General features: G+C 42.9%; 1 protein-coding gene and 1 pseudogene across 7 annotated transcripts; one reads left to right on the forward strand and one right to left on the reverse strand.

The window, feature by feature from the left end:
• Positions 1-18,204: 18,204 nt before the first annotated feature.
• On the reverse strand, positions 18,205-51,312 carry LOC135232834 (patr class I histocompatibility antigen, A-5 alpha chain-like; annotated as a pseudogene).
• A 1,577-nt stretch (positions 51,313-52,889) lies between these two features.
• Positions 52,890-63,752, forward strand: LOC135227215 (MHC class I polypeptide-related sequence B-like). 7 transcript variants are annotated; one of them, XM_064283330.1, is made up of 7 exons: positions 52,890-53,727; positions 58,332-58,455; positions 58,537-58,599; positions 58,869-59,156; positions 59,870-60,062; positions 60,284-60,315; positions 63,294-63,752. In XM_064283330.1, the coding sequence occupies exons 1-7, from the start codon at positions 53,719-53,721 to the stop codon at positions 63,572-63,574; spliced, it is 990 nt and encodes a 329-aa protein (XP_064139400.1). In that variant the 5' UTR covers positions 52,890-53,718; the 3' UTR covers positions 63,575-63,752. The 7 variants fall into 7 exon arrangements, with proteins under 7 accessions (XP_064139400.1, XP_064139379.1, XP_064139415.1 ...); XM_064283309.1 differs by having other exon boundaries at positions 52,891-53,477; positions 53,661-53,727; positions 58,332-58,599; XM_064283334.1 differs by adding an exon at positions 60,838-60,968 and having other exon boundaries at positions 52,901-53,727; positions 58,332-58,599; positions 63,294-63,406.
• The last annotated feature ends 8,337 nt before the right edge of the window (positions 63,753-72,089 follow it).

A 72,089-nucleotide genomic window follows, 5' to 3' on the forward strand; every position in this document is an offset into this window, starting at 1 on the left:
GGCATTCACACTACGACATAGCTCATCCATATGGCTGTTGGCAGAGGCCTCAGTCCCTCCACGGTTGATCCCAGGAGGCCTCAGTTCCTAGCCACTGTGACCTTTCCATGGGACTGCTTATGACATAGCAGCAGGCTTCCCTCAAAGCAAATGATCCAAGACAGAGTATAAGATGGAAATCACAACCTGTTGTATCTCCTAGACACCGTCACATTGGCCTTACCCTATTTGTTAGAAGAGATTCATCGAGTCCAGTCTACGCTTAAGAGGAGGAAATTAAACTCCACTTTTGGAAGGAAAGAGTTAAAACCAAAATTAAAATTAATATTGTTTCAGGATTCTGTAAATCAAATGCTTCTTTTATCCAATTATTGTTTTTTAATGCTTCACACTTCTCTTTTGGAAAGTAATGATTAAAAGTTTAGAACAGACAAGAGAGATAACCCAAGTATCTCTCATTTTTCTTGCAAATGCCTTTTTAATAATATCTTCTTAATTAAATTGCAACAATGTTGAGAACACAGGCTTAGCTAGAGCGAACAATGCCAAGACCTGGGTGCCATAATAATAATGTTTTTTGTTTGTTTTTGCTTTAGGTGAAAGTTTACAGCGCAAATTGGTTTCTCGTTCAAGAATTTTTTTATGACACAAATTGTTTTATGACACTGGTTGCAATTGCTGAAATGTGTCAGCACTCTCCTCCTTTCCACCCCAGTTCCCCATGTCCATTCATCCAGTTTTCTTGTTCTTACTTTCAGGCAAGGGTTGCCCATTTGGTGTTGTATACTGGATTGAACCAAGAAGCACTTTCCTCATGTGTGTGATTGTTTCTTTTGTAGACCTGTGTAATCTTTGGCTGAAAAGTGAGCTTCGGGAGTGGTTTCAGTTCTGCATTAGCAGAGTGCCTGGGGGCTATAGTCTTGGGGTTCCCTACAGTCTCTGTCAGGCCAGTGTCTTGTCTTTTGTGTGGATTTGAACTTTGGTCTACGTTTTTCTCCCACTCGGTCTGAGGCCCTCTATTGTGATGCCTGTCAGAGTGACAGGCACCATCTAGTTCTTCTGGCCTCAGGTTGATGAAATCTGTGATTCATGTGAGCCTTTGGGCTAATATTTTTCTTGTGTCTTCGGTTTTCTTCATGCTCCTTTGCTTCAGATGGGAGGGGACCAATAGATGTATCTTAGAAGGCCACTCACAGGTTTTTAAGAACCCAGACCCTACTCACCAAAGTATGATGTAGAACATTTTCTTTATGAACTATGTGTCTTAGTTATCTAGGGCTGCTAGAATAGAAATACCACAAGTGGGTATCTATCTGTAACAAGAGAAATTTATTCTCTCACAGTCTAGGAAGCTGAAAGTCCGAATTCAGGTTGTCAGCTCCAGGGGAAAGCTTTCTCTCTCTGTTTGCTCTGGGGGAAGGTCCTTGTCATCAATTTTCCCCTGGACTAGGAGCTTCTTACCGCAGGGACCCTGGGTCCAAAGGATGCACTCTTCTTCTGCCACTACTTTCTTGGTGGTATGAAGTCCCCATGTCTTTGTGTTTGCTTCTCTCTTTTATATCTCAAAAGAGATTGGCTTAAGACACAACCTAAACTTGTAGATTGAGTCCTGTCTCATTAACATAACTGCCACTAATCTCACCACATTAACATCACAGAGATAGGATTCACAACACATAGGAAAATCACATCAGATGACAAAATGGTAGAGAATCACAAAACGCAAGGAATCATGACCTAGCCAAGTTGACAAATATTTTGGGGGACACAATTCAATCCATGATACTATGTCACACCAGCTGACCAAGATGTCTCCTGAGACCATGGGCCACAGCCCCCAGCCCCAGCAGCTCAGTCTCTCACGGTGCTTGGATGTGTCTAGGAAGCTTCTGTGACTTTGCCTTGGCCAAGTTGTGCTGACTTCCACTATATTTTGTGTTGTCTTTCCCTTCACCAAAGTTGACACTTGTCTACTATCTAGTTAGTGATTTCCTCTCCTTATCTCTCCTCCCTGTTAACCACCAAGGATTGTATTTTTCTGTGTGTAAACCTTTTCTTAGGTTTTTATAACAGTGATCTCGTACAATACTTGCCCTTTTGTGATTGCCTTATTTCACTCAGGGTAATACCCTCCACATTCATCCACGTTGTGAGATGTTTAGTGGATTCATCACTGTACTTTATCATTGTGGAGCATTCCATTGTGTGTATGCACCATAGTTTGCTTATCCGTTCATCTGTTGATAAGCACTTACGATGTTTCCAACTTTTTGCTATTGTCAATAATGCTGCAGTGAACATGGGTGTGCGTATGTCTATTCCTGTGATGCCTCTTATTGCTATAGGATATATTCTAGGAGTGGGATTGCTGGAGCCTATGATATTTCTATTTCTAGCTTTTCAAGGAGGTACCATATCATTTTCCATAGTGGTTGTACTGTTTCACATGCCTACCAGCAGTGCCGAAGAATTCCAATCTCCCCACAACCTCTCCAATGTTTGTAAGTTTCTGTTTTTTTGATACCCCAGTATTGTCGCGGTGAGATGCTATCTCACTATAGTTTTTTTTTTTTTTAATTGTGCTATACTTGAAAGTTTACAGTTCAAGTTAGTTTCTCATACAAAACTTTATACACACATTTTTATGTGACCCTAGTTGCTCTCCCTATAATGTGAAAGCATGCACTCCTCCTTTCCACCCTGGATTTCCCGAGTCCATTCATCCAGCCTTCTCATTTCACCTCTGGACAGGAGCTGCTCATTTAGTCTCATGTATCTACTTGAGCTGAGAAGCACTCTCTTCACAAGTATCATTTTATGTCTTATCGTCCAGTCTAATCTTTGCCTGAAGAGTTAGCTTTGGAAATGGTTTCAGTTCTGGGCTAACAAAGGGTCTGTGGGCCATCTTTTCTGGGGCCCCTTCAGTCTCAGTCAGTCCATTAAGCCTGATATTTTTACTAGAATTGTGTTCTGCACCCCATTTTTCTCCTGCCATGTCACAGACTCTCTGTTGTGTTTCCAATCAGGGTGGTCATTGGTGGTAGCCAGACACAGTATAGTTCTTCTTGTCTCAGGCTGATGGAGTCTCTGGTTTATGTGGCCTTTCTGTCTCTTGGGTCATTATTACCTTGTGTCTTTGGTGTTCTTCATTCTTCTTTGCTCCAGTTGGTTTGGGAGCAATTGATACATCTTAGATGGCCGCTTGCCAGCTTTTAAGGCCCTAGACGCCACTCACCTAAATGGGATACAGAACATTTTCTTAATAAACTTTGTTATGCCAATTGACCCAGATGTCCCCAAAAACAATGGTCCCCAGGCCTACACCCCTGCTACTCTGTGCCTCAAAGTGTTTGGTTCTATTCAGGAAACTTCTTAGCTTTTGGTTTTGTCCAGTTGTGCTGAGTTCCCCTGTATTGTGTATTGTCCTGCCCTTCACCTAAGAAAATTCTTATCTATTGTCCAGTTAGTGAATGCCCCTTCCCTCCTTCCCAACTCTCAAAACCATCAAAGAATGTTTTCTTCTATGTTTAAACCTTTTTTTCAGTTCTTATAATAGTGTCTCATATAATATTTGTCCTTTGTGACTAATTTCACTCAGCATAATGCCTTCCAGATTCATCTTTGTTATGAGATGATTCCCAGATTCATCATTGTTCTTTATCATTGCATGCTATTGCATTGTGTGAATATACCATAATTTGTGTATCCATTTATCCATTGATGGGCACCTAGGTTGTTTTCATCTTTTTGCTATTATGAACAGCACTGTAATGAACATGGCTGTGTATATATCTATTCGTGTGACAGCTCTTATTTCTCTAGGATATATTCCAAGGAATGGGATTGCTGGATTTTATAGTACTTCTATTTCTAGCTTTTTAAGGAAGCATGAAATTGATTTCCAAAGTGGTTATACCATTTTACTTTTCCACCAGCAGTGTGTAAGTGTTCCAGTCTCTCCACAACCTCTCCAACATTTATTGTTTTTCATTTTTTGGACTAGTGCCAGCCTTGTTGGGGTGAGATAGTGTCTCACTTTAGTTTTGATTTGCATTTCTCTAATGGCTAATGATCATGAGGATTTCCTCATGTATCTGTTAGCCACCTGAATGTCTTGCACATTTTTTAATTGGGTTATTGGTCTTTTTGTTGTTGAGGTTTTGCAGAATCTTGTAGATTTTAGAGATTAGATGCTAATCGGATTTGCCATAACCAAAATTTTTTTCCTAGCCTGTAGGTCATCTTTTTACTTTTTTGATGAAATCTTTGGATGAGCATAGATGTTTGATTGTTATTTTTTTTTTTTTTTCCTGGTTATCTAGTTTCTCTTCTGGTGTTTGTGCATTGTTAGTAATGTTTTGTTTTCTGTTTATGCCATGTTTTAGGGCTCTTAGAGTTGTCCCTATTTTTTCTTCCATGATCTTTATCGTTTTAGATTTTATATTGAGGTATTTGGCCCATTCTGAGTTAGTTTTTGCGCATGGTGTGAAGTATGGGTCTTGTTTCATTTTTCTGCAGATGGATATCCAGTTATGTCAGCACCATTTGTTAAAGAGACTGTCTTTTCCACAATTAACGGACTTTGGGTCTTTGTCAAATATCAGCTGCTCATAGTGGATGAATTTATGTCTGGATTCTCAATTCTGTTCCATTGGTCTATATATCTGTTGTATTAGTACCAGGTTGTTCTGACTACAGAGGTGGTATAACAGGTTCTAAAATCAGGTAGTGGGAGGCCTCCCACTTTGTTCTTCTTGTTCAATAATGCTTTACTTATCTGGGGCCTCTTCCCTTTCCATATCAAGTTGGTGATTTTTTTCTCCATCTCATTATAAAATGCCATTGGAATTTAGATCGGGATTGCATTGTATCTATAGATCACTTTGGGTAGAATAGACATTTTCACAATGTTGAGTCTTCCTACCTATGAGCAAAGTATGGTTTTCCACTTATGTAGGTATCTTTTGGTTTCTTGCAGTAGTGTCTTGTAGTTTTCTTTGTATACGTCTATTACGTCTCTGGCAAGACTTATTCCAAAGTATTTTATCTTCTTGAGGGCTATTGTAAATGGTATTGATTTGGTGATTTCTTCTTTGATGTTCTCTTTGTTGTTGTAGAGGAATTCAACTTATTTTTGTATGTGTATCTTGTATCCTGATATACTGCTGAACTCTTCTATTAGTTCCAGTAGTTTCCTTGTGGATTCGGAAGGGTTTTTTTTGTGTATAAGATCGTATCATCTGCAAATAGAGATACTTTTACTTCTTCCTTACCAATTTGGATGCCTTTATTTCCTTTCTAGCCTGATTGCTCTGGTTAGGGTCTCCAGCACAATGCTGAATTCAGAGTGGTGATAAAGGGCATCCTTGTCTGGTTCCCGTTCTCAAGGGGAATGCTTTCAGACACTCTCCATTTAGGATGATTTTAGGTGTTGGCTTTGTATAAATGCCTTTTATTATGTTGAGGAATTTTCCTTCCATTCCTTTTTTTGCTGAGAGTTTTTATCATCAATGGGTGTTGAACTTTGTCAAATGCCTTTTCTGCATCAATTGATAAGATCCTGTGGTTCTTGTCTTTTCTTTTACTTATGTGATGGATTACATTAATTGTTTTTCTACTGTTAAACCATTACTGCATACCTGGTATGAATCCCACTTGGTCATAGTGAATTCTTTTTTTGATATGTTGTTGAATTCTATTGGCTAGAATTTTGTTGTGGATTTTTATATCCAAGTTCACAAGGGCTATTGTTGTGTAATTTTCTTGTTTTATGGTGTCTTTTTGTGGTTTTGGTATCAGGGTTATGCTGGCTCCATACAATGAGTTTGGGAGCATTCAGTATTTGGGAGTATTCAGAGCATAGAGAAGCATCCTTTCCTATCCTCAAAATACCTTTAGTAGTAGTGGTGTTAACTCTTCTCTGAAAGTTTGGTAGAATTTTCCAGTGTAGCTGTCACGGCCAGGGTGTTTTGTTTTTTTTTTTTTAGGAGTTGTTTTAATTATCTCTTCAATCTCGTCTTTTGTTGTACATGTATTTAGTTGTTCTACCTCTGTTTGTGTTAGTTCAGGTAGGTAGTGTGTTTCTAGAAATTTTGTCCATGTCTTTTAGTTCTCAAATTTCTTAGAGTACAGTATTTCCTATTATTCTGTTATGATTCTTTTAATATCATTTGGTTCTGCTGTGATATCACCCATCTCATTTCTTATTTGGGTTTTTTGCTTCCTCTTCTGTTTTTCTTTTGTCAGTTTGGCCAATGGTTATTGATTTTGTTGATGCTTTCAAAGACCCAGATTTTGTTCTTTTTAATGCTTTCAATTGTTTTTCTGTTCTCTATTTCATTATTTCATTTACTTCTGCTCTAAGTTTTATTATTTGCTTTCTTCTAGTGCCCGAGGGCTTCTTTTCCTGTTCTCTTTCTATTTGTTGGAGTTGTAGGGATAATTCTTTGATTTTGGCCCTTTCTTCTTTTTGGATGTGTGCATTTATTGCTACAAATTAACCTCTGCACACTGCTTTTGCTGTGTCCCAAAGGTTCTGGCAGGATGTGTTTTCATTCTCATTTGATTCCGTGAATTTCTTTATTCTACCTTAATTTCTTCTATAACCCAGTAGTTTTTGAGCAAGGTATTTTCAGTTTCCATGTGTTTGATTTTTTTTTTTTTTTTTTTTTTTTTTTGCTTGCTTTTTCTGTTATTGATTTCTACTTTTATGGCTTTTTGGTCAGAAAAGATGCTTTGTAATATTTCAATATTTTGGGTTCTGTTAAGGTTTGCTTTATGGCCTGATGTGTAGTCTATTCTTGAGAATGTTCCACGTGCATTGGAAAAGAAAGTATACTTGGCTTCTGTTGGGGGAGTGTTCTATACATGTCTATGAAATCAAGGTGATTGATTGTGGCATTTAGATCTTCCATGATTTTATTGTGCTTCTTTCTGGATGTTCTGTCCTTCACCAAAAGTAGTCTGTTGAACTCCCCTACTATTATTGTGGCGTTGCCTTTATCTCTCTTTTCAATGCTCTTAGAGTTTGTTTTATGTATTTTGGAGCCCTGTCTTTGGGTGTGTAAATATTTATTATGGTTATGTCTTCCTGGTGTGTTGACGCTTTAATCATCATATAGTGTGCTTCCTTATCCTTTGTGGTGGATTTTACCTTAACGTCTATTTTGTCAGAGATTAATATTGCCACTCCTGCCTTTTTTTGATTGTTGTTTGTTTGATATATTTTTTTCCACCCTTTCAATTTTAGTTTGTTTATGTCTTTAAAACTAAGACACAAACTCTTAGGGATCTTGATCCCTCACACCAGCACATTCCCAATGGCCTTGGTGAAAATTGTGCTCTCTGGGCCTCCCATGGAACAAGACCTTCTTGTGGGTCTGCTGGACTCACATAACATATGCATTCCACATGCCCACTTTCCTCAGCCACTTTAGTCCATTCTCTACCATCTGCCAGGGCAGCTAAGTGGTGTCTACTTCGCTGAGAGTTGGACACCGTTTATGTCTCATCTGTGCACAGAGCTGCCCCAGCAGTGAGTTTGCCCCCTTGTCCTCAGGTCCTTGATAAACGAGGGCCCTGAGAAAGTGCCCCCAAGCCAGTGAATGTTTGTTTATGCAGCCTGACATTCTGAGCTCATTGATCAAGCACCCTCAAAATCCAACCCCAAATCTGCTCCTCTGGCTCCTACGGGGACATGTCTAGTTCTTGCAAATATTTAGGTGTATTCTTGTTTTGCTGTTATTACCCCCAGTATGTCACCAGCAAGACTGTGCAGGGATTTAACCCTAGTTATTGGAGCCTTTTTTTTTTTTTTTTTTATTGGAGCCCTGGTGGTACAATAGTTCAGTGCTCAGCTACTAACCCCTAAAGGTTAGTGGCTCGAACCCACCCAGTGGCAATGCAGGAGAAAGGCCTAGAGATCTGCTCTGTAAAGATTACAGCCTAGAAAACACTATGGGGCAGTTCTACTCTGTCACATGGGGTCTCTAGGAGTCAGAATCCACTTAACAGCAACTAACAACAACTACAACATTGGACTGGGCACCTAGGGAGCGGTCAGCTTCTCTGTGAGACACCTGTTCCATTATAAGGGTGAAACTTCTGCAGCATCTTTTTCATGGTGGACTTGCTATTGATTATTACGGAAGAGTGAGCTCACTCTGCAAGCCCAGAGGATCCAGAGAGCATCCACTGGGAAAACCCTGTTCCAATTTGCAGAATCTCAGGTTTTCCCACAAGGCCCTGATGCTCATAACAGGCCTGCTTTGACTGAGCTTTCAAACATCCCTGGAGTTCTACACTCTAAATGTTAGGTTGTCATCCTGCTGTTCACTCTACCTGCCCTTCCTCTACAGGAGGTAAAGGCCTCTATGAGCTACTGCAGAGGCTCTCACACGTGGGGAATAACAAGCCTCAAATTCTCATCATTTCTCCAAGGGCATTTATACAACTTAATATTAACCAGCCAACTCCTTGTCTTTCTGGGCATATCCCCCTCCCCCGCCCCCCCCCTTGTTATTTTTCAAAGGTTTCTATCATCACACTTGCCACAGCTTTCCTCCACACCAGGACTTTTTCTCCAGTCTCCACTAGTCAAACTCTTATCAGTTGAGCTGCCACCTTGTGCCAGGGACCCTCCATGCCTCACCTACTGCCAGGATGTCATCCTCTTGGCCTGCCAGGTGGTGGGTGAGCCAAATCCCCATCTTTTCTCAGGCCACTCCTGATAGCATTTGTAATAGCTAGGGTCCTCTGAGGAGCAGACACCAACACAGAATTAAATGCACAAGAATTTTAGTAGTGGAAACATCTGTGAAAAAATGGGGAGGGAACTAGATAAGGCTGGAACAGTTGCCAGATCATGTTGCAAGTCTGAACCCAAGTGAAGGAGAAAGGGAATGAATGGTAGCTAGAATTGTCCTAGATGTGGTGAGGTCTAAGGAAAGTTCAGTAAGGGTATCAGGAAGCACTTGAGGCAAACAAAGTTACCCTTCCATGGAGGACTGGTCCTGCCTTAGTTTCACTGCTGTTCTCAATCACTGCCTAGAAGAAGCCTGTGGGAATTGTGTTCTCAGCACAAACATGGCAACGGATTTCAGGAGGCAGTACCTGGGCCATCAGTCAGTCATGTTGCCTCTAACTGAGGTTCTGTGATGCGCATTCTCATGGCTGCCACAGTGATGCAGTTCAGACCAAAAGTTGACGATAAAGGAGAGAGATGGGGAAAAGTTGCTGGATCGATGCCTCTAAGCAGATGAGGAGGGATGAGATCTAGGGCACCAGCAGAGGGACGGGCTCTGCTGGGAGCAGGGACAGCTGACCAGTGATGACAGACTGGACGTCCATCCTGTGGTTCAAATGCAAGGACATGAGTAGATGGTGCTGGCCATCTGTAAAAGTTGTCTTCTGATGTGTTCAATCTTCTTGGTAAAGTACGAAGCGAGGTCATTCGCCAAAATAAGAATGGGGAAGGAGGGGTGTGCAGTAGTCACCTAGGATGGGAGGAGACTGAGCAAATTCTGCAAGCACAGGAGACCGCTGAGCAACAGTGTGGGCACCCCTGAGGTCTGGGTCATGGAGAGCAGTCACGTGTCTGTGTGTTTATCTTTAGCCTCCTCTAGTTGCCTTTTTTTTTTAGTTGCCTGAGGACAGGGGCAGAGATAGAGATGTTCCAGTGACCCTGAGCCAGGAGCTGGAAGAGTCAAGAAACATGGGCGTCACAAGAGCCGAAAGGTGGAAACAAAGGAAATGTCCATCAACGGATGAATGAATAAACAAAATGTGGCATATACATACCATGGACTATTACTCAGCCATAAACGAAAATGGTGAGTGCATTAAGTCAGTCACAAAAAGGACAAATACTGTATGATCTCACATGTATGAAATAGTATACAGAATTCAAAAATTATTAGTGCCACAGGAGGACTTCTTGAAGATGAACATAAGCCTCCCCTCTTGTCCTGCGTTCTCATGCCCTCTTCCCCTGTGGTGGAGCCCTGGTGGCACAGTGGTTAAGAGCTCAGCTGCTAACCAATAGATCAGCAGTTCTAATCTATCATCCACTCCTTGGAAGCCCTATGGGGTAGATCTACTCTGTCCTTTGAGTCAGAATTAATGGCTTTTGTGGGCTTCCCCAGAGGGAGGGGAAGAGAGGGAGTTTTTGCTTAGGGGCTCTGAGTTCATGTTGATCGTGGTGGAATAATTTGCAAAAGGATAGCGAGAATGGTTTCACAATTTGAAGAATGAAATCAACATCACTGAATTATACCTGTAGAAATTGTTGGATCCGCGTATGTCTTGTTGTATATATTTGCACCTCAATAAAAAATATTACAACAGTCAAGAAATGTGGGGAATGGTTCAAGGTCCATAGGTGAGAGCTACAACGACAGGAGGAGGGGCTATAACCTATGACACAAGATTCACAGTTGGGGACATTAGGGAGGAGGGAGGGAGAAAGGTCTGAGAGCAGCTAGGAGGAGAAACGACGTCTCCACAACCAGGAGTACAAGGCCTGCAAGGGCAGAAACACACCCTGTGCAAGCATTTTTCATCATTGTGACTATTAACTGTTTTGTCATTTTCAGTTTTTTAAACTCTGAATTTGGGGGAATGTCCTTCTACAAATTTCTTTATGAATTATTCGGTGAGGGCATTACTGTCAACGTTTATGTAATGCACTGAACTTATAGAATGCTGTCTGTGTGAAATATCTTTGAAATGTAGTGAGATTTAATTTATAGGCTATTACTTGTAATTATTTAAAACCTACTAGTTGTACTTCAGAAAATTGTGTATTTGATTTTTGGTGTGGGGTTACATATAGGCAAGCGGCCAGGTGGCTGGGCAGGCAGGCAGGCACACAGAGATACAATGGGTTATGGGTATTAGTCAGGTCTTCTATAGCCGATATATGTTTTTTTGTGATTTTTAACTGACATGACATTCACGCAACATAAAATTCACCACTTTAATGTGTACAGTGTAGTGGATTTTTAGTATATTCACCAACATTGTGCAACAACCACCCCTATCAAACTCCAGAAAATTTCTATCACCCCAAAAAGAAACTCGGATCTGTTAGCAGTCATTCCCAATTCCCCACTTCCTCCCATCCCCTGGCAAACACTAATCTACTTTCTTTACTTCACATGCTGTTTTCTGTCTGCGTGGATCTGCCTATTCTGAGCGTTTCATATAAATGGAGTCATTTTCAAATTGAACACCTATTATATAGGGACTTTCATTCACTTAGTATAACGTTTTCAAGGTTCATCCATGTTATCCATGTTATAGCATGTACCAATACTTTCTTCTTCTTATGTAACATTCCACTGTATGGATGTACCATATTTTGTTATCCACTCTTCAGTTGACGGGCATTTCGGTTGTTTTCACTTTTTGGTTACTATGAAAAATCACGTTCTGAACATTCATGAACTTTTTTGTTCAAGTTTTTGTGCAAACGTATGTTTCCCATCCTTCAGTGTATGTACTTAGGAGCGACACTGCTGGGTCATATGGTAATTCTGTTTATCTTGTAGAACTGCCAAACTGTTTTCTATAGCAGTTGCACCATTTTATATTCCCACCACAAATGTACGAGGGTCCAATTTCTCCACCTCTTTGCCCAGGCTTGTTATTTTCTTTTTTTCTTTTAGTCATCTCAGGGGTAGTGAAGTCCTTTCTCCTTGTGGTTTTCATTTGCATTTCCCTAATGCCTAAGGATGTTAAGCAACTTTTCACGTGCTTATCGTGTGTCTTCTTTGAAGAAATGTGCATCTTCTTCAGGAAAATATTTATTCAAATTCTTTGCACATTTTTTCTAATTGGGTTATTTATCTTATTACCTTTCTATTGATGAATTGTAAAAGTTCTTTACATATTCTGGGTGCTGGTGGTGGTGGTGTTAGTTGCCGTCCATTCCCACTCATGAGACAATTCCCACTCATGGCGACCCCATGCGTACAGAGTAGAACTGGTCCATAGAATTTCCAAGGCTGTGATCTGTTGGAAGCGTATCTCCAGCCCTGTCTTCTGAGGCTCCTCTGGGTGGGTTCAAACCTCCAACCTTTCAGCTAGTAGTCAAATGCTTAACCATCTGCACCTCCCAGGGACTCGTCTTTCTCTCTTACTAAGGTTAAAAAACACATGTCTATAAGACTTCAGAGAGGCATTGGTTGTTCAGTGGTAGAGTTCTTACCTTCCATGCAGGAGACCCAGGCTTGATTCCCAGCTAGTGTACCAGGAGTGCTTATTGGGCTTTTTACTACCTACGCAGACATTTTCCTGGACCTTGCAGAAAACTGGGAACTTTTGAAAAAAAAAAGCCACTGTCATCAAGTAGATTCCAACTCATAGTGACCCTACAGGACAGACTAGAACTGCCCTATAGGGTTTCCAAGGAGAGGCTGGTGGCCTAGAACTGCCAACCTTTTGGTTAGCAGCCCAGCTCTTAATTACTGGGCCACCAGGGCCCCATAGTGGAAACTCAAAACGAAAATAAAACAAACCCATTGCCATCAAGTCAATTTCTACCCTATAGAGCAGAGTGGAACTGCCCCAAAGAGTTTCCAAGGAGCAGCTGGTGGATCGAATTGCAGACCTTTTGGTTAGCAGCCAAGATTTTAACCACTGCACAACCAGGACTCCATATTGGGCACAGGACCCAGGAATTGCTTACTTAACAAACCTACTCTTGAGGCTGATACACATCCATGTTGGGAATTCCTGGTCTACATTCTTGCTACTAGAAGAGCAATCTGAAGACCAGCAGCATCAGCATGAACCTTGTTACAAGTATAGAACCTCATGCTCTACTCCAGATGTCTTAGTTATCTAAGTGCTACTACAAAAGAAATACCACAAGTGGATGGATTTAAAAAACAGACATTTATTCTTTCACAGTCTAGAAGGCTAGAAGTCCAAATTCAGGGTGTTTGCTCCAAGGCAAGGATTTTCCTTCTGCGGATTCTGGGGGAAGTTCCTTGTCATCAATCTTCCCCTGGTCTAGGAGCATCTCAGCACAGGGACCCTGCATCCAAAGGACATGTTTGCTCCTGACACTACTTTCTTTATGGTAGGATGTCACGCTGTCTCTCTGCTGGCTTCTTTCTTTTATATCTCAAAAGAGATTAACTCAAGAGACAACCTAATCCTGTAGATTGAGTCCTGCCTTGTTAACATAACCGCCTCTCATCCTGCCTCATTGACATCATAGGATTTACAACACAGAGGATAATCATATCAGATCACAAAACCATGGACAACCACGCAACACTGGGAATCACAGCCTAACCAAATTGACACACATTTTAGGGGAACACAATTCAATCAATAGCATCTGGTAGCCACCAATGAATATTACACGCTGCAAGTATACTTATTTTTGGCTTTTTAAAAGTGAGATCATGCAATATTTGTCCTTTTGTGAGTGACTTATTTCACTCAGCACAATATCCTCCAGACTTCTCCACATTATGTTTTGAGTACTCATCATTATTCTTCATGGCTGGATAGTATTCCACTGTATGTATGTATTACAATTTCTTTATCCATTCATCCATTGATGGGCACTCAGGTTGTTTCCATTTTTTTGCTATTGTGAATAGTGCTGCAATGAACATAGGTGTACCTGTCTTCTACAAATTTTATGGTTTTCATTTTCACACTTAAGTCTTTAATCCATTTTGAATTGGATTTTATGTATGGTGTTAGGCATAGAGCCTGATTCGTTCTTCTGTATGTGGTTATCCAATTTTCCCAGCTCTGTTTATTGAAGAGACTCTTCTTTCTCCATGAATGGATTTAGCACCCTTGACAAAAATCATACGACCATAGATGTATGGATTTATCTCTGCTCACTCAATTCTATTCCATTGTTCTATATATCTGCTATTACACCAGTACCAGGTTATTTTGATTACTGTAGCTTTATAGTACGTTTTGAAATCAGAAAGTGTGAGTTTTCCTACTTGATTCTTCTTCTTCAAGATTGCTTTAGATATTTGAGGTCCCTTGCCCTTCCATAGATATTGGAGGATTGACTCTTCCATTTCTGCAAAGAAGGCTGTTGTAATCTTGACAGGGACTACATTCATCTAAAAAACAACTTTTAAATGTTGTTTGAAGACCCCTCACCACCATGATCACTACTCTAATCACTGACATCAGTGGCTTCAATTCTGGCCGAGCAGCAGAAGTGCTTGCAGGGCTTATTACAAAATAGTCCTCTCCCTGGAAACACAGCCTCAGAATGTTGGTCCCACGGTCCAGGAATCACTTATTTAACAAGCCCTACAGCTGAGACTAATGCATAGCCATGTGGGAATCCTGGCCCATGCTCTTGCTACAAAAAATGTGATCCGAAGACCAGCAGCAACAGCGCCAACAGAGATCGTGTTATAAATGTAGAATTTCATGCTCATCTCCAGACCATCAGAACCTTAAAACATTTCCAGGTGATTCCTGTGCACAGTAAAGTTTGGGACTCACAGTCTTAGTCACTTCTTTATTTTAATTGTACTTTAGATGAAGGTTTACAGAACAATCTAGCTTCTCATTAGACAATTAGAACACATATTGTTTTGAGACATTGGTTACCAACCCCACAACACGTCAACATTCTCCCCTTCTCGAACTTGGGTTCCCTATTACCAGCTTTCATTTCCCCTCCTGCCTTGTAGCCCTTGCCCCTGGGCTGGTGTGCCCCTTTAGTCTCATTTTGTTTTCTGGGCCTGTCTGATCTTTGGCTGAAGGGTGAATCAGACTTCATTACTGAGCTAAAAGAGTATCCAGGGACCATACTCTCAGGGTTTCTTCAGTCTCTGTCAGACCAGTAAGTCTGCTTTGTTTTTGTTTTTTCTGGGTGTGTGTGTGTGTGTGTGTGTGTGCGTGTGTGTGTGTGCACGCGTGTGTGTGTGTGTGTGAGAGAGAGAGTTAGAATTTTGTTCTACGTGTTTCTCCAGCTCTATCTAGGACCCTCTATTGTGATCCCTGTCAGAGCAGTTGGTGGTGATAGCTGAGCACCATCTAGTTGTGCTGGACTCAGTCTGGTGGAAACTGTAGTACTTTTGGTCCATCAGTCATTTCCGCTAATCTTTCCCTTCTGTCTTTGATTTTCTTCATTATCCCTTGCTCCAGATGGGGTGAGAGCAGTGGAGTATCTTAGTTGGCCACTTACAAGCTTTTTTTTTTATTTTTTTTTAAATTTATATACACTTTACTAAATATTTCTTCTAAATATCACTCATATATCCAACTGCCAATTGGAAAACGTCATTTACATTTCTAATAGATATCTGTCCTAGTCATCTAGTGCTGCTATAACAAAAATACCGCATGTGGATGGCTCTAACAAACAGAAATTTATTCTCTCACAGTCTATAAAAGTCCGAATTCAGGGTGCCAGATCCCAGGAGTCTTTCTGTCTGTGTCAGTTCTGGGGGAAAGTCCTTGTTGTGAGTCTCGCCTGATCGAGGATCTTCTCAGCGCTGGGACCCTGGTTACAAAGGACATGCTATTCTCCTGACTCTTGTTCCTTGGTGGAATGAGGTACCCATGTCTCTCTGCTCACTTCTCTCTTTCACACTTCAAAAGAGGTTGGCTGAAAACACGACCTAATCTTGTAGACTGAGTCCTGCTCATTGAATAACTGCCTCTAATCCTGCCTCAATCACATCGTAGAAGCCAGGATTTGCAACACATAGGAAAACCATACCTGATGACAAAATGGTAGAAAATCACATAATACTGGGACTCATGGACTAGCCAAGTTGACACACGTTTCGGGGGGGGGGGTATGCGGTTCAAACCATAACACCTCCCAAATCCATTTCTTCAGCCCAGACATTTTTCCTAAATATCACTCATATATCCAACTGCCAGTCAGACAACCGCACTTGCATTTTAATAAACATCTCAAATGAAACACTTCCTAAACCGAATGCTTGTGATACCCCCTCCTCTTTTCCACCTCTGCTGATGGCAGCTCCATCCTTCTATTTGCACAGTCTAAAATATTTGGTGTCCTCCTTGACTCCACTTTTTCTCTCATACCCCAATTTTAATCCATTAGCAAATCTTGCAACGTTCAAGTTCAAAATATATCAAGAATCCAATCACTTTCCACTATTTTCACTGCTCACAGGCAAAACCACCAACATCTCTAGCTAGAAAATTGCATGGATATCCTAGTGTTTTCCTGCTGCCTTGTCCATCCTCCACCTCTTGATTCTATTCTCAGCACAGAAGCTGGGGTGATCCTTTTAAACGGAGACCTACCATACCTCTCTTCTGCTCAAAATTGTCTTGTAACTCTTCACCTCACTCTAAGGGGGAAAATACCTTGAGATCCTGAAGGCCCCACATGATCTGACCATACCTCTGATGTCATCTCAGTTACTCCCCATTCCAGCCCTACTGTCCTCAGTGCTTCCAGAACACAGGCACGTTCCTGCCCTAGTGTCTTTGCACTGGATATTCCTGTGCCTAGAAGAACTTCCCCAGACATCCTCATGAATAATTCCCTCATGTCCTTCAAGTCTTTCCTCAAAGGCCACTTCTCAATGACATACATTCCGACCACCTAAGTTACAAAAGTCGTCTGCCTTCTCCTCTCACACCCACATTCAGCTTCCCCATTGCACTTCCCACCTTCTAAAATGAACACCTGTCTTATTGACTATGCTTATAGTGTCTCTCCCCACTAGAACACATGCTCCACAAGGCTACCAATTTCTTGTGTTTTTAGTTCACTGATGTTGCCCAGATGCAAATACAGTGTATCTGGCACTCAACAGCTATCAGCAGAATGATCACTGTGGGGTAGCGCACCTTCCTATCCTAGAGACGGTGTCTTCCTAATGTAGCCTCAGGACAAATGCTGTTTTGTGGCACCTGCAGCAAGTCCACTCACACTGACTAACGTTGACTCTCCTTTCCTGTATATGCTGCTCTCTGCTCCCTGTCTCCCTCTCCTCCCTCCTGTCCACTCCAGCACACAGTCTCATTACCCTCTGTAGACAAGAATGATCCTGGGGGTTATGGACGCTATTTTACAAACAATGGTGAACTTAAATTAGATTCTGCTTTATAAACCCACAAGGTTGGACTGGTCTGCACTAGGATTATAGACCTAAGAGCAGGGAGAGAGGGTAGGCAACTGGAAGATGGAAACATAACAGAAATTTAACTAAAACAAGAAAACTGTTGGATGCCTCCTTTCTAATTCCAGAACTTATTCCTTAAAAATATTGGGGGAAAAGTAGAAAGAATAATCCAGGAAACAACCCCATGAGGAAAAGACCAAAACAAGTCTGAGAGCTCATTTCTCCATACCACAGAGACTCCTGTGTGCAGGGGCTGCCCTGGGCCTTGGGGGGACACTGAAAGGAAAAACGAATTCTGCTGCTGTCAGATGGGGGTACCCAGAGAAGAATGACACCAGAAGTCGTACACAAAACAAGAAGAGGCATACCCTCCACAAAAACAAAGACACAAAAAATAAAAACACAAACCTTGGGGTCTGAGGGTCAGGCTAGGCCTAATGCAGCACACGAAGCCCTCTCTGCCTGTCTTAGTTATCTAGCATTGCTATAACAGAAAAACCACAAGTGGATGGCTTTAACAAAGAGAAATTTATTTTCCCAGGTTAGAAGGCTAGAAGTCTGAAATCAAGGTGCCGGCTCTAAGGGAAGGCTTTCTCTGTGGGCTCTGGAGGAAGGTCCTTCTCTCTTTAAGCTTCTACTCCTGGGTGAAGCTCAGGTGGCTTGGCATCTCTCTTCTGCCATCTCTACTTCTCTCCCTTGCTTCTTTAATCTCTTTTATGTTTGAAAAACAATGAACTCAAAATATAAGCTACACTAATCTTTAACATAACAAAGACAATCCATTCCCAAATGGGATTATAACCAACAGACATAGAGGTTGGAATTTCCAACATGTGTCTTGGGCGATATAGCTCAATCCATAACACTGCCCAAGCTCTGAAGGCAGGACAGGGCCTGGGCAATCCCTGAGTCCCTGTGATCACAGGTCCTACTGAGGAGACAAGAACAACGCAGCAGTGAAGATGACTCGACCAAGGAGTGACCATGTCAAAATCCAGGCTGTCCTGAACACAGGCCCCATTCGCGTTCAGCTCCTCCACAGCCTTCTTCCATCCCTGCCTATCACAGACTCAGCAGTGCAAACAAAGGATTCTGGATGGTTCTCAGGTCTCCATTTATTTCCTCTAGGAGATTTTAAGTCTCATCATCTCCTTAATTAACCCATCAACCCTACTTCATGGCAAAAATTTGACAAAAAAAGATCATTCCCAGATTCTTGTTTTCAATAGGTAAGTGACAACTTGCAGCTCAGAGCAAGAGAAGTTATGACAGGGATGGAGACATTCTGGCCCTGTCTCTGCTGGAACAGGAAATGCAGATCCAGGGGAAAGAACACAGGTCAGTGTGGGGAGGGTGTCCAGGTGGGCAGGGGTGAGTTAGTCTCACCACATCCTGACAGGAACACAGGTACATTCAAACAACAGTTGCAGTAAGAGAAGTCCTAAATCACAAAGCGGGTGTGAACAAATCTTGCATCGGTCAGTCAGTCCCACACAAGGCAGGGGTCTTAAGCTAAGGAAGAAAGGAATCATGAACAAATTCAGGTCAGTCACTCTAAGTGTTGACACTCTGAACAGCCCACCAAAGATCAAAATATCCAGTTCCAAACTATCCCCCATAACCAAGTCATGTCCCCTCTGCCCCAACCCCTTCCCCATGTCTGGCCCTCAGGGTCTCACCTTTAGAAGCCATGAGAGATATATCAGAGCCCTGGGCACTGTTGCCATCTCGAGAAGAACAAAAACATTATCTGGTCAGAGCCCACAGGAGGACATGAGACTAAAGGAGGAAATTTGAGGTGGGGGGCTCTCCCACGGGATCCCATCTACACTCTTCCAAGGGTCTCAGGATCAGCCCACATCCCTCACTTACTTGCAGCCTGCGTGGAGCTCCTTCCCTTTCCGCCTGTGGGAAGAAAACATCCTGTGAGAGACCAGGGAAGAGCCAGGACCATGAGGTCCTAGAGGAACCCACTAGTCATGGACCCCAGGCAAGTTTCCAGAACTGTGATTTCAGACTCAGGACAGAACAAGGAATTAAAACGAAAGGAGATATGTGGGGACTGGACCACCCACCCTCCTAGAGGTCTGTCCTCAGCAGGGGTTTTCCCCTCTAATCTGTGACTATGGGCATCAGGTCCCCATCACCAGAAACACCTAAGGTGAAAAATTTACCTTCATCTACACATGTGATTTATGTGTTTACAGAGGGCCCCAGATGGGTAAGCACGTGTGTGTCATGATATTTCCCAATAACGAGGCAGAACATGGGCAGACTCCTAGGTTGGGATTGAAATCCTCAAGTGTAATAAGAAAACTCAGACCCCACCCCATCTCTACCTGAGCTCCTCTTCCTCAAGATCACAACTGCAGCCACCACAGCTCCAACAACCAGTGCTCCAAAGAGCACCAGGCCAGCAACTATTCCCATGACGGGGATGGTGGACTGAGGGGGTGGCTCTGGAAGAGAAGAGAAGGTGAAGGGCCCTCACCCACCAGTCTCAGCCCTGACCCTGCTGGAGGTCTCCAGAAAGGCTCATGTTTTCCCTGAGAAAAGGCTCCATCCTTGCCCCCTTTTACCCCATCTCAAGGTGAGGGGCTTAGGCAGCCCCTCATGCTGCACATGACACGTGTATCTCTGCTCCTCTCCAGGGGGCACCACCATGGCCACCCACTTTTGGAAGGTCCCGTCCCCCGCAGGCCTAGTCTCCACAAGCTCCATGTCCTGGGTCTGGTCCTCTCCATCTCGCTGCCAGGTCAGTGTGATCTCAGCCGGGTAGAAGCCCAGGGCCCAGCATCTCAGCATGATCTCATGGTCAGAGATGGGGTGGTTGGTCACATGTGCCTTTGGGGGATCTGAGGAGAAAGGTCAGAAAATTCAGAAACTCTGCATTATGTTCCATGGGCCACGGGAGCAGGGCTCATGTGACCGTGCTGAGATTGGACAGAACATTTGGGTGGAATGAGGAAGTGTAAAACTCGGACACTAGTTTGGACTCAGGGGTCTGGAATACTTGATTCCTTGGAAAGTTCTAGAATCTAGGTGCAACTGCCCAGTATAACAGGTTCCACGTCTGAGGAGAACAGGGGCTTCTGGCCCTGCCCTGGGTGGTGACCAAGAAACTCAAAAAAGCTGGAGTCAGACCTCCAAAGAAGTCGGGTTTGGAGCAGAGAACAAGGGCTGAAAACAAGTCCCTGGGGGTTACCAAGGCCACTGCCAGAGTCAAAGAAACTGCTGATCAGTTATATTTCAGGAATCATTTCCCCCACTATCCCTAGAGAGGCTGGATCGCTTAATTCTCCCTGAAAGAAATGTATGGTCTCTGGGTGAGTTACTCTCTAGTACAGATTTTACTAATATGGGCTGACTCCTCCCTCTCTCAGACCCTTGGGAGCATCGGGGGGGAGGTATTCAGGTGTCCGTTCCTATGTGAGGCCTATTGGAGGAACAGCCTAAGCCAAGGGGAGACGTGGGAGTCGCCCCACAGCCCCTCGTACCTGCGCGCTGCAGAGACTCCTTCCCGTTCTCCAGGCATCTGTGGAGCCCCTCCACACACGCACCCTCCAAGTAGGCCTTGACCTGATCTGCAAACTTGCCAGCCTCCCAGTTGTGCTGCGTGATCTGAGCGGTCGTGTCCGCCGCGGTCCAGGAGCTCAGGTCCTGGCTCAGGGTGATGTAGTCGGCGCCGTCGTAGCCAAACTGAGCGTACCCGCGGAGGAAGAGCCCGTCGAGAGCCACTTCGCAGCCGTATATCTTCCGGAAGGTGTGAGACCCTGACCCCGCCCCCGCCGTCAGCCACGTCCCAGCTGCCAGCACCGCCCCCACCGTCAGCACCGCCCCCACCGTCAGCCCCGCCCCCGCTGCCCGCACCAACGCCGCTGCCAACACCGCCCCCAACACCCCAGGCCGGTGGCGATTGGTCAAATTCTTTTTGGGTCTAAACTGAATCGAATCCCCGAGGCTGTTGCAAGGTCAAAAGACCTGGAGGGTCCCGCGGCATCGGAGTGAGGTTCGGGCCCAGAGGCTCCGGGCGACGCTGCCCTGGGGACGAGAGGACACCTGACCTGCGACCCGGGCCCGGCGTCACTCACCGGCGTCGCTCTGGTTGTAGTAGCCGCGCACGTTCCGCAGGCTCACTCGCAAAGCCTGTGCGTGGCCCTGGACTCTCTGTGTCTCCCGGTCCCAATACTCCGGCCCCTCCTGCTCCATCCACGGCGCCCGCGGCTCCGCCCTCGGGTTCGCGGCGACGCTGTCGAACCGCATGAACTCCGTGTCGTCCACGTAGCCGACGGCGATGATACGTGGACGGCGATGAAGCGGGGCTCCCCGCGGCCGGGCCGGGACACCCCGGTGTAGAAATACCTCAGGGAGTGGGAGCCTGGGGGCGGGGAGCGGCTGAGACCACTGACCCCTCCCTCCCCGCGCGGGCCCGGGTCCGGGGTCGATGGGCGCGGGAAGGGGAGGAGGGGTGAGGCATGAACGGTGGTGGACCGAGAAGGGGCAGCGGGAGAAGCAGGGCCGGGACAAAGTGAGGGGAGAGGGAGGGGAGGGGACGGGAGAGGGGGTCTGGGAGGGGGCAGCTTCCCCGAGGGTCCTGCGTCCCGACCACGTGGTCCCCTCCTCCTCCCTCCACAGAGGCTGTTTCCCTCCCGACCCCGTACTCACCCGCTCGGGTCTGGGTCAGGGCCAGGGGCCCCGAGAGCAAGAAGAGAAGGATCTGGGAAACTATCACCATGATCGACTGAAGACTGAGTTCCAGTGGGTCCATGGGGAGCTTATAACCGGGAACGGAGGAGACACTGATTGGCTACTGCAGAAACCGGATACACAATGGGAGTGAGAACTGGCATCCCCTCATGTTGTCCAGACAGAGGAACTGGCACAGGTTGTGAAAAGGAGAAGTGAAACTCGGGGAGACCGGGAATCTCCAGCGCTTGGCTTCCTCACTCCAGACACCGCCCTCGTGGCCTGAAAGCCAAGCCCGGGCACTAGGAGTTTGTCCTGACCCCTGTCCTTCTGTACCGACCACTCTTTGTTCACACTGGCTCCCTGAGTCATACCCTGGGCTGCCAGAGGAAACCGGGGAGAGACCCCCAGGCTAGGGCCAATCCATTTCCTACTCTCCCCTTCTTAGAATGCTTTTCCCTGAACTGGACTCCCTCCCTCCCACCTCTTATTTCTCCCCCCTGGACTTCTCTAGAACAAAATTCACCCCCAAAGAATCTGATGCCAGAGACTGAGCTCGCCTTAGGAATGAAGGTAGAAAGACCAGGGGTCTCCTCTTTAAACCTAGAAGAGATTGTGTCTGAAGACGCCAGATAGGTATTTCCATAGAGACAAGTTTCCTTTTTATTAACAGCAGTGGGTAGGTAGCTCAATATTGATAACCCCAACAGGAATTTAACCTGTAAGAGAAGGGATTTTGTCCATTCATGTACAAATGTGTCTGAAAGGCTCTGAAGTCAGGCTCACAAAGTTCTGAAGTTTGACTTTCCCAAACAATGTATCTATGACTCCTGGGTTAGTGTATATTAAAATTATCTTCATTTCCTATCTCTGAGTTTGTCTGAGTCCCACGTCTATCTTCAATACAAAGCAGCTCATGAAAGCACAATTCATTACTGCATATTTTAACCAGAAGAGTGCAGGAACTTCAACGTCTTCAAAGTTGCAAGTGTTCAACAGTCAAAAATGCCTTCGCCAGTGCACACCCATTGACTGTGTTTATGAATTATTAACATCTAAGGGATATTTTTTTTTTAAAGGATATAACAGAAAGCTTGGCACTTGGAGCCCACTCAGGGTCACTGGGGAAGAAAAGACCTCTGGATCTGTTTGCCTTAAGATTTCAGCCAAGAAAACCCTATGGAGCAGTTCTACTCTAACACATGGGCTTTGGCATGAGTCAGTACAAGACAACAACAAGGAATGTCCATATTTTATTCAGACACTTGGTACTGTTATTTGCTTTAACCTGGTTAACACGAGGGGGCAATTCATTTTTAGGTAGCCCCACAGAATATATTAAATATCAAATGCAAAAAATACCCAGCTAGATCCTTAGGTATACATATTAATTAAAAATCTATAAAACACAATACTTAAATTTGAGAATTCCACTGCTTAGAATTCTTTGCTTCTGCTTCTTTCCTCCCCTCCTGCTACTCCAGGGCTTTTCTCTGTCTCTCTCATCCCTCAGGCCCTCTTCTCCCCTTGGTCTCAACCACCTCTCACTTTTTTTTTTCTCCATCACTTTTTTTTTAATCAAACGTTTGATGTAGGTTTACAGAACAAACTAGCTTCTCACTAAATAATTAGAACATATTGTTTTATGAAACTGATTAACAACCCCAGAACATCTCAACACTCTACCTTCTCAATCTTGGGTTCCCTGTGACCAGCTTTCCTGTCCCCTTCTGCCTTCTAGTCCTTGCCCCTGGGCTGATGTGTTCCTTAGTCTTGCTCTATTTTATGGACCTGTCTAATCTTGGGCTTAAGCTTGAACCTCAAGAGTGACTTCATTACTGAGCTAAAAGGGTGTCCAGGAGCCAAACTCTCGGGGTTTCTCTAATATATATAAGACAAAGTCTCATCATACCACTTCTAAGGAGCATTCTGGCTGTACTTGTTTCAAGGCACATTTGTTCATTCTTTGCCAGTCCATGGTATATTCAGTATTCTTTCCCAGCACCACAGCTCAAAGGCATCAATTTTTCTTTGGGTCTGTCTTCTTCATTATCCAGCTTTCACTTGCATATAAAAAAGGCGACTGAAAAACACCAAGGCTTGGGTGAGGTGCACCTTAGTCCTCAAAGTGAGGTCTTTGCTTTTTAACACTTTAAAGAGGTCTTTTGCAGCAGATTTGCCCAAAGTAATGCATCATTTGATTTCTTGACTGCTGTTTCCATGGGTGTTGATTGTGGATTCAAGTAAAAGGAAATCCTTGATGACTTCAGTCTTTATCATGATGTGCCTGCACATAGTAGGCATTTTTTTTAATGAATGAATGAATGACAAATATGACTGTAGAAAAATTACTTGCATCACATAAAAATCAAAATGAAACAAAGAAAAACAAAAATTAGGAAAGGTTTTATTTTATGCAACTACTGTGCCTGATGGTGGATAACTTCATTCAGCGGAGAAAGTGATATGTGCTTATCCCTGGCAGACTTGGGCCTATGTATTAGTTTTCTACTGCTGCAGAATAAAATACCACAAACTTAGTGCCTTAAAACACTACCCATTTATTTGTTCACAGGTCTGTAGGTCTGCTGTACAAATATGGTGTGAATGGATTCTTCAGACCAGGGTTTCACAAACTTATTCTCTCATCTGGAGCTGGGATCTGCCTCCAAGCTCATACAGAGGTGTTGGCAAAAATCCATTTCTTACAGTTGTAGTGCTGAGGTTCTCATTTCCTTAGTGGATGTCAGCAAGGAGGTCCTCCCAATCCTAGTGGCCACCAGCATTCCTTGCAATGTTGCCCCCTCCATCTTTAAGCTCACGGTCCAAAACCTCCTCACTTTGACCCCCTCTCACACTTTGAATCTCTTTGTTCAGGAAGAGCCCAGTCCTTTTAAGGGCTCACCTGATTGCATACTCTCCCTGTCTAAGGCTTACTGATTTGGACCTTAATTACATCTGCCAAATCTCTTCACAGCAGCACCTACATTAATGTCTCAATAACTGGAAGAAGGTGAACCCATACTTTTATGAAGATAATGTTCTATGTATGTTTGCCAACGGCATCTCCTCCTCCAGGTATTTTCATAAATACACTATAGTAAACCCTGGTGGCACAGTGGTTAAGAGCTCAGCTGCTAACCAAAGGTCGGCAGTTTGAATCCACCAGGCAGTTCTTGGAAACTCTATGGGGCAGTTCTACTCTGTCCTATAGTGTTGCTATGAGTCGGAATTGACTCATTGGCAATGGCTTTGGTTTTTCACAGGAAAATACCTGGAGGGTGGGAGAGCAGTTGGCAAACAGACGTGTAGCAGGCTTATGAAACTATCTTGGGAGTGGGGGCACTGTTGGAAAACAAATAGACAATGCGCAGAAAAATACAGTAATCGGAGGGTGGTTATTGGAGGCCATCTTGTAATCTGCTTAGCATGGCCTGGTTCTTCCTTTTGTGTTTTATTTGGTTACAATTGGAAATGGAACTACAAGTAAATTCTAGTGAATGGTAATAAAATACAATCTGTCTATGGGTCACTTTTATATGGCCTTTCTCACCAGGATCTTGTAACGTCCACAAAATGATTGTGTGAGACTATGGAAATAAGGTGATTGTGGCCCACCAAGGGGGTTGGAAATCTTGCAAATAAGGTGCATGGCACCTTTGTGGGGGTGGGACCATGCAAGTAAGGTACATGGAACCCTATAGAATGGATTGGTCAGTTTTGCCATCTTGCTAAGCTTCAAATGAGCCATCCCAGAGGCAGAAAGAGGGAACCTCACTACCATCAAGAAAGAAGAGCTGAGAACAGATCACATCCTTTGGATCCAGGGTACCTGCACTGACTCCTAGACCCCGGAGATAGAGAGCTATAACACCAGAGATTGTGCAAGACAGCAAGAAGTGGTGGCAAGCATAACAGAGAACCAGCAGCAGCAGAACCAGGAGACCAGCAGAAGCTGGCACAGTGGGGTTCCCAGCCCCAAAAGCAAGAAACCTGAATGCCTACAGGCTGTCCAAGTGGAGTGCCTCCAAACGCTTGTTGGCAGAGCTAGTCTTGCCAATCCATGAAGCTAGAGAGCTCAGCGCCTTCAAGCCAAGGCTTACTGGTGGAGTGGGGTGCCTCTGGGCCATTACCGATGGAACTAAAGAGTTCTCTAACACTTGCCAGAGCAGGGCAGAGGCCAGGCCAGCCCAAGAGGCCCAAGGGATCAAGGGCCAGGGAGAGGCCTGCCTGTGGGCACAACCAAGAAGCTGTTCTGGCTGAAGAACTGTATCCTGAGCCTTTCCTGGTCCTGAATTGTAACCTGTTACTTGCCTAATAAACACCAAAATCATGAGTATTGTCTGTAAGTTCCGTGTGGCCCTTGCGATGAATTATTGAGCCCAGCAGAGAAGTAGAGAGTGCCGTGGGACAGACGGCTGGTATCTGAATTGGTTAAAAAAGGTCAGAGAGAGGAGGTATGTCTGACTTTCACCTCACTGAATCAGCCTTGGGCTTCTGTTGCGGACAGTAATTCTCCTCTCTCCCCGTGAAGCTAGAGGACTTCGGATGCCACAGGGCCATTTATATGGTCTACTTAGTCATGAAATTATTCTAAAATCAAGTAAGGATACATTTAATAACTTATAATAAATTTAAAGCAAACAAATTGAAAGTAGAATAATTTATTCTCTTCTTTGGACACTGTATTACTTACCTACTGCTACATAACAAGTTACCCAGAACGTAGCAGCTAAACACAACAAACATTTATCATCTCTCACAGTTTCCAGAGATCGAGAATCTGAGCATGTTTTACCCAAGAGCTAGAGGCTCAAGGCCTCTCAAGCTGTCCTTTAGGTCTGCATCATCTGAAGGCTTGACTGGGGCTGGGGCATCTGCATTGTGACATGGCTCATTGATATAGCTGTTGGAAGAGGCCTCAGTCCCTCCATGGCTGGTCCCAGGAACCCTCAATTCCTAGCCACTGTGGCCTTTCCATGGGACTGCTTATGATATAGCAGCTGGCTTTCCTCAGAGCGAGTCATCCGAGATAGAGACCAAGATGGAAATCACAAGGTGTTGTATCACCTACACTGGGTCACACACCATCGCATTGGCCTTCCTCTATTTGTTAGAAGTGATTCATTAAGTTTAGTCTACACTTAAGAGGAAGGAATTAAGTTCCACTTCTGGAAGGAAAGACGATCAAAGAATTTACTTACATGTTAAAACCAAAATTAAAATTAAGTATTGTTTTAGGATTTTGTAAATCAAATGCTTCTTTTATACAATTCTTGTTTTTTAAGGCTTCGCTCTTCTCTTTTGGAAAGTAATGATTAAAAGTTTGAAACAGACAAGGGAGATATCCAAATATCTCTCATATTTTTCTTGCAAATGCCTTTATTGACAATATCTTCTTAATTAAATCACAGTGATGTTGAGAACATAGAGCAGCTAGAGCAAATAATTCCAAGACTTGGATGCCATAATAATAATGCCCCCCCCCTTTTTTTGTACTTTAGGTGAAAGTTTACAGCACAAATTAGCTTCTCATTCAAGAATTTATACACAGATAGTTTTATGACATTGGTTGCAACCCACACGGTGTGTCAGCATTCTCCCCCTTTCCACCCTGGGCTCCCTGTGTCCATTGGTCCAGTTTTCCTGTACCTTCCTGCCCTCTTGTATTGCTTTTGGGCGGGAGTTGCCCATTGGTCCAGTTTTCCTGTACCTTCCTGCCCTCTTGTATTGCTTTTGGGCAGGAGTTGCCCATTTGGTTTTGTATGCTGGATTGAACTAAGAAGCATGTTCCTCATGCATGTTATTGTTTGTTTTCTAGGCCTGTCTAATCTTTGGCTGAAAAGTGAGCTTCAGGGGTGGTTTCAGTTCTGTGTTAGCAGGGTTTTTCAGGGCCAGAGTCTCGGGGTCCTTCCAGCCTCTGTCAGACCAGTAAATCCAGTCTTTTTGTGTGAATTTGAATTTTGCTCTACATTTTTCTCCCACTCTGTCTGAGGCCCTCTCTTATGATCACTGTCAGGGCAGTCGATGGTGGTAGCTGGGCTCAGGCTCGTTGAAGCTGTGATTCACGTGGTCCTTTAGTCCTTTGGGCTAATGTTCTCCTTGTGTCTTTGGTTTTCTTCATTCTCCTTTGCTCCAGACAGGATGGGACCAATAGATGCATCTTAGATGGCAGGTCACAGGTTTTTAAGACCCCAGATGCTACTCACCAAAGTAGGATGTAGAATATTTTCTTTATGAACTAGGTTATGCCAACTAACCTAGATGTCTCCCGAGACCATGGGCCCCAGCCCTCAGCCCCCGTAGCTTGGTCCCGCAAGATGTTTGAGTAGGTCTAGGAAGCTTCTGTGAGTTTGCCTCGGTCAAGTTGTGCTGACTTCCCCTGAGTTGCGTATTGTCTTTCCCTTCACCAAAGTTGATACTTGTCTACTATCTAGTTAGTAATTTCCCCCATCCCTCCTCCCTGTTAATCATCAAAGATTGTTTTTTCTGTTTAAACCTTTTCTTGTGTTTTTATAATATTGGTTTCATGCAGTATTTGTCCTTTTATGATTGACTTATTTCACTCAGCAGAATGCTCTCCAGGTTCATCCAGGTTGTGAGATGTTTGGTGGATTCATCGTTGTACTTTATCATTGCATAGTATTCCATTCCGTGCATGTATCATAATTTATCCATTCATCAGTTGATGAGCACTTAGGTTGTTTCCATTTTTTTGCTATTGTGAATAATGCTGCAGTGAACATGGGCATGGATATGTCTATTCGTGTGACGGCTCTTATTTCTCTAGGCTATATTCTGGCAGTGGGATTGGGTTTTATAATATTTCTATTTCTAGCTTTTCAAGGAGGCGCCATCTCACTTTCCATAATGATTGTACCATTTTACAATCCCACCAGCAGTGCATTAAGAGTTTCAATCTCCCCACAACCTTTCCAACTTTTTTTTTTTTAATTAGTGCCAGTATTGTTGGGGTGAGATGGTATCTCATTGTAGTTTTGATTTGCATTTCTCTATTGGCTAATGAATACGAGCATTTCCCCATGTGTCTGTTAGCTGCCTGAATGTCTTCTTTAGTGAAGTGTCTGTTTATATCCTTTGCCCATTTTTAAACTGGATTATTTGTCTTTTTGGTGTTGAGGTGTTGAAGTATTTTGTAGATTTTAGAGATTAGACCCTTGTCGGTTATCTCAAAGCCAAAAATTTTTCCCCGTCTGTAGGTTCTCTTTTTACTCTTTTGGTGAAGTCTTTTGATGAGCATAAATGTTTAATTTTTAGGAGTTCCCAATTAACAAGTTTATCTTCTGGTGTTTGTGCATTATTAGTTATGGTTTGTATTATATTTATGCCATGTATTAGGGCCCCTAGCGTTGCCCCTATTTTTTCTTCTATGATCCTTATCTTTTTAGATTTTATACATAGGTCTATGATCCATTCTATGTTAGTTTTTGTTTATGGTGTGATATATGGGTCCTGTTTCATTTTCTTTCTTCTTTTTATTTTATTGAACTTTAGATGAAGGTTTACAGAACAAACTAATTTCTCATCAAACAGTTAATACATTGTTGTATGACATTGGTCAACAACCCCGCGACATGTCAACACTCCTCCTTCTTAACCCTGGGTTCTCTATTACCAGCTTTCCTGTTCCCTTCTGCCCTCTAGTCCCCGCCTCAGGGCAGGTGCACCCCTCCACTCTTGCTTTCGTCCACATGTCTGTTCAATGTTTGCCTGAAAGATGAACCTTAGGAGTGGCCTTATTACAGAATTGAAAGGGTGACCGGGGGCCATACTCTCAGGGTTTCTCCAGTCTTTGTCAGGCCAGCAAGTCTGGTCTTTCTTTTTGAGTTAAAATTTTGTTCACCATTCTTCTCAAGCTCTGTCTGGGACCTTCTATTGCAATCCCTGTCAGAGCAGTCAGTGGTGGTAGCCGGGTACCATCTAGTTGTACCGCACTCAGTTTGGTGGAGGCCATGGTAGATGTGGACCATTAGTCTTCTGGACTAATCTTTCCCCTGTGTCTTTAGTTTTCTTCATTCTTCTTTGTTCCCGAAGGGGTGAGACCAGTGGAATATCCTAGATGGCCACTCACAGGCTTTTAAGACCCCAGACACTACTCACCAAAGTAGAATGTAGAACATTTTCTTTATACACTCTGTTATGCCAAATGAGCTAGATCTTCCCTGAGACCATGGTCCCCACAGCCCTCAGCCCAGCAACTCGTTCCCTCAGGGAGTTTGAATGTGTCTGTGAAGCTTCCATGACCTTGCCTCCTACAAGCTGTCCTGGCTTCCCCAGTATTGCGTCATGTCTTACTCTTCACTATAGTATCTATTGCCTGTTTAGCGTTTTTCCATCCCTACCCCTACCCCCCCATAACCATCAAAGATTGTTTCTTTTTGTGTGTAAACCTTTCCATGAGTTTTTATAATAATGGCCTCATACAATACTTGTCCTTTTGTGATTGACTTATTTCATTCAGTATAATGCTTCCCATATTCATCCATGTTGTGGGATGCTTGGCATATTCATCATTGCTATTTACAGGTACGTAGTATTCCATCATGTGTATGTACCACAGTTTGTTTATCCATTTGTCTGTTGATGAGCACTTTGGTTGTTTCCATCTTTTTGCTATTGTGAATAATGCTGCAGTGCACATGGATGTGCATATGTGTATTTGTGTGATGGTGCTTGTTTCTCAAGGATATATTCCTAGGAATGGGATTGGTGAATCATATGGTATTTCTATTTCTAGCTTCTTAAGGAAGCACCATATTGTTTTCGGTAGTGGCTGGACCATTTCACATTTCTACCAAGAGCGCATAAACGTTCCAGTCTCCTCACAACTTCTCCAACACTTGTTACTTTCTCTTTTTTGATTAGTGCCAGTAATGTCAGGGTGAGGTGATATCTCAATGTAGTTTTGATGTGAGTTTCACTAAGTCTAATAATCACCAGCATTTCCTCATGTGTCTCTTAGCTGCCTGAATGACTTCTTGGCTGAAGTGTCTTTTAATATCCTTAGCCTATTTTTTAATTGGATTTTCTTTTTGTTGTTGAGATGTTGCACTATTTTGTAGATTTTAGAGATTAGACCCTTGTCGGATATGTTGTAGCCCAAAATTTTTTCCTAGTCTGTAGGTTCTCCGTTTACTCTTTTGGTGAAGTTTCTTTTTAATGAGCAATGATGTTTAATTTTTAGAATATCCAAGCAATCCAGTTTATCTTCTGGTGCTATCGACTGTTAGTTATGGTTTGCATCCTGTTTATACTGTATATTAGACACCCTAGATTGTCTCTATTTTTTCTTCCATAATCTGTATACTTTTAAGCTTTATATATAGGTCTTTGATCCACTTTGAATTGGTTTTTGTGTATGGTGAGGGCTGGGTCCTCTTCAATTTTTTTTACAGGTAGACCTTCAGTTTTGCCAACACCAGTTTTGTCTTTTCCACATTTAATGGACTTTGGGCCTTTTTCAAAGATCTCCTGACTGTAGGTGGATGGATTTATGCCTGGGTTCTCAATTCTGTTTCATTGGTCTATGTGTCTGTCATTGTACTAGCACCAGGCTGTTCTGACTACCCTGGCTGCATAATAGATTCTAACATCAGGTAGTGTGAGGCCTCCTACTTTGCTCTTCTTTTTCAATAATGCTTTACTTATTGGGAGCCTCTTTCCTTTCTGGATGAAGGTAGTGAGTAGTTTTTCCATCATGTTAAAGAATGCTGCTGGTATTTGGCTTGAGATTGCATTTTATCTGTAGATGGCTTTGGGTTGAACTGACATTTCACAATGTTGAGTCTTCCTATCCATGAGCATGGTATGTTTTTCCATTTATGTAGGTCCTCCACGTGTCTGTCAGTTTGTCGTACTCTGGGGGCTTGTGTGTTGCTGTGATGCTGGAAGCTATGCCACCAGTATTCAGATACCAGCAGGGTCACCCATGGAGGACAGGTTTCAGCTGAGCTTCCAGACTAAGACAGACTAGGAAGAAGGACCCGGTGGCCTACTTCTGAAAAGCAGTAGCCAGTGAAAACCTTATGAATAGCAGTGGACCATTGTCTGATATAGTGCTGGAAGATGAGCCCCCCCCAAGGTTGGAAGGCACTCAAAAGATGACTGGGGAAGAGTTGCCTCCTCAAAGTAGAGTTGACTTTAATGACGTGGATGGAGTAAAGCTTTTGGGACCTTCATTTGATGATATGGCACTACTCAAAATGAGAATAAACAGCTGCAAACATCCATTAATAATCAGAACCTGGAATATACGAAGTATGAATCTAGGAAAATTGGAAATCATCAAAAAAGAAATGGAATGCATAGACATCAATATCCTAGGCATTAGTGAGCAGAAATGGACTGGTATTGGCCATTTTGAATCGGACAATCATATAGTCTACTATATTGGGAATGACAACTTCAAGAAGGATGGTGTTGCATTCGTCGTCAAAAAGAACGTTTCAAGATCTATCCAGAAGTACAACACTGTCAATGATAGGATAATATCAATATGCCTACAAGGAAGACCAGTTAATATGACTATTATTCAAATCTCCACACCAACCACTAGGGCCAAAGATGAAGAAATAGGAGATTTTTATCAGCTGCTGCAGTCTGAAATTGATCGAACATGCATTCAAGATGCATTGATAATTACAGGTGATTGGAATGCAAAAGTTGGAAACAAAGAAGGGTAAGTAGTTGGAAAATATGGCCTTGGTGATAGAAACAATGCTGGAGATCGAATGACAGAATTTTGCAAGACCAACAACTTCTTCATTGCAAATACCTTCTTTCACCAACGTAAACGGCAACTACACACATGGACCTCGCCAGATGGAACACACGGAAATCAAATTGATTACATCTGTGCAAAGAGACGATGGAAAAGCTCAATATCATCAGTCAGAACAAGGCCAGGGGCTGACTGTGGAACAGACCATCAATTGCTCATACGCAAGTTCAAGCTGAAACTGAAGAGAATCAAAGCAAGTCCACGAGAGCCAAAATATGACCTTGAGTATATCCCACTTGAATTCAGAGACCATGTGAAAATAGATCTGATGCATTGAACACTAGTGACCAAAGACCAGGCGAGTTGTGGAATGACATCAAGGACATTATCCATGAAGAAAGCAAGAGCTCGCTAAAAAGACAGAAAGGAAAGAAAAGACCAAGACAGATGCAGAGAAGGCTCTGAAACTTGCTCTTGAATGTCGAGCAGCTTAAGCAAAAGGAAGAATTGATGAAGTAAAAGAACTGAACAGAAGATTTCAAAGGGCGTCTCGAGAAGACAAAGTAAAGTATTATAATGACATGTGCAAAGAGCTTGAGATGGAAAACCAAAAGGGGAGAACATGCTCGGCGTTTCTCAAGCTGAAAGAACTGAAGAAAAAATTCAAGCCTCGAGTTGCAGTAGTGAAGGATTCCATGGGGAAAATATTAAACGATGCAGGAAGCATCAAAAGAAGATGGAAGGAATACACAGAGTCAGTATACCAAAAAGAATTAGTCGATGTTCAACCATTTCAAGAGGTAGCATATGATCAGGGACTGATGGTACTGAAGGAAGAAGTCCAAGCTGATCTGAAGGCAATGGCAAAAAGCAAGGCTCCAGGAATTGATGGAATATCAATTGACATGTTTCAACAAACAGATGCAGCGCTGGAGGTTCTCACTCGTCTACGCCAAGAAATATGGAAGACAGCTTCCTGGCCAACTGACTGAAAGAGATCCATATTTATGTCTATTCCCAAGAAAGGTGATCCAACCAAATGTAGAAATTATAGAACAATATCATTAATATCACACACAAGCAAAATTTTGCTAAAGATCATTCAAAAATGCCTGCAGCAGTATATCGACAGGGAACTGCCAGAAATTCAGGCCGGTTTCAGAAGAGGATGTGGAATCAGGGTTATCATGGCTGATGTCAGATGGATCCTGGCTGAAAGCAGAGAATACCACCAGAAGGATGTTTACCTGTGTTTTATTGACTATGCAAAGGCATTCGACTGTGTGGATCATAACAAACGATGGATAACACTGAGAAGAATGGGAATTCCAGAACACTGAATTGTGCTCATGAGGCACCTTTACATAGATCAAGAAGCAGTTGTTCAGATAGAACAATTGATACTGATTGGTTTAAAGTCAGGAAAGGTGTGCATCAGGGTTGTAGTCTTTCACCATACCTATTTAATCTGTGTGCTGAGCAAATAATCCGAGAAGCTGGGCTATATGAAGAAGAATGGGGCATCAGGATTGGAGGAAGACTCATTAACAACCTGTGTTATGCAGATGACACAACCTTCCTTGCTGAAAGTGAAGAGGACCTGAAGCACTTACTAATGAAGATCAAAGACCACAGCCTTCAGTATGGATTACACCTCAACATAAAGAAAACAAAAATCCTCACAACTGGACCAATGAGCAACATCATGATAAATGGAGAAAAGATTGAAGTTGTCAAGGATTTCATTTTACTTGGATCCACAATCAATACGCATGGAAGCAGCAGTCAAGAAATCAAAAGACACATTGCATTGGGTAAATCTGCTGCAAAGGACCTCTTCAAAGTGTTGAAGAGCAAAGATGTCACCCCAAAGACTAAGGTGCGCCTTACCCAAGTGATTGTATTTTCAATCACATCATATGCATGTGAAAGCTGGACAATGAATAAGGAAGACCGACGAAAAGTTGACCCTTTTGAATTGTGGCATTGGCGAAGAATATTGAATATACCATGGGCTGCCAAAAGAACGAACAAATTTGTCTTGGAAGAAGTGCAGGCAGAATGCACCTTAGAGGCAAGGATGGCGAAACTGCGTCTTACATACTTTGGACATGTTGTCAGGAGAGATCAGTCCCTGGAGAAGGACATCATGCTTGGCAGAGTACGGGGTCAGCAGAAAAGAGGAAGACCCTCAATGAGGTGGATTGACACAGTGGCTGCAACAATGAGCTCAAGCATAACAACGATTGTAAGGATGGCGCAGGACCGGGCAGTGTTTTGTTCTGTTTTGCGTGGGGTCGCTATGAGTTGGAACCGACTGGACGGCACCTAACAACAGCAACAACTTTTGGTTTCTTGCAGTACTGTTTTGTAATTTCCTAATGTATAGGTCTTGTACATTCCTGGTCAGATCTATTCCTAAATATTTCATTTTTAGAGGTGATTACAAATGGCATTGTTTTCTTGACCTCTGTTTTGAAGTTCTCTTTCTTGGTATATAGGAATCCAACTGATTATTGTATGTTGATCTTGTATCCTGCTATTCTCCTGAATCTTTCTATTAGTTCTAGTAGTTTTCTTGTGCAATCCTTGGGGTTCCCTATGAATAATATCATATTATCTTCAAACAGGGATAGTTTTACTTCTTCCTTTCCAATTAAAAAAAAAAAAAACTCTTTGCCTACAGGTTGATTCCGACTCATAGCGACCCACAGGACACAGTAGAACTACCCCATACAGTTTCCAAGCAGCAGCCAGTGAATTTGAACTGCCCACAGTTTGGTTAGCAACAGAGCTGTTAACCACTGTGCCACTATCCAATTTGGATGCCCTTTCTTTTTTTTGCCTTATTGCACTAGCTAGAACTTCAAGCACACTGGTAGACAGGAGTGGAGATAAAGGGCATCCTTGTCTTTTCCTCTTCTCAGGGGGGAATGCTTTCAACCTCTCTCCTTTGAGAATGATGTTAGAAGTTGGCTTTGTATAGATATAGATTATTATGTTGAGGAATTTCCTATTTTGCTGAGAGTTTTTATCAGGAATGGGTGTTGGATTTTATCAAATGCCATTTTTCATTGATTCAGATGATCATGTGATTCTTTTCTTTCATTTTATTTATGTGATGGATTACATTGATTGATTTTCTAGTGTTGAACCATTCTTGCATACCTGGTTTGAATCCCAGTTGGTCGTGGTGTATTATTTAGGCACTGAGTTGTCGATAGACACCCTGCCAGTATAAGCAGAATTACCATCTGTGTATTTAGATGTGTGTATATCCTACTTTTTCTACCATTTCTGCCTGGGGGCTAAGGTGTTTGTCTTTCCTTGAACAATGTGGGATGATTTTATTTTGAAATTCAGAAAAAGGTAATCCAGGCCAAGGAGCCAATATGAGAAAAAGCCCAGATCACAAACACTCATGACATGCTTGGAGAAAGGTGGGTGTTTAGGGGACATTCATAATCACTACCACCCTCCAAAACCACATCAACCAATACCAGGTCTGAGCTCCTACCATATATCAGGCACTGGTCTTCGTGGTTTATGTACTGTAACAAGCATCATCATCAGGGCCCCGTGGGATCAGTATAGGTTGTGAAGCACAAAAACATAGAGGAACTTACCCACAGTCACCAACCATTAATTAGTGGAACATGGAAACTGAACGTGTGTTCTTTATTCTGAAGCCAAGAGCAGTGGAACAGATTCTGCAAAGGCCGTTTGGACACAAATTAGGATTTAAAAATTCTTTTTTAACTAAATATTTAAATGATAGTCAACATCTGTGTAAAGATTATTTGCCATAATGAAATTCATAATTTACTTTCAAAAATGTTTCCTTATGCTCAAATATCAATGAAAATTAATGAAACTCTACTAGAAAAACAAGCAAAGCATATTAACACCACATTCACAGAATCAAGAAATAAATATTTCCAATTAATACTGAAAAAAACCAGCTCCACTAACTAGAGTGATGCTATATCATTTTCAAGCCAGATACCAATATGTAGATTTTTATTACATCACTACATACACTAGTGAAATTCTGGAAGTGATATAAATATCACTTACCAAGGATTTCATTATATGACTTAGAGCATATATTTAGCCATAAAATGATACACTATGTGATTTTAAAGAAAAGATGTCATAAATCTATATACTTTTATTTGGCAAGTTATCTATGTGGTAGCGTTATATAAAAAAGATGTATAATTTATATGATATGGTTTATATGAATATATCATTCCTCCATAAACAGGAGAAGGCTTAGATGAAAAACCAATAAAACCTACTACATAAAGCACCTTAAGTATATAAACACTAGAAGAATAGTTATTGGCAAGTAGAGAGTTGAATTAAGTAAGAGGAAACCAAAAAAACAAAACCTGTTGCCGTCTGGTCTCTTCTGACTCATGGTGACCCCACGTGTTACAGAGAACAGTCTGAAAGGGTTTTCATGGCTGTAATCTTTACAGAAGCAGCTTATCAGGCTTTTCTTCCCTGGAGCCACCAGTCCAATTTCCATTTTTATATCATGACTGAGAGTTTCTGGTGTCCACACCATACTTATTAACAGTTTCCTCCTCATCATTCAGGGTCCCTGTGTCCAGCCCTGTATGACACATGATGCTTGCACTGAGTCACAACAACCTGGTTCCTCACATTCTCACCACCCTGAAAGGGACCTGAGATAGTGACACCAGAACAGCTGTGTGAATGACTGTCTGGGCAGGGACTAGGAATCAAAACCCAAACAAGCCCATGAGAGGAGGAGAGTGTAAAATGATGCCTTGAGTGGTGCTGGGCCCTGGAAAGGCTCCACTCGCAGCAAAGTGAAGAGAGAACATCCTTGCCCAGGGAACTAAGTACCGTGTCTCTGCCCACGTCTCTAGGTGAAGAGGGTATAACCTCTAAATCCTGAAGCTCCCTCACACTTCTCCAAAGTTACCTGAGGCCATTTGCCAAGGAGGTGTGCCCCGCAGAAAAGGATTAATGGGATATTTCAAGTATGAGATACTGAAGAATAAAAACACTAACACGGCCCCAGTGTGGTCTAAGCAACAGCAGATTGACACCACTTGGCAAGACAGAACTACTATCTGACCCAGCAATTCCAATCCTGGGTACACACCCAGAAGAATGAAGGCAGTCACACAAACAGAAACCTGTACACCAGTGTCCATTGCAGCACATTTCACAATTCCCAAAAGGTGGAAACAACTGAAATGGCCTTTATGAGATGAATGGTAAACAAAATGTGGTATACACACACAATGGAATACTACACAGCCATAAAGAGAAAGGAAGCCCTGCTGCATGCCACAACATGGATGAAACTTGAAAACATCCTGCTGAGTGAAATACATCTGTTCCCAAATGGCAAATACTGTATAATCTCACTTCAACATGAAATAAGCAAATATATAGAAACCAAAAATTACCAGTGGTTAGAAAGGATGGAAGGGAGGGCAGAAGGGGAGTTTTTGCTTATGGGGCAGTGAGTTTATGTTAATGGTGATAAAATGATTTGGAAAAGGATATCGTGAGAATGGTTACACGTCTTGAAGAACATAATCAATGTCACTGAACTGTATAGGGAGAAATTGTTGAGTTGGTGTCTTACGTGTATTATCACCGCAAGAAAATGTTTAACCCAGACATCCCCGCAAAGTAGACAACCACTAGGCATGGCTAAGGAGAGGCTGGGTCAGTCTCATGGGCACTGGAAATGCTGTCTGTGACCTGGGAGCTGCTTCCGTGGTGTGTCCAGTCTGTGGGAACTCCGCCTGCTGCATTATGATACCTGCATTTTTCATATGAACCAAATACTTCGATAAACAACAACGAACAAAACCACTTGGAAGCTTGTTAAAAAAACAATCTCAGGCCCTTTTCCACACCTCTGGTGTCAGGATCTGCATTTTAACAAGCTCCCAGGGGGTCACAGTGCCCATCACCGTCTGAGAAGTGCTGCGCTGAAGGCCTAGAAGCACAAAGAGGCTGCTTCACTCTCCCTGACTCACACCTATGGGCTCCAGGAACTGCCTGAGACCAGTGCTTTTCACGCCTTAGCATAAAGGTCACCAAAGAGCTTGTTAGAGCAGAAACCCCTGGACTCCACCTCCAGATAGTCTGGTTTGGCATGGGCAATGCCAAAAATGTGCATTTCTACTAATTTCCCAGGTGCTATAATGCTGCAGGTCAGTGGGTCTCACTTGGAGGACAGCTGGCCCGAACCAAAGGAGAGGGAGTGAGCAGAGGCCTGACTCCCAGAAGGATCTGGAAGTGATGCCAAAGGGGCACATCCATGGCTGCTCATAACAGTTGGGCAAGAGGGTTTGATGGTTTCAGTCAGCCTTTTTCCAGGACCACAGGGCTTACTTGTTGAGTCCATGCACAAAGTGGCCATGGGGTGTCGGGGATACAGAGGTGACAACCTGACAAGGTTTGTGTCTCACTTATTGCCTTCAAGTTGATATCAACTCATAGCGACCGTATAAGACAAAGTAGAACGATCCCCATCTGGTTTCCAAGGCCATAATCTTTATGGAAGCCCACTGCCACATCTTTCTGCCATAGAGCAACTGGTGGTTTTGAACAACCAATTTCTTAGTTAACAGCTGAGACTTTAACCACTGCTCCACCAGGGCTATTTATGTGTCAAGGAACATGTATAGGTAGTCCCTGACTTTCGATGGAGTTCCATTCCTAGGACTCTGTTGTAACTCAGTTCTGATGTAAGTTGGATACTTCATTTTTTTAAATAATTTTCATTATTATTGCCTTTTTTAATAGTATTTTTATAAATCCAATTTATTTGTTTTGGGGGGCTGGAAACATTATATATACACTTACAGATATTTTTTAATATATACATCATAAAACATTACACATGTCCATAAACAGCAGATAACATTGGCATACAACTCCACTTATAGAAGCTCCTGTATCATCTATATTATCTCTGGGAATGGAGATGGTGTTTCTAGTCAGAAAACTAGTAAGAGTGTCTGTATGGTCCTTTTACTCACAGTATACTTTGTATGTAGTACTTATTACCAACAATAAGAAGTACCAAAAAAAAAAAAAAAAAGTCAGTCGTAAGTGCGGTTTGTCCTAACTCAAATACATTGTAAGTTGGGGACTACCTGTATTTCAGTGATAGAGACAGACAATATATAAACACATTTATTATAATATTAACAATAACTGCCGTGGAGGAAATTCTGCCAGGCTAGAACATTGGTGGTGGAGGGGATGGCAGCAGCGATATTTCAGGCAGGGTGGTTGGGGAAGGTCTTTCTGAGGATTTGACCTCTGGATATTTGAGCAGAGGGCTGCATAGGTGGGGAGGAGACATGTCAGTACCTGGGGAGGCGAGGTGCTTTGGGGAAAGCCAGCAGGCACAGATGCCCTGAGACAGGACTGACCATGTTAAGAGGCCAGAGTTCATAGAGATGAGTGAGTTAGGCTGAGAGCGGTGGGTGAGGCCAGAGTAGTCAGAGGGGCCTCATCATGAGGAGATTTTAGGAAATGGTAGGGTTGTGATTTCATTGTGCCTAAGAAGAGAAGTCCCTGTGTGATGCAATGGGTTAAGGTGTTTGGCTACTAACTAAAAAGTTGATAGTTCGAGTCCACCCAGAGGCATCTACGAAGAAAAATATAGCGATGTACTTCTGAAAAATCAGTGATTGAGAACACTATGGAGTACAGTTCTACTGTGACATGTAAGGGATTGCCATGAGTCAGAGTCGACTCAATGGCAACAGATTACTAGAAGAGGAAGACACTGCAGTGCTATGTGAGTTTTAGTGTTGGGGATACGTTGTAATTCACATAGAAAAAGATCATGTCCATTGTGTTGGTTACGGACAGCAGGGCATGAGGGTCATCAGGAAGTGGAGCTGGAAGGCCCCTCCAGTGCCCTGGTGTAGAGGCCATGGTTCTAGGATAGAAGCAGTAGTGGTGTGAGTACTGAGTGGATTTAGTGTTCATGTATTTTTAAGACAGCGTTAGCAATGATTCAGGAGCGCCGGTAGCATTGTGGTTAAGCACTTGCTGCTAATGGAAAGGTCAGCAGTTGGAACCCACAGGCTGTTCCATGGGAGAAAGATGTGGCAGTCAGCTTCCATAAAGATTACAGTTCTGGAATGCATATGGGACAGTTCTACTCTGTCCTACTACAAGATGATGGAGTAGTTAGGTGCTTCCTGTGATCCCTCTTACAAGGAAGACCAAAAAAACAAGTGGAACGATTATATATGACAAGCTAGGAGCCCTGAACATCAAAGCCAAAGCTAGGAAATCCAACTGAGTGGCGGGGGAGGGAGAGGGGGTTCAGAAACAGCAAAGAGTTGCCGGACCTGACACGGAGGTAACTGGTGCCACTCAGGCTCATTCCCCTGCAGTGACCATGGCAGGGCTGGCAGTAGCATTTGGGATACGGTTTCCTCGGGGAGAAACAGCAGCCACACAGTCCACTCACACCTCCAGAACAAGAGAAGAACAGCACTCTTGGCAAAAGCTAAGCACATGGGTTCATTTTACCATGTCCCCAGCCCCCAAGCCTGTTTCAGTAGCTGTAGATTCCCTGGGCCAGACATAGGTCCTGCTGCACTCCCAAAGCCATTCTCCCAGCCTTGGAAAAGGAATAAATTAACAATTGGGGGAAAAGATAATCTGCCAGCTCCAGTATGCTGGGGAGCTCAGGACAGAAGTGGCTCCTGTCCAGGCAAAAACAGCCCATGGACTTTGAATACTTTCACCCCTGCGTGGACATGAGTGGGCCCATTTTAGGACATTAGGCCCTTGGTAGACCACACGGTGTGTGTGCTCAAGAGCTGAGTACAACTGTTTCAGCTGTGCGGTGGAGAGGTGGGTTTTTGATGTTTGACACTGCTTTGCTTATTAAACAGGGTCCTCACCTACTAACATGAGGGGCCTGAGGACTGGTGGCTTCACTGATGTTTCCTAGCCACACACAACAGGGTCTGAGAATAAGTAGTGACTCCCAGTCATTACAACCAAAAGCAATTGGTGCCAACGGTCCGGCTGCATAACCCACCCACCTGTGCACTCTAGGGAACACGAACATGCTTTCTTCACAGACACTCAGGATGGTTGTCAGCCCCCTGCTTTGTTTAGAACGTGACCCCCTGCTGCAACCAGATACCTGTGCCTACACCAATCACCACTGCCTCTCTAAGATTGTAGGGCAGAGCCTGTACCACACAATTGATGACCAACTACCTGGACACCTGAGCTGAATCCATACAAGAAAAGTGAATGGATTCCTAGGCTCATATACCTGGCAACAGCTCTAGCCACCTGGTGACAGGATTTTAGAGCTTCAAAGGCACAAATAATCAAGCTAGCTCACTCAAGCAGCCTACTTGGGCATATCAAACAAAACAAAGCTAGCAGCTAGGATATAGTAAACAAACATAAAATAAATTAATACAATAACTTATAGATAGCTTGGAAAAAACACTCAATATGAAATCACATAAAAAAAGAGACCATGATTGCTTCAACAAGCTCTCAAAGCCAAAAATCAAGGAATTTTATGGATGAAGAAGTCTTCCTGGAATAACCAGATGTAGAATACAAAAGGTTCATATACAGAAGTCTTCAAGACATCAGGAAGGAGATCAGGCAAAACACAGAACAAGCCAATGAACACAGAGATGAAGCAATTAAGAAATTAAAAAGGTTATTCAAGAACATAATGAAAAATTTAATAGACTGCAAGAATTCACAGAGAGACAACAATCAGAAATTCAGAAGATTAACAATAAAATTACAGAATTAGACAACACAACAGAAAGTCAGAGGAGCAGAATTGAGGAACTGGAAGGCAGCATTCGTGAGATTTAAGATAAAACACTTGGCACCAATATAGTCGAAGAAAAGTCAGATAAAAGAATTTATAAAAAATGAAGAAACCCTAAAAATCATGTGGAACTCTATCAAAAGAAATAAACTATGAGTGATTGGAGTAACAAAACAGGAAGGGATAACAGAAAATACAGAGAGAATTGTTGAAGATTTGTTGGCAGAAAACTTCCCTGATATCATGACAGATGAGAAGATAGCTCTCCAAGATGCTCATCAAACCCCACATAAAGTAGATCTGAAAAGAAAATCACCAAGACATATTATAATCAAACTTGCCAAACCAAAGATAAAGAGAGGATTTTAACAGCAGCTAGGGATAAATGAAAAATGACCTACAAAGGAGAGTGAATAAGTTTGGACTACTCAGCAGAAAACATGCAGGCAAGAAGGCAATGGGATGACTTATATAAAGTGTTGAGGGAAAAAAATTGCCAGCCAAGAATCATATATATTCAGCAAAACTGTCTCTCAAATTTGAAGGCCAGATTAGGACATTTCCAGATAGGCAGGAGTTTAGGGATTTTGTAAAAACCAAACCAAAACTACAAGAAACACTAAAAGGAGTTCTCTGCTTAGAGAATTAATAATATCAAATATCAACCCAAGACTAGACCACAGGACAGAGCAAGCAGGTACCAAGCCAGATGGGGAAATCACAAAAATAAATCAAGATAAAAAATACTGAAAAAAGGGAAACAGTGCTGTCATTATGTAAAAGATGACAACATTAAATCAATAAAGAGGGACTAAAAAATGTAGTTATAGATCTTTCATACGGAGAGGAAGTCAAGGCAATATAAAGAAATAAAAGTTAGATTTAAACTGAGAAAAATAAGGGTAAATATTAAGGTAACCACAAAGGAGATTCACAATCCTACACGTCAAAATAAAATAAAGAAAAACATAAAGACTCAGAGAAAACAAAATCAACAACAAAAAATAAAAGGAAAAGACAATATATAAAGATAAATTACCCAGCACAAAAATTTAAGTGGGAAAAAGAAACTCAACACACAAAGACATCAAAATGACAGCACTAAACTCATACCTATCCATAATTACGCTGAATGTAAATGGACTAAATGTACCAATAAAGAGACAGAGAGTGGAAAAATGGATTGAAAAACAACACGATCCGACTATAAGCTGCCTACAAGAGACACACCTTAGACTTAAAGACACAAACAAAAATTCAAAAGATTGAAAGAAAAAAAAAAACATATCAAGCAAAAGAACAATCAAAAAAGAGAAGGGGTGGCTATATTGATTCCTGACAAAATAGACTTTAAAGTTAAATCCACCACAAAGGATAAGGAAGGACGCTGTATAGTGATTAAAGGCACAATTTAACAGGAGTATACAACCATATTAAATATCTATGCACCCAATGGCAGGGCTTCCAGATACACAAAACAAACTCCAACAGCATTGAAAAGTGAGATAGAAAGCTCCACAATAACAGTACGAGACTTCAACACACCACTTTTGGAGAAAGACACAACATCCAGAAAGAAGCTCAATAGACACAAGATCTAAATGCCACAATAAACCAAATTGACCTCACAGACATATACAAAACACCCCACAAGACAGCACCCAAGTATACTTTCTTTTCCAATGTACTTGAAACGTTCTCTAGAATAGACCACAAATTAGGTCATACAGCAAGCCTTAACAGAATCCAAAGCACTGAAAAATTACAAAGCATCTTCTCTGACCATAAGGCCATGAAAGTAGCAATCAATAAGAGAAAAACCAGGGAAGAGAAATCAAACACTTGGAAACTGAACAATACTCTGCTCAAAAAAGACTGGGTTATAGAAGACATTAAGGATGGAATAAAGAAATTCATAGAATTCAATGAGAATGAAAACACTTCCTATCAGAACCTTTGGGGCACAGCTAAAGCAGTGCTCAGAGGTCAATTTATAGCAATAAATGCACACATCCAAAAAGAAGAAAGGGCCAAAATCAAAGAACTATTCCTACAATTTGAACATATAGAAAGAGAGCAACAAAGAAACCCTCAGGCACCAGAAGAAAGCAAATAAGAAAATTTAGAGCAGAATTAGATGAGTAGAGAACAAAAAAACAATTAAAGGCATTAACAAGACCAAAAGCTGGTTCTTGATAAACCATTGGCAAAACTGCCAAAAGAAAAATGGGAGAGGAAGCAAATAACCCAAATAAAATATGAGATCAGTGATATCACAACAAACCCAAATGAAATTTAAAAAAATCATATCAGACTACTATGAAAAATTGTACGCTAACAAATTTGAAAATCCAGAAGAAATGGATGAATTTGTAGAAACACCCTACCTTGTTAAACTAACACAAACAGAGGTAGAACAATTAAATAAACCCATAACAAAAGAAGAGATTGGAGAGGTAATTAAAAAATTCCCAACAACAACAAAAAAAGCCCTGGCCCAGACTGTTTCACTGCAGAGTTCTACCAAACTTTCAGAGAAGAGTTAACACCACTTCTACTAAAGGTATTTCAGAGCACAGAAAAGGATGGAATACTCCCAAACTCTTTCTATGAGGCCAGCATATCCCTGATAACAAAACCAGGTGAAGACACCACTAAAAAAAAAAGAAAGAAAATTGTAGGCCTATATCCCTCATAAGCTTAGATGCAGAAATCCTCAACAAAATTCTAGCCAATAGAATTACACAATATATCAAAAAAAATAATCCGCCATTACCACATCGGATTCATACCAGATAGGCAGGGACGGTTCAGCATTAGAAAAACAAGCAATGTAATCCATCATACAAATAACACAAAAGACAAGAACCACATGATCTTATCAATTGATGCAGAAAAGGCATCTGACAAAGTCCAACACTCATTCATGATAAAAACTCTCAGCAAATTAGGAATAGAAGTGAGATTTCTCAACGTAACAAAGGGCATTTATACAAAGCCAACAGCCAACGTTGTCCTAAATGGGGAGAGTCTGAAAGCATTCCCCTTGAGAACAGGAACCAGACAAGGATGCCCTTTATCACCACTCTTATTCAACACTGTGCTGGAGGTCCTAGCCAGAGCAATTAGGCTAGACAAAGAAATAAAGGGCATCCAGATCGGCAAGGAGGAAGTAAAAGTATCTCCATTTGCAGATGACAAGATCTAATACACAGAAAATCCTAAAGAATCCACAGGAAAACTAGCATATCAAGATACAAGATAAACATAGAAAAATCAGTTGAATTCCTCTATACCAACAAAGAGAACATTGAAGAGGAAATTGCCAAATCAATACCACTTGCAGTAGCCCCAAGAAGATAAAATACTTAGGAATAAATCTTACCAGAGACATAAAAGACCTATACAACGAAAACTACAAGACACTACGGCAAGCAGCCAGAAGAGGTCTGCATAAATGCAAAAACATACCTTGCTCATGGATAGGAAGACTCAACATTCCAAAAATATCTATTCTACCAAAAGTGATCTATAGATACAATGCAATTCCGATCCAAATTCCAAAGACATTTTTTAATGAGATGAAGAAACAAATCACCAACTTCATAAGGAAGGGAAAGAGGCCCCGGATAAGCAAAGCATTACTGAAAAAGAAGAACAAAGAGGGAGGCCTCACACTACTGATTTTAGAACCTATTATACCGCTACAGTAGTCAAAACAGCCTGGTACTAGTACAACAACAGACACATAGACCAACTGAATAGAATTGAGAATCCAGACATAAATCCTTCCACATATGAGCAGCTGATATTTGAAAAGGGCCCAAAGTCCATTAAATGGGGAAAAGACAGTCTTTTTAACAAATGGTGCTGGCATAACTGGATGTCCATCTGCAAAAAAATGAAACAAGACCCATACCTCACTCCATGCACAAATATGAACTCAAAATGGATCAGACCTAAACATAAAATCTAAAACGATACAGATCATGGAAGAAAAAATAGGGACAACATTAGGAGCCGTAATACATGGCATAAACAGTATATAAAACATTACAAACAATGCAGAAACACCAGAAGAGAAACTACAAATAGAAGTACCATATGACCCAGCAATCCTGCTCCTTGGAGTACATCCTAGAGAAATAAGAAACTTTACACAAACAGATATAAGATAGAAAATGATACTGGTGAGGAGTGAGCCTCTTGGCTCAAGTAGACACAGGAGGCTATGTGGGCAGCTCCTGCTACAGGGGAGATGAGAAGGCGGAGAGGAACAGAAGCTGGCTAAATGGACACAGGGAATATAGGGTGGAGAGAAGGAGTGTGCTGTGTCATTAGGGAGAGAGCAACTAGGAGTACATAGCAAGGTGTATATAAATTTTTGTATGAGAGAATGACTTGATTTGTAAACTTTCACTTAAAGCACAATAAAAAATTTAAAAAGATTTGAAATTGGATGGCAGCGGGTTGTTTTCTTTCGGTTTTTTTTTTTTTTTAGCACTAATTCAATGGAGAAGCACACATTTATTTATTTACCTGAAATCACTGTTGTCTGGAGGTGGCTTACTATACAAGTCCATTATAATAAACATACAAGAATTTTTTAAAAATCAACACCAAGGAAAATAGAAAATTTGAATATTAACACTAGGGTAAAACCAGAACAGTACTGGACAAGTTGGCATATCTGAAACATTTGCTGTAAAGCTTTTACTATTTACCTAGCCATTCAGATCTTCAGCCCTTCAAGGGACCTCAGTCCCCGCAGAGGAGAAAAGAGCTGGGCAGCCCTGGAGCCCAGCCATGCCGCCCTGGATTATACAAGCAGGGGCGCTGGCTGGTTTCGGGTTTCTTTCTGGACCCAGCTGTGGTGACTAAACTCCGTGCAGAGCCTGGTGTCCCGTGCCCCTATGCTCGTGAGCCAGGGGTCAGACGGTGACAGTGGAGGGAGAAAAAGAAGTTTATGGCACAGAGCAGAAGGGGCTGGAGGCAGGGTGGGAGACAGCTTCTTATAGCTGTGGACCTTGGAGTTTGGAGGGGGCCGGGCAGCCTGGCCGGATTCTGCCCCCAAACCCAGAACCAGAGCCTTCAGAGAAAGGGAGATTTGGCTCCAACTCTCCTTGCAATCATATCTAAATGCTTTGGGACAAACCTAGCTTATTATCATTATTGTTAAAGTATTGAAAGTGTGTGGAGGGGTGAGCTGCTTGAGAGTTTGCTGCAGCCGTTGCGCCTAGGAAGTGCCTGAGAAGGGCAGAGGTGCTGAGGTGGGGGGCAAGGGGGTGGCAGAGGCAGAGGACTGCATTTGCACCAGGGGGCACAAATCCAAGGGGTGCCAGAGGAGGCTGTCCAGCAAATCACCACTTGGTGGTGGGGGGAATCACACCCCCCTACCCTTTCAGATAGGCCTGCAGGGAATTGCATCCCTTCCTCCCACCGCCCCTGTCCCCTGCACCCCAAGTCCACGAATCACCCTCTGCCCCACCCTTCTGGAAGACAGGGCAGGCAGGGGCTGGGAGTGGTTGCTCCTGGGAGCTGGTTACCCTCCACAGGGCTCGGGGGAAGGGCAGTCATCATGGAGGACAGGGCTCAGGACCAGCTGTTAGAGGTGCTGGGTTCTACCTCCCTCTCTGCCCCTCACTATCTTGTGTCCTCTAGCAATTAAAACAGTCTCTGGGATAATGAGTTTTTCTTATCTGTAGAAGGAGGACAGACAGGACCCTCCATTCCCATTGTCCAGCAAGTGATTGGCCTAGGTCCAAACCAAGGGATTTTGGCTGTAGCCTGGGCTTAAGGATATCAAAAGTCCTCAGGTGGTTCTAATAATCAACCACCACTGAGGACCACTGGTTAGATGTTCCAAACACCAGGAGATGTGTATGAGGATAAGGCAGAGCTTTCAGTAGAAGGCAGCCTTAGGATGACGTACTGCCTTAGGCTGGGTTCTGTAGAGAAGTAAAGTGTATAAATGTACATACATAGAGAGATTCATATCAAAGAATGACTCACACGGTTGTAGAGACTGAAATATCCCAAGTCTGTGGCTCAGGATAGAAGCCTCTCCTGATTCATGTAGACAAAGGGGCTGACGAACCCAAGATGGGCATGTCAGAGAGCAGGGCTCTTGCTCACAGGCTGTAAAGATCAATGAATCAGAAGATCGGCAGGCAAGACCACAGGTAAGCTGCTAGCTCATGTCCCAAAAACCCGAGGTTAGATGAACAGGAGCCAGCTGCAGGATCCAGCACAAGAAAAAAGCCCCCAAGCCTTGTCAGAATGTCTGCTTATATTCAGTTCAGGCCATACACTCAAGGAAACTCCTTTTCAACTGTTTGGCTACTTACAGCAGATGCCATCATGGGAGTGAACACATATCAAATCTCAACAGGGAAGTGATGACAACATTGTATGACTGCCAAACCACTGAGAATCATGGTTTAGCCAAGTTTACACACAATCTTAACCGTCACACATATTAAGTAAGATATAATTGACAAAAGATAAAATTTACCTTTTTTAAAGTCACACTTTACTCTGTGCAATTCAGTGGTGTTTTTAGCATATTCACAAGGCCTGCACCCATCAACACTCTCTAATCAGGACAATCTTTAAGGATACGGGGAGGTCTGATGATGGGTCAGAAGGCAGAGGTGAGGACATTCCACAAGTGGAAGATTGCTTGAGCAGTGGCATCCTGGTGGGTCAGGGTAAGATTGAGAGAGTCAAATTTGACAGCCATCTAGGAGAAATGAGGGGTGATGCCAGAGGGCAAGCTGATGCTTCCGATGGTAGAATAGAGGCTTATGTGTTAAATTTAGCAGATGGGCACCTGTACATGGCTTTTGGGTGTTGAGGTTTCATCTGGGTGCAGGCATGGTGTTTCGGAGCCTGTGCAGTATTCTAGGCTGAAGGGAGATGAAAGCCTGTTTTAGAGTGGGGACAGTGGGATTGGAAATGTGGTGGAGGAGCTGCATGTGAGTACATTAGAGGCAGGAGAGAGGGGGGAGTCTGATCCTGTTGAGAGCAATAGGGGAGGGAGAGGCTGACATGGAAGGGAGGCAGAGTTTCTCTGTAGGCCTGTTGGGTTTGAGGGCAGTGGTCCCCGGAGATGCAGATGTCCTGAAGGCCAACTGGAAACGGAAGCCTGCAGAGAGGTTGGTGTTGGAGTGGACGATGAGGAGTCGCCTCACCGGGCTTGTGATTGCCATGGGCTGCATAGCAAGGTGGCCCTGTTCCAGGACAGACACCTCTAGGATGTGGCCTGAAGCAAGGCATCCTGGCTGGACCTGGGAGTCATTGGGAGAAGAAGGAGAGGGTTATAGTGACTGAAATGTATAAGGAAATTTAGGGTGTTACTGAGTCAACTGTGGAAGGTGCTTCTGTAGGCAGAGGTGGCTGAACTCTGAAAATTGGGGTCAGTGGTGATGTGGCCAGTCAGGCTGTGCATGGCACAGGTTGGGCATGTCAGGAGGATGACTATGCAGTGGTCTCTGTCGAAGTTTGTTCTGTACAGAAGAGCAAGCACGAGGCATCCAGGTGGGGTGGCCAGGTAAAAAGAGCTTGGGGAGACCAGTGCTGCTCTGCAGGTGGGGAGTTGCCTTTTCCGGGAAAGCAGGGGCTGATTACCTAAGAAAGGTAAGCATGTGCTTAGGGCATCAACAAAATAGGGGCACCAGTTGTCCAAAGCAAAGACCCACAGATGCCAGGCAGACAAGACACAAGGAAAAGTGAGTGTCACGGTGGTACTGGCACGGCACTAAATGAAACTGATAGCAGCTCCAGTGCGTGAGAATGGGCAGACCTAAAAAGAAATTCACACAGGGCCTTGAGGGTGCCCACATGCAAAGTTGTTTAAGGTATGAGGTCCCCACCACTTCACCACCTATGTTGACATCTGTCTCCTACAGTCCCCTCCCATGCAATTGAAACTCCTTATCTGATTGGGTCTTTTAGGAGTATACTCTTTCTTTCTAATAGACAAGAGTTGAGGGTGGGCTGTCTAGTCTAATTCTTGCTACGTTTACCCAATATGTAGCTGGATCCAAATGAGTGGTTACTGGGCAGGGCAGATTATATTAATAGCCAGGTCTCTGATTCATTCTGAGACAATGACCTTGTGTGTCCAAGTCAGCTAATCCAGTAACTCCAGCCAGCAGGGCCAGCAATGCTCTGTGACATGATCTAAACACCAGGGTACGCTCTTGCTCCTGTCCTGGTAAACAACCAAGAGGAGCTCCAGTCAATTTTTCATTGTGGGAGATAACAGAGTTTTACACTGATTGTTGAAACAACCAAGTCCACTGAGTCATTTCTTCTTTGAGGAATATTCTTTCTGAAGAAAATGTGGTATATAGTAAAAATCTTAGTCTCTCACATCCACTAAAAATGTTATAATCCAGTTCATTTCATTCCACTAAAATGGTATATGCCACTCTTGTGTTCAATTGTTAATATCATAGTCACATTAAAAAATTACATCACAGACAGTAAACAGAGGAGGAGGGGACCACGAATTTTCAGTGTTTAGGGCCCTCACATGCCTTAATGCCGCCCTGGGGGAGGGTGGCATGAACTAAATATGCTTCTGGGATTTGAGTCAGAGCACTCAGCTGCTCAGCGCTCTCTGTGCACCCTTTGGCTGAGCACCCTCGTGGGAAAACCCCCAGAATTCCTCTCTCAGGGACTCTGTCACCTGCTGGTTTCCTAGTTTTGAGCCTCCCCTTGGTGCCTGGCTCACCAATACGACTTTCCTTTGAGACTGCATAAGTGCAGCCCCGTCCATCCCTTTCCAGGGAACTTTTCTGTACTTTATTCACTGGTCTGCGGGGACCTTCACTAGCCACTTTTACCCGCGAGCTGCAGGGGCAGGGACCTTGGCTTCTGCTCTGGTCCGTGGAGGCCTTGATGGTGATGTGAGTGGCCGGCATCCTGCCTGTCCTTTTCGGGGCTGCCCTTCTCATGCCCCTGTGCATTGCCACTGCTGAGTGGCACTCGTTGCGATCTTGGGTCAAACTTCTGGAGAGTGTATCATTGGGCGTTACCGGGGTGTTGCTCTGGCCCCAGCAGGTCTCTGGTGGGATGACTGTGCGCATGGATGAGGCTGCAAACTGCCCGTTGTCACAGCGCCCTCGGCTTTTCCAAATCTTTTCTGTGCTCTTCCGGGTCTCGCATCCACCCCCCCTCACTCCCCTGCCCCGCAATCCTTTTCTGAGTCCTGGCTGGGCCTGCTCCCCCTCCAGGATCTATCTGCCTGCCTTCTTGTCAGTTGGTCTGCTGGTTGTTCAGACAGCCCAGTCATCTGAGGCCCCTGGGGTTCCGGCCACCTTCTGGGTTACTGCTATGACTGGCAGGCAAGGCCCTTGGCTGTGTCAGGCTCAGGAGACCACTTTCCACCCTGTGTGAGGAGGCTCTCTCAGGCCCCAGGGGCACCCCGCACCCACTACCACCACACCATGCCCTCTCCCCTCCCCCCCCCTTTACTGCCTGGATGAGTCAGCAGCTTAGCTCCCTGCCCACTTCTCTCCTCTGGGAACGAGAAGCATCCCAGGGCAACTTCATTGACAGGTGTCTCAGTGCGTGGAGGGAGCTGGAGAGGTTTCTTTCCATATCAATTTCCATAATGGTTGTACTACTTTACAGTCTCACCATCGGTGTATGAGTTCCAATCTTCCCACAACCTTGCTAGTAATTGTTGTTTCTTTTTTTTTTTTTTTTGATCAGTACCATTTTTGCAGGGGTTAGATGGTATTTCAATGTAGTTTTGATTTGCATCTCTCTAATTTTGTTTTTTTTTTTAATGGCTAATGATCGCAAGTCTGTCTTCATATCTTTGTTAGCCACCTGAATGTCTGCTTTGGTGAAATGTCTGTTCATGTCCTTTGCCCATTTTTTGATTGGATTGTTTGTCTTTTTGTTCCCAAGGTGTTGAAGTACTCTATAACTTTTACAGATTAGACCCTTGTCAGCTATGTCGTTGCCAAAATTTTTTCCCACTCTGCAGGTTCCCTTTTTACTCTTTTGGTAATGTCTTTTGTTGGGCATAGTATTTAATTTTTAGGAGGTCCCAGTTATTAGTTTATCTTCTATTGTTTCTGCATTTTCATATATTTGATAGTGTATTTATGCCATGGATTAGGACCCCTAGTTTTGTCCTTATGTTAACTTCCAGGATCTTTATAGTTTTATGTTTAACCTTTAGGTCTTAGATCCATTTAGAGTTTGCTTTTGTGTGTGGTGAGACACGGATCCTGTTTCATTTTTCTGCACGTGGATGTCCTGTTTTACCTGCACCATTTGTTATAGAGACCATCTCTTCCGTATTGAATGGAATTCAACCCTTTGTCAAAAGTCAGCTGTCCATATGGATTTAATTCTGGGTTCTAATTCTGTTCCACTGATCTGTATGTCTTTTGTACCAGTGCCAGGCTGTTTTGACTTCTGTAGATTTTTAGTAAGGTCTGTGACCAGGAAGTGTGAGGTCTTCTACTTTGTTCTTCTTCTTCAGTAATGATTTAGCTATTTCAGGTCTCTTTCCTTTCCATATAAAGTTGGAGATTAGTTTTTCCATTTCATTAAAGAATGTTATTGGGATTCGGATCAGGATTGTATTCTATCTATAGATTGTTTTGGGTGGTATGATGGTTGAGATTGCACGTCAACTTGGCTGGGCCGTGATTCTCAGTGTTTTGACAGTTGAATAATGTGATCACTTCCCTGTTGAAATCTGATATGTGATCACCCCATGATGGATTCTGCTGAGTGGTACTGGAGGGGGCGGGGCCTGTGGCAGCTCACTGTCCCTTCAGCCTTCATCTCTCCACCCTCTGCAGCCTACTTCCTTCCTGCTTGCCTTGCCAAGGCTTTTGGCCTGTTCTAGATCCAGCAGCTGCCTCTTGTCTGACCTCTGGTTTTTGAGAATTAAGCTACCAGCTTACCTATTGATCTTGGGATTCATCAACCTTCACAGCCTACAAGCAAGAGCCCTGCTCCCCAACTTGCCGATCATGAGTTCGCTAGCCTCTGCAGCCTCGTGAATAGGGGAAACCTTGCAGTCTTGCCTGCCGATATTGGAATTCGTCAACCTTCACAGCCTGTGAGTGAGACCCCTGCTCTCCAACCTGCCGATCTTGGGTTCACCAGCTTCTGTGGCTGCGTGAATTGGAAGAGGCATCTATCCTGAACCACGGACTTGGAACTTATCCGGCCTCTAAAATTGCATGAGGTGTTTCCTTGATATAAATCTCTACATGTATATTTATACGTTTTACTTCTCTAGGGAACCCAGCCTAAGACGGGTGGTATTGACATTTTCACAATGTTAAGTCTTCTAATCCATGAGCATGGTATGTTTTTCCCTTTCTGTGGGTCTTTTGGAAACTCTGGTGGTGTAGTGGTTAAGTGCTATGGCTGCTAACCAAAGGGTTGGCAGTTTGAATCTGCCAGGCGCTCCTTGGAAACTCTATGGGGCAGTTCTACTCTGTCCTATAGGGTTGCTTTGCGTCAGAATTGACTCGATGACACTGGGTTTGGTTTTGGGTTTTGGTGGGTCTTTTTGGTTTCTTGCAGTAATTTTTTTTTTTTTTGTCAGTTTCCTTGTAGAAGTCTTTTAGGCCCCTGGTTGGATTTATTCCTAGGTAATTTATCGTCTTAGGGCTATTGTATATGGTCTTATTTTCTTGATTTCTTTTTCAGAATCCTTCTCGTTAGTGTAGAGGAATCCAACTGATTTTTATATGTTGCTCTTGTACCCTGCCACTTTGCTGAATGCTTTTGTTAGTCCCAATAACTTTCTTGTGCAATCTCTGAGATTTTCTATGTATAGGATCATATCATCTGCAAACAGGGACAGTTTTGCTTCTTCCTTACCAATTTGGATGCCCTTTATTACCTTTTCTTGCCTTATTGCTCTGGCTAGAACTTTCAGTACAATATTGAGTAAGAATGGTGGTAATGGGCATCCTGTCTCATTCTTGTTCTGAAGGGAAATGCTTTCAATCTCTCTGTGTTGAGAATAATGTTGGCAGTTGGTTTTGTCTATATGCCCTTAATTATGATGAGGAATTTTCCTTCAATTGCTATTTCGTTGAGAATTTTTATCAGGAAAAGGTGCTAGATTTTATCAAATGCCTTTTCTGCATTAATTGAGATGATCAGGTGGGTAATTCTTGTCCTTTGACTTATTTATGTGGAAATTATGTTGATTGATTTTCTAATGTTGAACCACCTTTGTATCCCTGGTATGAATTCCACCTGATCATGATGTATTATTTTTTTGATATCCTCTAGAATTCTGTGGGGTGTTAAAATCTCCTGCTATTATTGTAGAACTGTCTATTTCTCTTACCAGTTCTCTTAGAGTTTGTTTTATGTATTTTGGTGTTCTATCATTGGGTACGTAAGTATTGGTCATGGTTATGTCCTCTTGGTTAATTGATCTTTTGATCAGTATACAGTGCCCTTCTTTGTCTCTTATACTGGTGTTTGACTTAAAGCCTATTTTATCAGAGATTAATATTGCTCTGTTTTGGATACTATTTGCTAGATATATTTTTTCCATCCTTCGATTTTTAAACTTTTTATGTCTTTGTGTCTAAGGCACATATTGATAGGAAATTTTTTTAAATACATTGTGCCATGCTCTATCTTTTGACTGTTGCATTTAAACTGTTTACATGCAGTGTAATTATCAATAGGTATGGATTTTACTGCTGCCATTTTGTTATTTTATTTATTTATTTACTTTTGTGGTGTTAACATTTTCTTTGCTTAATTTCCTGTGCTCAGTTCTTTTTATTTGTGGATTTTCTTTTCATATCCTTCATTGTTGTTGATTTCTTTGACTTTCTTCTTTTTTTTTTTTGGTGAGTTGATTTATTAATTTTCTTTGTGGTTACTCTGAAATTTACCGTTATCTTCCTAAATTTTGAACAGTCTATTGTATCTTTTTTATTTTTATTTTTATTTTTGTTGTGCTTTAAGTGAAAGTTTATAAATCAAGTCATCTTGCATACAAAATCTTATACACACCTTGTTATGTACTTCTAGTTGCTCTCCCCATAATTAGATAGCACACTCCTTCTCTCCACCCTGTATTCCCATGTCAAGGCAGCCACTTCTGTCCCCCTCTGCCTTCTCATCTCCCCTCCACACAGGAGCTACCCACAGAGTCTCATGTGTCTATTTGAACCAAGAAGCTCACTCCTCACCAGTATCCTTTTCCAGTCTGTTATATCTTCCTATCACCTTGACTTCCACTCCATATGGAATTTCTATAACTACACCATTTATTTCCCCTTTTTGTTTTCAAGTTGTCATTATTTACAGATTGACATCTCTGGTTTCCTGTTTTCCAGATTTATTTTACTTTTAACAATTCTTTACCTGGGTGATACTGTCAAGTGTGTTGATCTTAGGTTGTTTTCTGATGTTATTGGTTTTCTGTCTGAAGGACTCCCTTTTATATTGCTTGTAAGGTATGTCTGGTTTTTACAAATTCCCATAATTTCTGTTTATGTGGGAATGTCTGAGTTTCACCATCATATGTGATAGACAATATATTTGCTGGATATATGATTCCTGGTTGGCAATTCTTTTCTTTCAGGGTTTTATATATGTCATTTCACTGTCTTCTTATCTGCATGGTTTCTGCTGAGAAATCAGTGCTTGGTCGTTTTGGTGCCCCTTTATAGGTGATATTTCATTTTTCATGAGGTGCTTTCAGAGTTCTTTTTTTGTCTTTGGTTTTGGGAAGTTTGATTATGATATGTCTTGGTGACTTTCTTTTAGAATCTATCCCATTTGGGGTTCATTGAGCTTCTTAGATGAAACCTTCCTTGTCTTTCATGATATTAGGGAACTTTTCCGTCCATAAATCTTCAAAAATTCTCTCTGTGCTTTTTCTTCTCCTCCTCTTCTGGAATTTCAATTACGTGTAAATTCTCCCTCTGGATAGTGTCCCACATAACTGTTAGGCTTTCTTCATTATTCTTCAATCTTTTTGTTCCGATTCTTCCTCAAACAGATTCGTATGGAGGGATTTGTCCTCTTTTCACTGATTCTTTCTTGCATTGATTCAATTCTACTTCTATGTCCTTCCATTGAGTTATCTCTTTCTGACATTTTATTGTTAAACTTCCAGATGTCTGGTTGTTATTTTCATATAAATAAATAAAAATAGTTTCTAATTATCTATTTATTTTGTCATTTTATTCTTATATTGTTTTCCTGAATTCATCTAGGGTTTCGTCTGTGCTTTCCTTGATCTCTTTGAGGATCCTGTGTATAAATCTTTTTGAATTGCTTATCAGGTAGCCCCATTACCATTTCTTCCTCAGAAAGGTTTCCTGCCCCTTTATTTTGCTCACTAACTTGAGACATCTTATCCTGTTTTTTAAATGTGATTTGATATATCAAGGCTCGTCTGGTGGGAGCACTCACCATTTATCTCCAGGAAGGAAGGGTAGCGGTGGGCAGGGCAGTGGTAGGCAGGGCAAGTGAATATTGCTTTTCACCAGGTGTGTTGGGTGGCTGATGGTGGACTGGGCAGATGAAGGATGCTGCCTGTCATCAGTCCAGTGGCATGGGATTGTGTGATGGCATTCGCTAGGTGGGTTCGGTAGGTGTGATGGGTGGCTTAGAAAATGGGAGTGCTCTCTGTCACTCACCATGAGGGCGAGGTGGGGGGGTGTGATGGTGACTGGGAGCATTGGGCGCTCTCTGCCACTCACAGGATTGGTGTAGGTGGTGGCAGGGTTTGGCAGGTGGGGTGTGGTGGGCAATCGGGAGCACAGGGCACTCTGTGCCATGCACCAGGTGTGCAGGGCAATGGGAGTGGGCTGTAGTGTTCTACCAGGAGTGTAGCGCCCTCGCTGCTGCTCGCCACTTGGGCAGGGCAATGGGTGGGTGTATGGTGGGCTACCAGGAGGATGTTGCAGTCTCTGCCACTTCCTGGGTGGGTGGGGTGTGGGGTAGGGGGTGTAGCAAGGGACCAGGAGCATGGGGCACTCACTGCTGACCTCCAGGATTCACCCTGACTTCCTAGTGGTGCCTTTTGCCCAGCTAGTCTTCCTTTCATCCCCATTCACTTGAGCCCTCACCATGGCAAGCCCAGAGCTAACAATCACTGGGCCTTAAGCGCAGAGTGCAGTGCCTGGTCCATAGACCTCTCTGCAGTTCTCAATATTCCACACCCTATTCCCCTCTCCAATGCATATGTCTGTTCCTGGCCCTTCCCACCACAGGCTTTGGTCCAGTGTACCTCTTCCCCAAGCCTTCATCCCAAACCTAATACTTTATGGCTTCCTCTCTTAACCCTTAAGGTGTTGAACCCCCTTCCTCACTGGTCTCTCTGCACCCGTACCCTCACTCTAGGACCCTGCAACCTGTCTAGGCCCTCACCAGGTTCTCATCTCTCACAAGCCCTCTCTGCTGGGGACCTTGTGATCACCACTCTCCATAAATAGGCCCTCCTCTCCTCTCTTGATTTCACTGTAGCCCAAGGTCATCTCTGCCCCATGCCCCTCACCAGTCCTGGGCCCTTACCACCATCTCCCTGTTCCTCTCACTCGCATACCTCCCCAGCTCCCTGAGACCCCACTCTGTTCTTGGCCTAAGTGCTTAGCTCCTTGGCCTTTAACCTCCCCCTTTGCTTCCCTGACCACAGAAGGATCTCTTTGGCTCACATAACTGACCTAACTTCTTGATTTTTCCACTGGACTTGTTCTGGCCTTTCTCCATAATGATACTTCTCCCAGCACTGGCCCTTCTCCTCTGATGGTTTTCTAATCCTAACCTTTTGTGAATGTTACCTGTTCCCTCCACACTTGCACAGGCACACACCTGTACCACTCCCATCTTCAGGGAATCGGAACCACAGAACCTTCTATTACATGTTTGATGTGTAGTTATTTCAAGGAGAAGATTCATCTTTGGCTTCCTCCTCCCTAAGGTCTGTCTTCGCAGTCTTCGTTATGACATTATGGTGGTCTCCCAGGATGGGTCTGTGCAAACACGATTCGTTGCAGAGGAATATTTTGATGGAAAGTTATTCCTGCAGTATGACAGTGAAAAAGGTAGGGCAGAGCCCCAGGGACCATGGGCAGAAGCCCAGCTGGGAGCTGAGACCTGGGACTTAGAGACCATGGGCTTTACAGACATACGTATGGAGCTCAGAATGACCCTGTTCGACATCATGAAGCTGCAGGATCAGAAAAGAGGTGAGAGTGGGGATGAGACAGAGGAGTGTGAGGATGTTTCCTGAAGGGTTTGGGGTAGAGAGGTGGGAGCATGTCTCTTTCCATTGGATTTAGTTGGGATGTGGGTGACAGGGATGGGGGTCTGTGGAATTCAGCCAGGATGTGAGCTGTCTCTCATGTAACAGGTGGGGGAGGAGGAAGGCAGGGACACTATGGGCTGGAGTTTCTCACCTTGGGAGGGGGAAGTGGAGGGACCCAGGAATGGAGAAGTCATTGTCTGGGTGGGGCAGGCTTGGATTCCCTCCAGGAGACCCTGGGCTGTGAGATCCAGGAAGATGATGGCCCCGGGGGCTTCTGGAATTACTGCTATGGCAAGGAGCATTTCCTCTGCTGTCACCCGGAGACCAAGAGATGGACAGTGCCCCTGTCCTCGGTGCAGACGTTGGCATTGGAAATGAGGAAGACCTGGGATGTAGATAGGGATAAACACAAATATTACGGTCACCATGTGGAGGGAGATATTTGTAAAAGGCTGCGGAGCTACCTGGACTTGGGGAGAGACTTCATGGGGAGAACAGGTACTGATGCTCGGGAAGATTTTCATTTCCCCTGTCTTCTGGAACCCCATCACTGCCTTATCTGAGGGAAACTATCACTGTCCTATGGGATCCCTATATGTCCTGTTGGTACATTGTATTCTGAGTTGCCCATCCTGTTAAAGCCACTGGGTAAAGACACACAGGTGGGTGGAGAAATGACCTGTCCAGTGTCAATGTTCAGGAAAGCAGGGGGCCCTCAGACAGAATACTGAATCTGGTAAGGTGTATGTTAGGCAGGGGAGGATGCTTTTTGTCCATGGGGGCCACAGAGCCATGGGTCTGCCCCATCCATCCCAGCCTGGAGAGTTCCCTCCTAGCCCTCCATGACCCAGAAGCCCCCGAGCCACCTACCCTCCCCAGCATCAACATGTGGACCCAGAGAGTGAGGCTCCAACCCGAGGCGCAACCCTCCTCCCACACTAAAGAATTGGGGTCCTGTGATCCCAGACAGACTTGTGAGCAGCATGAATCCTGAGTGCTTGTGGGTGAATGCAGCTTCAGGCCAGAGCAAGAAACATGGAGAGGACCAGTGCTGTTCTGTCTCCCTTGGACTTGGAGACAGGGCATGGCCACGTGCCTCACTGGTTCTGCCCTCTCCCCTCCCAGTGCCCCCAGCAGTGAACGTGACCCTCAGTCAGGCCATGAAGGGCAAAGTCACCCTGACTCACTGGGCTGCTGGCTTCTATTCCCAGAAAATCACACTGACCCGGCTTCAGGATGGGGAACCCCTGAGCAAGGGCTCCCAGGAGTCTGGGAGTGTCCTGTCCAGTGGAAATGGGACCTACGTGATCTGGGTGTCCACAAGTTTTCCTCAAGGGGAGGAGCAGAGGTACAGCTGCCATGTGGAAGACAGCGGGAAGAACATGACACACCCTGTGAGCCATGGTGAGCACCGGCGATCCTGGAGGAGGCTGTGACTTGATAACTAGGGACCAGGTTGGGGGAAGGATAGAAGGCTTGCAGGTCTGGAGGACCCAATGAATTAAAAGGGTTTTTTTAGGTGAGACCTCGGTACAAGAGAGTGCATGGCCAATCGTTCTAGATGTACTCGTTGCTGCTATTGTTATTATTCTTATTATTACTGCTCTTGTCCTTCTCTGGTGCAGGAAGAAGGAAACACCAGATGAGGAAAGCCCAGGTGAGAAAACTGTACAGCCAGCGTGAGTGGGGGTAGGAAGGACTCTGCCAGGAAGTGGGGTTCCCTCACATCTCCCTATGCAGGAATAGTGGTGGAGAAGACACACCTTTTCCCTTTCATCAGAGAGTAACAAGAGCTGAAATTTGGAGTATTTGTGAGGGGAATTGGGAGCCGCATGCCCATCAACACCCCTTAGTCCTACCCATGGCCAAGACCAGGTGACGGTTCTCAAGTGGCCAGCCTGGGCTTCTTGCTACCTGGGTGAGGGATACCAAGTGAGGGGCCCCGGCTCCCCTCTGTGCTGTCCTCTTCCTCTCTCTGTCTCTCAGGCTGCCAGGGCTGGCCCACATGGGTTGTGTGGGGAATCATGGACTGATTGACAAGGCCATGGATGATTGTGGATTTAGGGGGAACAAATAGTGCAAGAGTTTATGATCTGCTGAGATGGGGGGTGGTTATCTCTCACAGGAATATGGATGAGATGTGATAACTCTAGTCCCTGTCTGCCTCCTTTCCTCCAAGTGTCTCCAGTCCTCATGAGGAAACCAAGAAAAAAACTCACGATCCAGGTCCACTGGTTGGCCCCTGAGCCTCCTGCCTAAAGCCCCCTGGGGAGCCCCTATTTAGAGCAGACATGTGGGCCTTGAGCAGAGGTGAGCATCTTCTGTGCATTTGGCAGCTCCTCAGATCCCTCCTGTAGACCTGAGTGAGTCCTCCATTTGGTTTCCTCTGGCCAACTCCTGGCCTGTGCTCTTTTCAAGTCCCCATCACATGTGTTCATGTCTCTGGCTCTTCCATGTGGATGATGGAGGAGGACACGAGTAGGTGTCCCCTACTATTTGTGAAGAAGGACCAGCCATTCCTCAGGGTACTGGTGGTCCCTGGTTTTGTCCTGCCTCTGAGGGTTTCCTGTCCATCCTTCCAGGGGAAAGTCCACAGGGACTGTTTACTGGGGCATTTGGTCTGTGCTCTCTGGCCTCCCCTAGTTCAAACTAAGCCAGTTCCTCTCTCTCATGTTAATCACTGTCCTGTAAATGTGGGGTAAGGGATGACCAAAGTGTTTTCCCCAATAATCAGATTGCTTAAGGAGAGAGGAAAAGAGAAAACAGAAAAGTTTTGTACTTCAACCAAGAGCCAATGTGATTCATGAAGCTGTGAGAGGGTGAGGAGTCCAGGAGATGCAGGCTTTCTGCTGTGTCCACCTCTTCTGTGTGACCAGAGGGAGAGGGGCAGCAGCACTAATTTCTCCCCCTTAAATCTAATTTCATCACAGTTTGCCCTCAATGCTGGACAACCTAGAACAGTGAGTCCCCTCCCCCTCTGCAAAGTGATCCATTCACATTGCACCAGGTGGGGGTTGTGCAGGACTGTTGTTGTCCCTGCTTCCACCTGCAGCTCTGTTCCCTGGGGGACAGAGAGGGTTGCCTCCATATCAATGAGGCATTTGTCAGGAAAAGTGTGTGACAGACATATGGTAATTTCTTAAAATTCCTGCTTTAAATTTTGATGTCCAATAATAGTTTTTATGAATTCACCAAATAATCTTAATAGAATTTTTTCCAGTAGTGATTTTTAACACATTTGAAATGAAGCAGGAATTCACACATGGAGATCCCTGTCTAGGAGGTTTCCGTGTAGGAGGTGGTAGCTTGTGTCAGTGGGACCCCAGGGTGCAGAGGGTGGGCAGAAACCAGCTTAGGCTGATGGGTCTCAACAAGGTCCCTCTTCCTCATTGAGAAGAAGGTCCCCTGTGGGCAGTGGCCTGGTCAGATTCCACTGAGGAACGGGGGTGTGAAGGCCTGGTTGCCTCAGCTAAGCAGCTGGCTTGGGGTGCAGCATTTTTTTCAGTGGCCTGGTGAAATGGTCAACAGCAAGGAAGGCCTGATTGCGGTTTCAGAGCCTGGCAGGTGTAGAGGGTCAGGGGAAGGTGGGGTCTCTGCCAAGAAGGGGTGCCCTGAGTCAGGGCAGATACAGATCCTGTGGCAGCCAAGTTTTCCTAGATGGGCCGCTGGTCACCCTGAACTTTCCAGCTAGGAGCTGCTGGCTCAGGAGGTGACAGGGGCAGGGAGGTGGAGAGGTGGTGAGCTGCAGGTGGAGGTCAGTGCCTGTACTTGAGCAGGAAGGTGGGGCAGGGCTGAGCACTCTTGTGTACGAGCTTTTCAGGTGAGGAAGATGGAGAATTAACGGAGAGATGGAACTGCGTTTGTGATCCTCGACCAGGCTTCAAAGAATAAGGCTTTGATCCTCCTTTTGGGGAGGCCCCTCACTCTGTTGCAGGATGGGTTGGGGCTTGACAGAAGGACCAGTCCTGGACTCATCCTTTTTTCCTGTTAACTGTTTCACTCCCTAGGTGACAAGCAAGGATAAAGGATAGTGTTGGTGGGACTGATGGAAGGAGACTAGCAAGGGCTGGGAAAAGTGGGGTGAGAGGGAAAAAAAAATGGGAGTCTTTTCTTCCCTGAGAACAAGGCAGAATCTATTTTAGGAAGATTGAGGAGGGAGAATCTCTGAGGGATTAGAAACCAACTTTTTGCAACAGTTGAACACTCATGGCATCCCTTTTATTTTAAATTAATTTTTGGTGAAATGATACACCACCCCCACCTCACAGATTCTAGGCATAATGATCAATGACATTGGTTACAGTCTTCACATTGCGTCAATATTCTTGTTATTTCTGTTCCACTTATTTCACTTCCATTTACTTAATCTCCCTGCCTCTCAAACTTCTCATCTATGCTTTAAAACAGCTGTTGACCCTCTGGTCTTATACAGATAACTTTTTAAAAAACACAATACTCAGGGGTGACAATCTTCACTCTTTGGGCTAAATGTTACTTAGTTTAAAGGTGACTTCTAGGGCTAGTTGCCATTCAAGGTTTGAGGCACAATTCAGGGCCTTAGTCTCAGAGACTATCCTGCGTAAGTAGGTCCTCACTGATTTCTCTTGATGACTTTCATCTACCCTTTGTCTACAGAACACGAACAGCTACAAGACCTACACCTACACCAGAAGGCAAGGACACACCACAATGGCACTGTGTACCTGGGCTCTCAGTCTGTGCTGTCAGCCCCTGACTGTATTGGTTCAAGGAGGGGAGCATGGAGTCTTCAGCTTGGTACTTTGGGTTCTACTCCTAGCGTTTTCCCACTAGGAATCTCAGGTTCTTCGTCTGTAAAACGGAAAAGTGAAGCACTTACATCCTTGTGTAGTTGGGAAGATAAAAAGAGTGAGTTGCTTGTAGCTGCTCCATGTTAGTTAACATTATTTCTGTCATTGTTAGCATAAATTAACTTTGTATATATTTCCCGTTTCCATTATGGTTCCTTCTCTATAGGAATCCTACCTCATAAAAACCCAGAAAGTATTTCTTTTCAATTTTATAGGACAGGAAAAAAAAAAAAGAACCCATTTTTTAATAATTTGCATGTTTATTCCAATTATGTACAGATATTTGCATATGGAGCTCTGGAGGCTTAGTGGTTAAGAGCATGGCTGCTAACCAAAAGGTCGGAAGTTTGAATCCACCAGCTGCTCCTTGGAAACCCTATGGGGCAGTTTTACCCTGTCCTGTTGTGTCGACATAAGTCGGATTCAATTCAACAGCAACAGGTTTTTTTGGGTGTGTGCATGCATATACTGTTCAAATAAAGATAAGGGTAAAATTGACTTTTTAATAAAAACAACTAATGTCAACTATTTGGTTTTGATAAATTTATTGAAGCAAATTTTCTGAGTTTGTGGAAAAAATGTAAAGAATAGACACAGTCGGAGAACAGTAGTGATGTCAGTATGCCCCCACACAGTAAGAATTCAAAAGGAAGTGAAAGGCTGAGCCTGAGTCTCTGACTCTTGTCTCTTGTACTTCTCGAACTATTTCTGGCTTTTGCATCTGCACTTCCTCGTATTCGGGTTGCAACATCAGCCGTTTTCTGATTCTGTCCATATCTCGCAAGTTCTGGTTTTCAGAGAATATTTATTAGGCTACAGCAATTGTTTTAGTGGAAAATATTTGACTTTTCCATCTCTGGAAGGTTTCTGCCTTTCAAAGAATGGGCCAGTAACTTGAAATTTGCCTCCAAAATTGGAGGGCACCGAGAGACTGAAGAATGAGGCAGGCAACCCCACTGTCTCTGTGAAGGAGTTTATTAGGGAGTTTTATTAGTCAGTGCCCAGTGGCAGCAGAAGCAAAACAGAACTCCACGTTCCAGAGTGGGAGGTCAGAGGTTTTATAGTTGTCAAGGGAAATAGTGGTTACAAGCCTGGGAATTCCACAAGACTACCTCAGCAAGATCACATAACAGGGCCTTGCAAACAGCAGCAAACTGACAAAAACAGCAGTGAACTAACATAAATCCTGAGGGCAGCCAAGTTCAGCCTTTCAAGCCCTGTTTTCCCCTTCACCACCTAACACAGCTTCCAGCTTTTACTTTTATTTTCTATTGTCTCACAATCTGAGAAAGCTGGACAATAAAGAAGGAAGACCAAACAAGAATTGATGCATGTGAATTATGGCGTTGGTGAAGAATACTGAATATACTATGGACTGCCACAGAAGGGACAAATCTGTCCTGGAAGAAGTACAGCCAGAATCCTTCTTAGCAACAAAGATGGCAAGACTTTGTCTCATGTACTTTAGACATGTTATCAGGAGGGCCCAGTCCCTGCAGAAGGACATAATGCCTGGTAAAGTAGGGTCAGCAAAAAAGAGGAAGACCCTCAACCAGATGGATTGACACAGTGGCTACAATGATGGACTCGTGCATAACAAGGATTGTGAGGATGGCGCAGGACTGGGCAGTGTTTCATTCTGTTGTACATAGGGTCACTTTGAGTTGGAGTTGACTCGACAGCACCTACGACAACAACATTTCTTTTCTTTATGTCTGATATCTTTTTTGTTCCTGAATTCCTCCAACACTGTCTTTTGTGTTTAATTGATTTTTTCTAGTGTATCATCTTGATCCCCTCTACAAAAAGTGGGTGGGTATGGTTGTTCTAGACTAAAGGTGACTAAAGAGGCACAATAAAATGCAATATGAGAATCTTTTATGAAACCACGTTGGAAAAAAATACCTGTAAAGACCTTCTGGGAAAAATCGGGATATTTGAATATGGAAAGGGCTTTCCATAGTATTCTGGAAACATTGTTGATTTTCTTAGGTGTAATGATATTGCAAGGACATAGATCCTTATTCTTAAGGAGTTGCGCAAATGTTTTATAGGTCAGTTGTTGTGAGGCCTGAAAATTACTTTAGAATGTTTTGGTGGAAAACCTTAATCTGTCTTCATTCTCTCTCTCTAGATATACATATAGAAATGACCTGTCAGTCAGTCTATCTAGATACACACACATATATACTAACATCTATTTATATCATTAAAAAGAGTTAAGGCAAATATGACAAAATTTTAATAACTGTTGAATCTCATTGTACTTTTCTTCCCACTTTTTTGCACATTTTTAGATTTTGATAAGTTGGAGAAAAAGAGAGAGAGAATGCATGCTGAATCTGAAGATCCTAGGTGATGTGTCCCACTGGGAAAGCCACTTAATCTTTCTGTATGGTGGGTGAATTTCTTGCCTACAAAATAAAGATACAAGAAAAACTTTTCTTGCTTAACTTAGAGAAGCAATTCTCAAAGTGTGGCCTGTGGACCCCAGGAATTCTTGAATTCCTTTCAGAAGGTCCAGGAGATTTGACAGTAAAACGTAGATATTATTTGCCAGTTTCACTGTACATTTCTTTTCTTTATGTCTGATATCTTTTTTGTTCTTGAATTCCTCCAACTTTTCAATTGATGGTGCACATGCCAGGTACGTGAAACACTTGCCACCTTTGTTGTCTTCATCATTTTGTGCGGGGAGTTCGTTCCAATATATGGCGACCCCATGTGTCACAGAATAGAACTGCTCCATTGCGTTTTCATGGCTTTAATCTTTATGGGAGCAGATCACCAGGCTTTTTCTCCCACAGAGCCACTGGGTAGGTTTGAATGGCCAATCTTTCTGTTACCAGCCAAGGGCAAACCATTTGCATCACTCAGGGACCTAGCCACATACCTTAGCAGGAATCAAGACAGTGGTACCAAACTGTACTAGTAGTCGAGGTAGTCTTTGCCACCACCATTCACTACCAGAAAAAAAAAGCCAGTATCACTTAAAAATATCTTTGATGAAGCCGAAAAATTATTAATTTCATTAAATTTAAGTCCTTGAGTACGTGTTTTTTAATAATTTTTATTGTGCTTTAAGTGAAAGATTAAAAATCAAGTCAGTCTGTCACATATAAACTTGTATACACCTTACTGCATACTCCCATTTACTCTCCCCCTAATAAGTCAGCCCACTACCTCCTTCCAGTCTCTCCTTTCGTGACCGTTTTGCCAGTTTCTAACCCTCTCTACCCTCCCATCTCCCCTCTAGACAGGAGATGCCAACACAGTTTCAAGTGTCTACCTGATACAAGTAGCTCACTCTTCATCAGCATCTCTCTCCTACCCACTGTCCAGTCCCTTCCATGTCTGATGAGTATTCTTCGGGAATGGTTCCTGTCCTGGGCCAACAGAAGGTTTGGGGACCATGACCACCGGGATTCTTCTAGTCTCAGTCAGACCATTAAGTCTGGTCTTTTTATGAGAATTTGGGGTCTGCATCCCACTGTTCTCCTGCTCCCTCAGGGGTTCTCTGTGGTGCTCCCTGTCAGGGCAGTCATCGATTGTGGCCGGGCACCATCTAGTTCTTCTGGTCTCAGGATGATGTTAGTCTCTAGTTCATGTGGCCCTTTCTGTCTCGGGCTCGTAATTATCATCTGACTTTGGTGTTCTTCATTCTCCTTTGATCCAGGTGGGTTGAGACCAATTAATGCATCTTAGATGGCTGCTTCTTAGCATTTAAGACGCCAGATGCCACAGTTCAAAGTGGGATGCAGAATGTTTTCATGATAGAATTTATTATGCCAATTGACTTAGATGTCCCCTTAAGCCATAGTCCCCAAACCCCCACCCTTGCTCAACTGACCTTCGAAGCATTCAGTTTATCCTGGAAACTTCTTTGCTTTTGGTCCAGTCCAGTTGAACTGACCTTCCCTGTATTGAGTATTGTCCTTCCCTTCACCTAAAGTAGTTCTTAAAAAAAAAAAAAAAAAAAACTAATCAGTAAATAACCCTCTCCCACCCTCCCTCCCCCCTCCATTCCCCCTCTCGTAACCACAAAAGTATGTGTTCTCAGTTTATACTATTTCTCAAGATCTTATAATAGTGGTCTTATACAATATTTGTCCTTTGCATCTAATTTCACTCAGCATAATGCCTTCCAGTTTCCTCCATGTTATGAAATGTTTCACAGATTCGTCACTGTTCTTTATTGATGCGTAGTATTCCATTGTGTGAATATGCCATAATTTATTTAACCATTCATCCGTTATGGACACTTGGTTGCTTCCAGCTTTTTGCTATTGTAAACAGAGCTGCAATAAACACGGGTGTGCATATATCTGTTCGTGTAAGGGCTCTTATTTCTATAGGGTATATTCCGAGGAGTGGGATTTCTGGGTTGTATGGTAGTTCTAACTTTTTAAGAAAACGCCAGATGGATTTCCAAAGTGGTTGTACCATTTTACATTCCCACCAGCAGTGTATAAGAGTTCCAATCTCTCCGCAGCCTCTCCAACATTTATTATTTTGTGTTTTTTGGATTAATGCCAGCCTTGTTGGAGTGAGATGGAATCTCATCGTAGTTTTAATTTGCATTTCTCTAATGGCTAATGATCGGGAGCATTTTCTCATGTATCTGTTAGCTGCCTGAATATCTTCTTTAGCGAAGTGCGTGCTCATATCCTTTGCCCACTTTTTGATTGGGCTGTTTGTCTTTCTGTGATTGAGTTTTAACAGAATCACATAGATTTTAGAGATCAGGCGCTGGTCAGAGATGTCATAGCTGAAAATTTTTTCCCAATCTGTAGGTGGTCTTTTTACTCTTTTGGTGAAGTTTTTAGATGAGCATAGGTGTTTGATTTTTAGGAGCTCCCAGTTATCTGGTTTCTCTTCGTCATTTTTAGTAATGTTTTGTATTCTCTTTATGACTTGTATTAGGGCTCCTAACGTTGTCCCTATTTTTTCCTTCCATGATCTTTATCGTTTTAGCCTTTCTGTTTAGGTCTTTGATCCACTTGGAATTAGTTTTTGTGCATTGTGTGAGGTATGGGTCCTCTTTCATTTTTTTGCAAATGGATATCCAGTTATGCCAGCACCATTTGTTAAAAAGACTATCTTTCCCCAGTTAACTGACAGTGGGCCTTTGTCAAATATCAGCTCCTCATATCTGGATCGATTTATATCTGGGTTCTCAGTTCTGTTCCATTGGTCTATGTGCCTGTTGTTGTACCATTACCAGGCTGTTTTGACTACTGGGGCTGTATATGTTCTAAAATCAGTTAGAGTGAGGGCTCCCACTTTCTTCTTCTTTTTCAGTAATGCTTTACTTATCCGGGGCTTCTTTTCCTTCCATATGAAGTTGGTGATTTGTTTCTCCATCACTTTAAAAAATGTCATTGGAATTTGGATGAGAAGTGCATTGTATGTATAGATGGCTTTTGGTAGAATAGACATTTTTACTATGTTAAGTCTTCCTATCCATGAGCAAGGTATGTTTTTCCACTTACGTAGGTCCCTTTTAGTTTCTTGCACTAGTACTTTGTAGTTTTCTTTGTAGAGGTCTTTTACATCTTTGGTAAGATTTATTCCTAAGTATTTTATCTTCTTGGGGGCTACTGTGAATGGTATTGATTTGGTGATTTCCTCTTCGATGTTCTTTTTGTTGATGTAGAGGAATGCAAGTGATTTTTGTATGTTTATCTTGTAACCTGAGACTCTGCCAAACTCTTCTATTAGTTTCAGTAGTTTTCTGGAGGATTCCTTAGGGTTTTCTGTGTATAAGATCATGTCATCTGCAAATAGAAATAATTTTACTTCTTCCTTGCCAATCCAGATGCCCTTTATTTCTTTGTCTAACCTAATTACTCTGGCTAGGACCTCTAGCACAATGTTGAATAACAGTGGTGATAAAGGGCATCCTTGTCTGGTTCCCGTTCTCAAGGAAAATGCTTTCAGGCTCTCTCAATTTGGACTGATGTTGGCTGTTGGCTTTGCATAAAAAAGATGCCCTTTATTATGTTGAGGAATTTTCCTTCAATTCCTATTCTGCTGAGAGTTTTTATCATGAATGGGTGTTGGACTTTGTCAAATGCCTTCTCTCATCAGTTGATAAGATCAGGTGGTTTTTGCCTTTTGTTTTATTTATATGGTGGATTACATTAACGGTTTTTCTAATATTGAACCAGCCTTGCATACCTGGTATAAATCCCACTTGGTCATGGTGGATTATTTTTTTGATATGTTGTTGAATTCTATTGGCTAGAATTTTGTTGAGGATTTTTGCATCTATGTTCATGAGGGATATAGGTGTATAATTTTCTTTTTTTGTGGTGTCTTTACCTGGTTTTGGAATCAGGGATATGATGGCTTCATAGAGTGAGTTAGGTAGTAGTCCATCATTTTCTATGCTTTGAAATACCTTTAGTAGTAGTGGTGTTAACTTTTCTCGGAATGTTTGGTAGAACTCTGCAGTGAAGCCCTCCGGGCCAGGGCTTTTTTTTGTTGGGAGTTTTTTGATTACCTTTTCAATCTCTTTTTTTTTTGTTATGGGTCTATTTAGTTGTTCTACTTCTGATTGTGTTAGTTTAGGTAGGTAGTGTTCTTCTAGGAATTCATCCATTTCTTCTAGGTTTGCAAATTTTTTAGAGTACAATTTTTCGTAATAATCCGATATGATTCTTTTAATTTCAGTTGGGTCTGTTGTGATATGGCCCATCTCATTTCTTATTGGGGTTCTTTGTTTCCTTTCCTGTATTTCTTTAGTCAGTCTGGCCAATGGTTTATCAATTTTGTTAATTTTTTCAAAGAACCAGCTTTTGACTTTGTTAATTCTTTCAATTGTTTTTGTTTTCTATTTCATTTAGTACAGCTCTAATTTTTATTATTTGTTTTCTTCTGGTGCCTGATGGATTCTTTTGTTGCTCACTTTCTATTTGTTCAAGTTGTAGGGACAGTTCTCTGATTTTGGCTCTTTCTTCTTTATATATATGTGCATTTATGAATAAAAATTGACCTCTGAGCACTGCTTTTGCTGTGTCCCAGAGGTTTTGATAGGAAGTATTTTCATTCTCGTTACATTCTATGAATTTCTTTATTCCCTCCTTAACGTCTTCTATAACCCAGTCTTTTTTGAGCAGGGTATTGTTCAGTTTCCAAGTATTTGATTTCTTTTCCCTGATTTTTCTCTTACTGATTTCTACTTTTATGGCCTTGTGGTCTGAGAACATGTTTTGTAATATTTCGATGTTTTGTATTCTGCAAAGGTTTGTTTTATGACCTAATATGTGATCTATTCTAGAGAATGTTCCATGTGCACTAGAAAAAAAACGTATACTTTGCAGCTGTTGGGTGAAGTGTTCTGTATAAGTCTATGAGGTCAAGTTGGTTGATTGTAGCAATTAGGTCTTCCGTGTCTCTATTGAGCTTCTTACTGGAAGTCCTATCCTTCTCTGAAAGTGGTGTGTTGAAGCCTCCTAGTATAATTGTGGAAGTATCTATCTCATTTTCAGTTCTGTTAAAGTTTGTTTTATGTATCTTTCAGCCCTGTCATTGGGTGCATAAATATTTAATATGGTTATATCTTCCTGGTCAATAGTCCCTTTAATCATTATGTAGTGTCCTTCTTTATCCTTTGTGGTGGATTTAACTTTAAAGTCTATTTTGTCAGAAATTAATATTGCTACTCCTGCTCTTTTTTGATTGTTGTTTGCTCGATATATTTTTTTCCATCCTTTGAGTTTTAGTTTGTGTCTCAAAGTCTAAGGTATGTCACCTGTAGGCAGCATATAGATGGATCATGTTTCTTTATCCAGTCTGAGACTCTCTGTCTCTTTATTGGTGCATTTAGTCTATTGACATTCAGTGTAATTATGGATAAGTATGTGTTTAGTGCTGTCATCTTGATGCCTTTTTGTGTATGTTGTTGATAATTTCATTTTTCTGCTTACTTTTTTGTGCTGAGATGTTTTTCTTTGTAAGTTGTGTGTTCCTCATTTTCATAGTAGTTGAATTTATGTTTGCTGAGTCGTGTTTTTCTTGGTTTTTATTTTGAGTTATGAAATTTTTAGACCTCTTTGTGGTTACCTTAATATTTACCGCTATTTTTCTAAGTAGAAACATAACTTGTATCATCCTATATTGCCTTGTTTTCCTCTCCATATGGCAGTTCCATGCCTCCTGTATTTAGTCCCTCTTTTTGATTTTTTTTTTTATTATTGTGATCTTTTACATAATGACTTCAATGATTCCCTGTTTTGAGCATTGTTTTCTTTTTAAAATTAATCTTAATTTGTTTTTGTGATTTCCTTATCTGAGTTGATATTTTAGGATGTTCTGTTCTGTGACCTTGTGTTGTGTTGCTATGTGATATTATTCATTTTCTGACCAAACAATATCCTTTAGTATTTCTTGTAGCTTTGGTTTGGTTTTTGCAAATTCTCTAAGCTTGTGTTTATCTGGAAATGTTTTAATTTTGCCTTCATATTTCAGAGAGAGTTTTGCTGGATATATGATCCTTGGCTGACAGATTTTCTCCTTCAGTGCTCTATGTATGTCATCCCATTGCCTTCTTGACTGCATGGTTTCTGCTGAGTAGTCTGAACTTATTCTTATTGCTTCT

Source organism: Loxodonta africana, chromosome 1 (genome assembly GCF_030014295.1).
Source record: "Loxodonta africana isolate mLoxAfr1 chromosome 1, mLoxAfr1.hap2, whole genome shotgun sequence".
Classification (NCBI taxonomy): Eukaryota; Metazoa; Chordata; class Mammalia; order Proboscidea; family Elephantidae; genus Loxodonta; species Loxodonta africana.

Coding starts and splice junctions, on each gene's coding strand:
- LOC135227215 (XM_064283309.1), top strand. Junction 58,600..58,868: donor GCTGCAGGATCAGAAAAGAG/GTGAGAGTGGGG, acceptor TGGGTGGGGCAG/GCTTGGATTCCCTCCAGGAG. Junction 60,316..63,293: donor ACCAGATGAGGAAAGCCCAG/GTGAGAAAACTG, acceptor CTTTGTCTACAG/AACACGAACAGCTACAAGAC.